Below are 72,089 nucleotides of genomic sequence, written 5' to 3' on the forward strand. Positions count from 1 at the left end.
TAAGTTATATTAGGATAAATATGGCAGATTATATCTGATGATAAAGGAGTTGAAATATTTAGGACCTTAAGAGTTGCATTGGATTGGATGTATTTGAAGAGTTGAAATGTTTGGGACCTTAAGGTTCCAATGGATTTCTGTATTTGAAGAGTATTTCTAGTCAGTCATTATGGGAGTTGTGCCTTGAAAGTTTAACTAGTCTAGAGTTCCATGAAGAATTGAATAGTTAGGTGGTATTCAAAAAATTTTAAACAACAATGACAAGTGAAAACCTTTTTTAAAAATTTAAGCAACTGATTAATCTGAATAGTGATTCTTTATCAACCAGTTTGACTAAATGCAATTGGTTATCTTTAAACCAATTTGTGTTTGTAGACAATCTTAAAAGAAAATGTTCTTTTTTCTCTTACACTCACATGTGTTCTCTCTCATAATGTTTCATGACTCCTTAAAAAGAGCACTATTAGAATGAGGATAAAATAATATCTTAACAGAAGGGGTCTCCTAAGTTCCACAAGATATTTATGAGTCCATTCAGTGAAAGTAAAGCAATTTGCATCTTTGGTGAAAGGTTACTTTTTTCAAAATACTTATCTCATTTCTCTCTGGTGAGAGAGTTTGGGGAAATGGAGATGAGTGTTCCTAGCACTAGACAAGTTCACACTGCTAATAGATAATGGGCCAAAGAGTGCCATGAGCAGTATCTCCCATCTATACTATCCAGGTAGCATCAAGGAAACGTATTTATGGGGAGGTATACAACCACAGAGCTCTGCTGGAGCAGCTGGGAAGCCCACAAAGGAACTGCCCACACCAGGAGTAAGAGCATCCAACAAAATAACTCTATGTGACTCAGGTAATTATAAAGACTGATGCAGAGTCTTGAATAGTTAGTGCCATGGAAACACTAAAGCGACTCATGAAAATTACGTGCAAGTCTCCACAGTCATTGGGCAAAAGGTTCTTCTGTGATTTTTAAAGAGGGAGTTGGTCTTAAGGAGGGTCTAATGGGTTTGGATGTGAGCCAAAGTTAACCTGACCTTGACCCAACTGGCAACATTAGCACTACAAGTCTCTATTCAATAAAATAACCAAATATGTTTTCTTGCTAAATGCTATTTCATTAAATATCTTGCATTAATGAGGGTGTTGTTTCACTAAAGGTTGCTGAGATTATATTTTAAAACTACAACTCCCCATTGAGACGTGCAGATAAGCTATGTATGCCATGAGGATTTCACAGTCAGCTGAATTTCGAAAAGCTTCCTAAATAAACACACCTTGGTTTTTTGGTTGGCTTCAGAAGGAAATGGCAAAAATCCAGGGTAGGCAGAAGTGGGGACAAAGTTAAGACAGATGTGTTTATTTTGGAAACTTCAGGGTGTCCCCCACTTGCATGTTACTTGTCACTATCCAAGAAAAGAGAAGGGAAGTGTTGCATATAAAGAAGTTACTCTCAGCCACCTTTAGCTTTCCCATTACTTGTTAGTCTCAGGAATCCGGTCTATTTTTTGTTTGTTTGTTTGTTTGTTTAAATCGGCAACTCTTAGTAGTTTATCTATCTGTCTATCTATCAATCATCTATCCATCGACATTTCACAGTTACTCCCCTGTTTTGTTTTAATATAGCAGCTATTGTCTTTTTACTTTCTTGAGCTTCTGATGAAAAGAGAGACCCATAGTTCAGAGCAACTCTAACTCTACTTTTGCTCTGATTTTTAGTGGCAGGACCCCTTTCAAGTTCGTCTATTACTTACCACTTCACTTTACCCTCTACTCTCCTCTCCGCCCCCCTCTACTCCCCCAGTTTGCTGTTGCTCCAGGCTCCTCTTTGGCTGCTCTTCCCCTCTCGCCCCTCCCCTCTCGCCCCTCCCCTTTCTAAGCCCTCCTCCAAGTTTAGTCAGTGGCTTGAAACTTTTAAAAAGCTCTCTGTGCTCCAAGTTACAAAAAGGCTTTTACGAGGTATCAGCACTTTTCTTTCATTAGAGGGAAGGAGGGAGGAAAGGACAAAACGGCAGCAGACTTTTAAACTTTAAATAGACAGGTCTGAGTGCCTGAACTGGCTTTTCCATTTTATTTCAGCCTCCAGAGTTCAATCATTTGCTTGGGCTGCATCACTCCTTTTAAGCAAAAGAGTAAGTTTTAAAGAAAAAACTTTACCTATTATCTTCTTTCTCTATAAGTAAAACTTTTCTAAAGTTTGTAAGTGCTTAAAATTTTCTTATTTAAGTAAAGAACTGCAAATAGTATGGTGAATGGAATGGACTTCCTTTGTTTTGTTCTGGTTTTTTTTTTTTTTTAATTAAGACTTTCGAATATCCTGTTTTCTTTTGAGTTTAAAAAGTTTTGTCAATTAATGCTGCAACAGGTAAAATGTTGTATAGAATCTTCCGCCTGGAATCTGGAAACTGGTAATTGATTTTTTGGGAGGTTTCAGAAAGTACCGTTCGATAAAGTGTAATTTTACTTTGGTTCTTAAAATAATTTAGGTGTGTTGCAGTTGGAGGGAAATGGGGGGAGGGGGGTGCGCGCACTGACAGCATCTTCAAAATTAGAGCTTTGCTGCCCCTGCTTCCTATCTGTTTTCTTCACGTTGTACTTTCATATGGAAATCTTGATTGCTTTAGAATAACCTGGACGGAACTCGCTTCTTAATTAGGCGCATTGTTAAGATATTGCTAACACTGAACCGGTGACTCGCACGTGGTCTCTCCGTGAAATTGTCTCCTTTTCTAAAAATCGGATGGACAGACCGTAGACGGATACATGCAATGTAGAGATTTTCTTTTCTCTCTCTCTCTCTCTCTCTCTCTCTCTCTCTCTCTCGTTTTTGTTTTTTTAAATAACTTTCAATAATGTTACTCTGTGTTTCCAACTCCTACGAGGAGAACTCTCCTACTGAGAGGTTTGAAGAGAAAGCCTCCTGTGCTTTCCCACCACGTTGGCAATTTGTGGGAAAGGAGGTCCTTTCAGTAGACTGGTGGCTGTTTGCTGATTATCTCAACAACCGGGAGAACCGTCTCCTTCGTGTGCCAATCTGTAGTACCCTTAAGTCGTCTCCACAGCTAGAAGAAAGAAAAAGAAAAGGGATTCTTAAACAGCATCTTACAAAGAGTTGCCTTTTCTTAAACCTGAAACAGATTCCAGGACGCTGAAGGGGTTTCCCCATTGTTACTGTTGTCTGAGATCTTGCCAGTAATCAAAGATTCAGCCAATGTAGTCAAAGGGGGTTCAATTAAAAAGTATATATATATATATATATATATACTTTAAATTGACAGACCACATGTTCGGTTATTCAGAAATGCAAAAATGCAAGACTGCTCTGTAAGGATTTTCTCCTTTTCTTTCTTGATCCTAAATCTAAAGCAATTAGTTTAACTCCTTAAAGTAGGTCCTGCTATATGTAGTAAAGAGGCTGAAAAACCAGAAAAAGAAAAAAATAAAACAAACATTTTTTCCAGGCAATTTCCATGTTTGAAAGGAGAACATTAAACAAAAAGATTTTGAGAGAGAAAGGAAAAGAACAAGAAAACTCTTGTGAGTAGTGACCTGTGTCTCAGACTCGTGTGTGTGTGTGTGTGTGTGTGTGTGTGTGTGTGTGTGTGTGGCAAGGATCATGAGTTCTTCCATCTTAACATCTGGACTGCTTAACATACTACGGAACTCCTGAAGATTTGGATTTTGAAATGTTGACTGAATGTTGCCCTCAGAGTCTTCCATAGTAAAAATGTTCCTGCTGACTGACCCATGTCTAGTCACAATAATAATAATGATTTTTTTTAAAAAAATGATCAGTAGGTATGCTGAGGACTAAAGTTTGAAATGCTGGAAGAGAAGGAAATGATAGAGTCAATTAATCTTGTCACTCTCTGTCCTGATAAGCATATGTAGAGTCCTTTCTTCTCTCAATCATGCAGGATATGACCCTTGTGACTAGAAATCAGTACAGGTTAGGTATTATGATAAAACATGCCCAAATAGCTTTTATCTTGAAGGGACTTTAAAACTTTTTTAGGGCTTGTATGAACATCTCTGAGACTGAGGCGAGTGGGAGATCCTGCTTTTATTTTTAAACGAAGGAAGTCAGGTATTACTGAGAGAAAAAAACGAATGTACACTGTTCAAGTGGAACCCAACTGTATCCTGGGATGATTAGATTATACTCTCCTTGGGTGTGTTTAATTAAATTTTGACTGATTTCATATTTGCCTAGCCCTGTAAGAGGTGAATTTTACAACCTTATCTTGTTCTAATAGTCTCTCTCCTATCATGGATCTCCGTTGTATCTATAAGTACATACATATATATGTTTCTTTGTTTCATTCCCTTTGGGGAGAGGTGGCAGTGAGGGTGCAGAGGGATGGTAGGAGACATTTATCTTTACCTTAGCAATTTTAGCATCAAATACAGCTTTGAGTGTGGGAATGAATTTCATCCATTTTGAACCAAGTCTTTAATGATAGAAAAGATAATATTGGTTTAGAAAATTTATGTGAGTTAACCTAATTTCTGATTTATTTGATGTGTGACATTGTTGAGGCGAAAGTCCTATGTAATAGAGCACCCCCCCCCCCACTTCCAAAAACCACCTTTCATTTAACCACTCCCTACAAAAGACAACAAAGACTACTGGATGGACTAAGCTAGAGTATATTAAAGATCATAGACAGAACTAAGAGGGATCTCAGAGTTCACTTAGTCCAACTGTTTCATTTTACAGGTGAAGTGATTCCTTAGTTTGGCCTGAAGGGAGGATTATTTTCTTTAATCAATCTACTTTTTAAGTTTGCCATGACACATACCAGGCACTGTGCTAAGTGTTGGGAATACAAAAACAAAATGAAAATTCTTGCTTTCTAGAAGCTTACAGAGCTTGCGTGTATATGTGTATAATTATAGCTATATAACTATGTACACACACACATATACACATATAGAGAGAGAGACAGAGGCAGACAGTGAGAGACAGAGAAGGAGAGAGAGGGAAAGAGAAACACACACAGAGAGACAGACAAAACTAGCGACAGAGAAAGGCAGAATGTATAAATTCTTAGGGAGACTACATGGTACTAAGGTACTAAGGTACTAAGGATAGTATATATCTGTATCTATATTTATAGATTGCTTCTGAAATAGCAATACACTGATTATTAAACGGTGTACCATGTTGCCAAGCAAGGAGCAATTTTACTTCCCAATTGTAAACATAACTGCCCTTTGCTTTTTTTTGCAAGGGGGTCCGTGTGTGTGTGGGGGGGTGGGGAATGAAAGTAGTTTTCTTATTTTTTCAAAACTATTTTAAAATGTTTCAGGATTTCCTGAAACCTTTTGAAGCTTATTGACAAAGTAACCCCTATTTCCTCATTCCTTCACCTTTCACAGTTGCTTTTCCTTAGATGTTGGGCATCCTTGGGGAAACCCAGGATTAAAAGGGATTGGAGATTTTCTTCAATCATCCAAGAGGATCTGTTCTCTTTTCATGGCTTTTTGACTTGTTTGGTTGTTTAGATCTGCTTTATATTCTGGCATAGACATGTAGGAATGTGGAAAAGGACCAGAGCTCTTGACACATTTCATTCTCTTGACTAGTTGTAGACCATCCACTGTTGTAACATAAAGGTGCTTTATGGGGGAGGGGGGAGTGTATGTTTCTTAGCCTGTGAGGGAGTTAGTAGAAAGGAGAGCAAATGATATATTATATAAATATATATGTGTATATATATATATATATATATAGAGAGAGAGAGAGAGAAATATACACACAGCCCTATCATATGTATATGTGTGTATTACCTCCCTTCCTTTTCTTTCTTCTCTTTCTTTTGTAGTACTTTTCAAAGTCCCATCTGAGCATGAATGGCCATAGTTATGCACACACACATATATGCACATGCTCACACACATATATACCCACACCACTGTTATCAAGTGGAAACAAAAGCAGTCTGTTCATTTTTCAGTTAATATCTATATCACAAATGGATGATGAATCAGTATATCAAACAAATCACCTCAAACTCTCCTTCTTTTCATTAAATTAATGATTATTTTCTGAATGAATTATATAATTTCATGAATTTTTTATTTTGCCTTTTTAAGATAGGTTGTGCTTGTCTTTTTTTTTCTTTTTTCTTTTTTTTTTTTTTTTTAGTGAGGCAATTGGGGTTAAGTGACTTGCCCAGGGTCACACAGCTAGTAAGTGTTAAGTGTCTGAGGCCAGATTTGAACTCAGGTACTCCTGACTCCAGAGCTGGTGCTCTATCCACTGCACCACCTAGCTGCCCCTGTGCTTGTCTTTTATCTTAAAAGGTAATGTTTTGCCTTTCTTTTTATCCACAGTGCCTGTTAAATAATAATTCCTTAGTAAATGCTTCTTGTAATTTTCATTAAACCTATTGTAATAGTCATGAAAGATCTTTACCTATTTTTTCTCTCCTTCATTTTTAAACTTCCTTAGATTTTAAAACTATTTTTGACAAATATGAAACCTGTGATATACTTTTGTCAAAATGCTACCAATGCAACACAAAAGGGTTATTCATTTTCGGTAAGATTGGGTTGACAAAGTGTGAACTATTGAGTGGCAGATTTCCTGTGTAATTTAGGAATTTTCATGGTCTTCCAAATAGGATCACAGATCTGTAGATTTTATAGTTGAAGGTCATCAAAGTCAGCCTTTTTACAGATGAGGCAACTGAGACCCTGAGAGGTTGAGTGGCTCCCCCCCCCCACCCCCAAAGCCAGTAAGTAGCAAGTTGAGTTGAATTGCTGTTCTTCATTGTTTCTTCGATACATCCTGTACAGATATTTGTGCCAGGTATTCCATGGTAATTCATTTACAGAAACCATTGTCTCACCTTTTCTTTTAGTGTTTATCTCTAATCAAGAATTTCCTAGTGTAACAAGATTGTACAGTTAAAGGTAACACATAAGTGTCTTTAAAAAAAAAAAGAAAAGAAAACTGTTAATCTACCACCACAAGAAAAACTCTATAGTTCAGAGATTCTCAACCATTTTTTGTGTCATGAATCCCATGGCAATCTTGTGAAGCTTATGTACCCTTTCTCAGAATAATGTTTTTAAATGAATGAATGGGGATTACAAATTAAAACTATTATATTGTTGCCAAAATATTTTTTAAAAAGGTCAAAGGTCCTAGGTTAAGGACTTTTGCTGAAGTCATATTTTTAAAAAATGTTAATTTTTATTTCTTCCTTCCTAAGGAAATGATACTAAAGTTAGAAAAGAAATATTTAGAAGATCTATTCTAAAGAAAGAAGCAAATAGATTGCACCTAATTGGTACATTCATGGGAGTGTTTGGGGTGTGTCAAGATGTCAAAACAATAAGTCAATTCAGTATGGAAAGCATCAGTTATATTTGTGAGAAGCTTAGTATGTTAGAACTAGACAGTATTTAAAAGATCACCTTTGCATAACTTTTCATTTTACAGATGAGAAAACTAAGGCCTAATAAGGTTAAATGACTGTTACAAAGCATGCTAGGGTCACGTAGCTAGTTAGTTACAGGGCTGTCCCTTGAATCTAGGTCTTCTGAACTTCAGTCAGAAGCTCCTTTCACTTCATTAGGCTTGTTGTACAATTTGTAGACAAAACAGTTGATTAAATGTTTCAGGTTTTTTTCCTGACTTCATTTTGAAGGAGAGAAACCACCATTATCCCTCTCCTCCCCCCTTTTCCCTAGCTTTGCTCTTTTGATCATCAGACCAAATAAGAGAATAATTCTTAAGTTACTACTTTATGTGACTATCACCACGGGTGTTGTACCCTTTCCAAGGGGACACAGCAAAACCCTTGCTAGGATCGTGGGGCACTAGAAGGGGAATGACAACTTGTCCACAGCTACTATCTAGGTCCTGAATTTGCCCCATCCATTTTCTTGTTCCCATTACTATTTCTATCCTCCACATAAAGATAACACTATTGGGCCATGTGTAGGTATAGCCTCCATACTTATGTCAAGGTAGACAGTGATTCTTACCTAATTTCTTCCTTGTTTCTTGCAGACATCTAGTGAAGTTTTTGTGGAGGTCAGCACTTCCATTTAAGGAATAGTGAGTGGTAAAGGAATAACTAGCCCCAGTTTCTTTAAGAGATTTTTAAGGTAATTCAGCTGTTAAGAGTAAAATGTAGATCATCAAACTGAGACACTTGCAGAAATGTAAAAGAATTTATTTTAAACCAAAGATCTGTGGGGTTAACCAGGATATCAGGAAATGAAAACTCTAATGAGGGCAAGAATGGGACACAAAGGGAAAGAGACTTACTCAGATGTCACACAGTAAGAAGCAGAGCTAGAATTTGAACCCAGGTCCGCTGATTCCAAATCCAAGGCTTTCTACTAAAACAGGCTTCTTCCACAAACAAGCCTATACAAATTTAAAAGTTTAACAACTGCACATCATTTTAAAGGTTATATAGTTAGCTATAACCTTTTCACCACTATGAGTACATATACAATAAAAAGATAAAAAAATAAGATGAATTTGCAAATATGACATGACAGATTCGGAGCATTATATCCAATTATATTAATGCTCCAGATCTGGAGTTAATTAAAGGCAGTGTACCTATGGCATGAATAATAACACCACTGCTTTCTTAATTGTCCTTTCAACCTGTAATAATATTACTGTCAAATTTAATAGGAATTCAAAGTAGCTGGTGAAACTCCACTGATCTGAATGTTTAAAATCAGTATAAAGTTGGTTAATAAAGCCAAGAAGCTCTTTACTGAAAAGTTTCTTTGAAGTTGGGTTCCATCATCAGCTCAAGTATGTATGTATGTATGTATGTATATATGTATGTATACTTTTGAAACAGCTTTTTAATTAGGCACTTTGATTCAATTCTTAGGATCATAGTTTTTGAGGCAAAGCTGATGTGAGATGTCCTCTAATCTAAACCTGTCCCTTTTCAGATGAGAAAAATGAGGCCCAGAGACAATAACTTGTACAAAGGTATAGCATAGAGTTGGATTTCAGCCTAGTTTCTCTCATGCCAAATCTAGCAAACTATAAACTTTATTTTGCTGCTTCTCCCATATTCAGTTCAATAGGGAGTGATGGTCCCAGCCTCAAAAAATTGACTTTCTGCTAGGGATATTAAGATGTATGCATATAACTATAAAAGTAGGTAATAATTGGGAGTGAGGAGAAGCTCAGATGTGTGTGTGTGTGTGTGTGTGTGTGTGTGTGTGTGTATGCATGAAAATTTGATGAGGAGGATAAGGAAACACCACAGAGAGGAGGGAGACTGAGATTGTTGAAAAATAATGGACAGTTTGATTTCATATACAAAAAACATGACTTATCATGTAACATAAAAGTCACTTCTACTGAAATAGGTTCCAGTGTACTTGGAGATCACTATGCTATTATAGTTGAGTCCCTAAGTTCAGAGAAATTTTTCTTATACTGATACCTGTTGATAAGTAGATACCAGATCCCAAGTTTAGCAGCAAACCTATAGAGACTGGTAAAGTCCTTATGTTTCATTGTGCATCATTGCAGATGGAAACTTGTTTTTCCATTCATTTTTTAAATTTGTTGTTGTTCAGTCATTTCAGCCACGTCCAACTCTGTGCCCCATGTCAGGTTTTCTTGGCAGAGATAATGGTTTGCCATTTCCTTCTCCAGCTCATTTTATAGGTGAGGAACTGACGCAGAGAGGGTTAAGTGACTCGCCCAGGGTTACACAGCTAGTATGTGTCTGAGTCTGGATTTGAACTCAGGAAAATAAGTTTTCCTGACTCCAGGCCCAGTGCTCTGTCCACTGTGCCACCTGGCTGCTCCTCATTTTCTAATATAACTCAGTTAATTGTGTGTGTGTAGAGTTATAAACAGTAGATAAAAGAAAACATTTGAGTTATTTGCTCAATGTCTTTTAAGTATAGACATGGCCCACAGTCTTTTAACCATTGTCTTTTAGAAACAATTTGATGTAGGATTAGGGAATTATGACATTGAAAGAAGAATTTTGGGGATATGATTTTTAGTTCTCTCATGGCAAATGTCCTTGTACTATAAACCTTTTGTGTTTAGGTTGGTTTGTTTGGTTTGGTTTGGTTTTTCTAAAGGTTACGGATGATCCTCCCTTGCTTTTCCTGATGAACCCATTCTGTAATCTAGGAATCTAACTTCTGGAAATTTTTCCTTCTATCTTGCCACATTCAGTTGTTAACTGTTTCAAATAATAAAAAGTTAGAACTGGAAGAGGCCTTAAGAGAAAGGAAAAAAATGTAATAAGTTTGTTTTCCTTGAAATTTGATTAAGTTGGGGCAGCTAGGTGGCACAGTGGATAAAGAACTGGCCCTGATTTCAGGAGGACCTGATTTCAAATCTGTCCTCAGACACTTGACACTTATTAGCTGTGTGTGACCCTGGGCAAGTCACTTAACCCTCTTTGCCTACACACACACACACACACACACACACACACACACACACACACACACACACACACACACACAGAGGGAAGCAGCTAGTTGGTACATTGGATAGAGTGCCAGACGTGGAGTCAGAAAAACTCATCTTTCTGAATTTAAATCTGGTCTCAGACACTTACTAGTGGTGTGACCCTGGACAAGTCACTTAACCCTCATTCCCCTGATCAAAGAAAAAAAAAAGATATTTGATTAAGTCCCATAAACCCTACCACAACCCCTCACCAATTTGACTTGAGACCCAAAGAGGTGAAAATGACTTAAGACCATAGATTTAGAACGGGAAAGGACCTCAGAGACTCTCTAGTTCAACCTACCCCCCTTTCTTTTTTTATAGGTAAGAAAACTAAGGCCCAGAGAGGTAAAGTAACTTGCCCAACATCACACAGAATTTGAACTCAATTCCTCTGACTCCAGAGCACATAAGCTTTTCACTGCATCATGCTGTAGGTTCATATAGCCAATTAGTGGAACTCCCAATCAATGCTCTTACCATTATATTAAACCTATCCATCTTAAGTATTTACCTCTTATATTTTAAATGCATTTTAAACACAAATGAGCCGCTATTAATCTATTTTCATCCTAAGAAGGCATTGCTTTATCCCCCCCCCCCAAAAAAAAATCATGATTACTTTGACAGCTAGCTTAAATCGTATTTTTAATGAGAAACTATCTGACTGAAGTTAGAAATTACTTTTCGGTTTGAGTGAATATAGTAACACTTACTACTGACATCAGAAGCCTGATTCTGGCATTGGCATTGGCTCTGCCTGAGGTTATTGGCTCAAAAACATAGGTCCAGAAGCATGATTTGTCTTTTAGGCTGGTCTCTGGCAAAGAAGTAGGCAAAATAATTTCAGGTTCAAGCTTTGTTTTCAAGATGTTTGTATTCTTAATAAAAGCACTTAGAATTCTTGTGACTTGGCAGAGGAGGAGAGGGCTAATGGAGAAAGGAAAAGTGGAACACCTTGAAAGAAAGAGCTTCACAATCAAAATATGAAGAGTATAGCTGTTTTGGGAAGAAAGAGATTCACTTTCAAAATACAGACTATAGCTGCTTTGGGAACCCTGTTCTCTTCCTGCAAACCTCTTCACCCTTTGACCTCTTTTGGACCTTTCTCCACTCTTTACAAGGATTTTGAATATGTTCAGTGGAAAAAAAAAGGAACCCTTGGGATCATAGTTTGTCTACTTTGGGGCTTGCTTCTATCTTTAAGGGGACAAAGAATGTAAAAGTTTAGGCTTGGAGCTTTTGGTGTCTGTATTTTTTATAGGTTAACATTTATGAGGGTGAAAGGTAACCTAACAAATGTGTACCAAAAGAATTCATTTAACTCTAGCAATTGAACATTTGGCTCCTACAAAGAGTTTGCTTACACCAGTCAATTCCAGGATCCATTCCACAAATATAGCCCTGGTTAAGGAGCTAGAAAGCTAAACATCACATTCCCATCTCTGATTCTAACTTCCTGTATAATTAGGTAAGTCATCTTCTCTGTGCTTTGGTCACACCTGCGTAAAATAAAGATTTTATCTGTCACCTACTGGTGACTTAATGATATATGGTCTATAAAAGAACTTTGTCAAATAATTTTAGAGTTTAAAAGTATATTTTCAAGAAAGGCTTAGAGTAAGGAAGATGCTATCAGGCAGACAAACTTCAACATGATTAATCTATACAAACAGTGAAAAGTGAGTTATGATAGAAGGATGCAGTGTTTAGGAGTTAACTTTTGCTGATTTTGTTACCTTTACTGGTGAGTCACATGGATTAAAATCCATTGCTTTCAAAATTTTTGATGGTCTCTTAGATAGTGATAATGATAGGTGTGTGCATGTTACAGGAAACTAGGTGATCATCCTGATAAATAAGATCTCATCACTAAATTATATTATTCCTCTGAGTATGCATAACTCATTAATTCAAGTAGAAGTTATTTGGTACAAAACTATTATTGTGCATATTTTGTTTGTTGATATAACTTTAAGGAAATTGCTAGCCAGAGAACTGATCAAACAATGAATTCATTTCCCCTGGCACTATTGGGACTTTTGTAGAGCAACAGAACTAAATAGGAAGGAGCATTTAAAATGTGGTCCTATTGTGTTCTTCCATACTAGAGTAATGTGAACAAATGATTCCATGATTATTTAAAAGGCCCTCTAGACTTTTCATTTGATGTAATCTCTGTAGCTATTTGCTATAAGCATCTTCGAAAACTTATTAAGCTTTGAATAATGATATAAAACTCTGGCTAGCTAAAATTATTACTTAGAAACTTCCTAATCACGTACAAAATCTGTCCTTAAACTTTTTTTTCATTGAATGATTATGGTGCAATATATGGAAGCATTTGGTAATCATTCAAAGTTTACAAATTTACCTCATTGGATGTTTTCCTGAAAATTTGAAGTCAATCATCCAAGACTGCTATTCTTCTGAGCAAAAGCAGATGGCACTGACAAAAATTGCAAATCTTTGGGAATAGAATTAGGGCCAATTTACACATCATCACACAGAAACTCACTGCTGTCTACTGACATAGGTCCAAAAATCCTTTTCTGTTCATATTAATGTAGTCAATTTTGTTTCTTAATTCATAACCTATTTTCTTTTCAATAGATAATTGATTTTTTTTTCTCTACAATATCTGACCATCAAGGCAAAGTTCTTCCTCCTTGTCTTCCATTGTCCCCTTGGATACTTGCCCTTTTATTTCTTTCATCACAATATTTCTTGACTCTTTTCTTTTCCAGATAAAACTATCCACTGTCCTTTATGTTTGCCTACAACGTCCAGTGCTATCCTCCTAAATCCATTTCAGTGTCCAAACTTCCTCTCCTCTCAGAATCAAACAGACATAAGTGTGTCCATGGAAATTAAAAGAATTAAAGTACCCTCTCATATAGGGGGAGCTTTGGCCCATTCTCTCTCATCCTAGTTTCTTTTTTTGGTGATAGCCTGCAGGCCTTTAGTACAGACTGCCCTTTGAAAAACTGTAAATGTTAAGTGGAAGATCTATCAGAGCTATACACAGCAGCTTCCTTGTTCTAGCTTCTTCCTTGTTCTATCCAGGAAACCCCAAGACAAGTGCCTATTCTGGGTTGTATGGCACATGTATCCATAAGGTACAGTTTTAATTTCCTTAAAGAGGGTGAGGGGGGAAGAGCATTTGTCACTCTAGTCATGGTAGAACAATGAACATCATTAGATCTGAAGAGATGGGGCAAGAAGAATTGAGTTTATTGTTCACTTATAAATAGAAACTTTTTTTGGACCTTTCATCAAAATTCTTATGATTATGAACAAATGTCTAAATCACCTAATCCCAGTTCAGTAGTATTCCTATGTCATATAGTGAGAATTAGAAGGGACATTAAAGGTCATCTAGTTGAATCCACTAATTTTATGGACAAGGAAACAGAGGTTAAGTGACACCCAAGGCAACATAAAATATTAAATATCAGATCTGAATTTTGACTGAATCCCATTCCTTTTACCCTGGTAGTTTCTCACTGCTTTTAGCCTTTATCAAACTGAAGGTAACTTCTTTGAAGATAGTTGTGTGTTTTTTTAATGTGTATCCTAAATATAAAGCCTATATGAGGAGCTTAATCTTTGCTGAGTTTAGTTATTAATACATTAGTAAGGCCCCTGGAAATTCATTTTGATTTTAAATATTGTAGTTTTCTTTTGACACTTTACCATCCTCACCCAAATCCTTTAGTTATTCCCCTCTATTATTAATTTGACTATATTTTCTCTTCCGGTCTCTGACCTATCATATTGTCCTCTTTCCTTACATTTGTTAATTTTTTTGGGGGGTGGCAGGGCAATGAGGGTTAAGTGACTTGCCCAGGGTCACACAGCTAGTAAGTGTCAAGTGTCTGAAGTCAGATTTGAACTCAGGTCCTCCTGAATCCAGGGCTGATGTTTTATCCACTACGCCACAAGGCTGCCCCCCCCAAATAATATTTTTTTTGACTAGATTGAAACAATTGTTCCTTCATAATCTACCCAACTTTAATTCTCATCTTGTCTACATGACTCTCTCTTTTAGGACAACAGTGAATGATAGAAAGAGCAAAAGATTAGATGTCTAGATGTCACTCCTTTTCATTGAATTGCTTAAAATAGTTGTAAGAGTAATCCTGGGCCTGTATGCCAAATAAGGTATTCTATTTCCCACCTGCTTTTCCTCAGTTTTACCTCGGTTCTTGTGTTCTCTAGCTTAAAGCTTCTTAAACTGTGGGTCACAACTCCATATGGGGCTGTGTCATTAAATGTGGGGGTTGTGAAAAATTTGGCAACAGGAAAAGATTATGTATGCCTATTTTATATACCTGTATATTGGGTGTCACCAAAAAAAAATTGTCAGGCTAAAAGGGGTCACGAGTGGAAAACGTTTAAGAAGCCCTGCTCTAGCTGATAGCTTTTTGTTTGGCAAGGCTGTTGGTGTCTGGCCTACTGGAGTCTGATTCAGAGTATCAAAGATCATAGATTCAGAACTGGAACAAGCCCCATATATAATCCAGCATAATTTACTCATTTTAGAAATGAGAAAACCAAAGCTCAGAAAAGTTAAAATACCTTGCCAGTGGTCACATACCTAATTAGTGCCAGGTCTTTGCTGTGGGTTTGATTATCTATCTACATACTAGTTCCATTTTCCCTCAGTCCCTGGTGAAAAGAATTAAGGGGATGAGACAGGAACCTTAACTATACATTCTCCTCCTCCCCATGCCTCATTACAGCCTGTTGGTATGAGACCTTATGCCTCCTTCCACTCACCTTAGATTTGATGGTGATGGATCATGGCCTTTCCTTTATTCTCCATGGCTCCCAAGTAAGAAAGCTTCATCCCTCTCTAGGCTTCAAAGCTTTCTCCTCCTTGATCTTCAGGCCTTCAGTGTTTTCTTCATCATCCTTCTGGATATTTAAATAATTGGTTAGTAGTCCCTGGCACTCATTCTCCTTCCCTATACCCACTTTTCCCTCTTGATCTACTTAAAGCATAGTCATAGTGTAACCTCTCATTCTGCCTTTCATGATTTTTGACTCTTCCTCCAGTTGCCCTAGACTATTATCATGCTTTGGGACAAAAAGACCACAAGATTAGGTCTACCATGGCTCCTTCATTGAGCTGAGATTTCCCATTACTACTCTTAGCATGGTTTCTTTCCAAACTGATGACGTTCTTGATCCAACCTTTTTACTATTTATTGGAATGATTCTACTCACTCATAGTCTAAAGTGAGAGGGCCAACTCCCTCTCATCAGTGCTAGCCAGTGAACACTAAACATGTTTTCTTTCCCTCACTTATTGTCTCTAACCACTTTTTTGCAGTTAGTAGCTGCATGTGAATCATTTGCTCCCCTCTTTCACCTACACCTTTCCTTTTAGTGGAATGGTTCACTAAGATTCAAGGTTAGAAGGAGGGGGGAGCAACATTCAAACTGATAGGACATATTAACAGAACATACTCCTGTTGTTCCCACCCCTAAAGGCAGGGCTGGCACAACAGATGGTGATGTATTTTATATGTGAGCTGTCTTTAAGAATGTTACGAATCACATCTGTCACAACAAGTGTACTTAAAAATGTTAATTGCCCAGAAAAAGAGAGAGAAAAGGCAGAATCTAGTGTTTTTGTGGGAAAATGAATCTAAAGTTAATCCTTTTACTACTACTTCTTCCCACTTAAGTGCTCAAATCACATCTTTTTCCATTTAGTAAAACATGGCATACAAGAAGTATATTCTTTTATAGCGGTTATACACAAATGCGTCAAACTGGAACACTTCATTGGATTTTCTTCCTTTCTGGTCAAAGAAAAGCCATCTGTGCCACATTATTGACACTACTTAGCCAATAAAAATGAGATAGACATTAGAAGTACTGTATATATAATTCACAGTGTGCTTAGAGTTCCCTGGTAAGGCCATAGTGATATGATGTATATGTGTATGTGTATGTGTATGTGTATGTGTATGTGTATGTGTATGTGTATGTATATGTATATGTATATATGTATGCATATATATGTATACATATGATATATAGAAGTATATAAAATTATACTTCACATGACGTGTGTCTCTGTATGTATATATATGTGTGTATGTACATATATATACATAGAAACACACACACATATATATATTCTCTCTCTCTCTCTATATATATATATATATATACACACACACACACACACACACACACACACACACACACACAGAAAAGCAGCCTTGTAGTATGGTAGAAAGATATTTTATTTGGAGTTGAGGCATCTAAATTTGAATCCAAGCTCTGCTACTAACATTAACTTACATTAACATTACTTACTTATAACATTAATCAAGTACAAGTCTGTATGTCATTTCTCTCACTTGTTAGGTGAGAGAGTTACTGCTCTTTAAATCCTATGAGACGTGGGTCAAGAAATATTTGTCTCTATGTTTTGATACCAATCTATAGAATAGTACTAGCCAGCTTTGTACTTGGGCCCTCATAAATCATAACAAATAAACACTACCTTCATTTATCAAATTGATAAAATTAAACACAGCACAAACAGCTTTTCAAGTCACATGGCAAATGGTAGAACTAGTGATATACCTTATTACTAAAATATTATAAAGATTTTTAAAAAGTTATAAACTGTGTCTGCTGCTGTTTTATAGTCATTTCAGTTATGTCTGACTTTTTATGACCCCATTTAAGTTTTTCTCAGCAAAGACATGCAGGAGATTTGCCATTTCCTTCTCCAGCTCATTTTACATATGAGGAAACTGTGGCAAACATGGCTAAGTGACTTGCCTAGGATCACATAGCTATTAAGTTTCTGAGGTCAAATTTGAACTCAGGCCTTCCTAACTCTAGTCCCACCATTATCGATTGTGCCACCAAGCTGCCATAATATAAATATCTGTTACTTAAGGTAGTGAGTTTGATAGAATGCTGGATATGGAGTTGGGCAGATCTGAGTTTAGATATAACCTCAAGATATTAGCTGTGTGACCCTGAGCAAGTCGTTTAATCTCTCCCTGTTCAGTTTCCTCATATACAAATGGGGGTGATAATAAAAGTACCAGGTGGGGCAGCTAGGTGGTGCAGTGGATAGAGTACAGCCCAGAGTCAGGAGGACCTGAGTTCAAATCTGGCCTCAGACACTTGACACTTACTAGCTGTGTGACCCAGGGCAAGTCTCTTAACCCCAATTGCCTCACAAAAATAATAATAACATAATACCACCAACTTCCCAGGGTTGTTATAAGGGTAAATGAGATACCATTTGTCAAGCATTTTGCAAACCTTAAAACATTTTATAAGGGCTAGCTAGTGTTATTATTATTATTTAAATATATTAATTTCAGTAATAAATTGTCATAGTTTTTTTTTTTTTCCCCAGAGGCAGAATGACATTAGATAGACTCCCTTGCACCTAAGTCCTGACTTGAAGACTTGCCTATGACACATATAGGTTGTATGACTGATTAAATTCCTTAAATTCTCAGTGTCCAGGTAATAAAGACCATAAGTTGCAGGTAGTGGATCCATTTTATTAGAGGAGCTTTCATGCTTTCCTGTCTTTAGTAAAACCATTTCCTCTTTTAAAATGTGATGTGAGAATATTTTATACTTTGGGGAGGAAGAATAGTAGAAGATTTGAAATGAACTTTTCTATAGCTTCCATGATCTTTGATTATATTTTTACATAATTTTTTTCTGTCTCTAAACAGCTATAATTAAATGAGTAATTTAACAAAAAATGATTGATTTTTTGTTTTGTTTTTGTTTTGTTTTAGACAGCATTCAGGTAACATGGGGGATTGGAGATGCCTTAGGCAAATCCTGGACAAAGTTCAAGCCTATTCTACAGCTGGAGGGAAGGTGTGGCTCTCTGTCCTCTTCATTTTCCGAATCTTGCTATTGGGAACTGCAGTTGAATCAGCCTGGGGTGATGAACAGTCTGCTTTTCGATGCAATACTCAGCAACCAGGTTGTGAAAATGTATGTTACGACAAGTCCTTTCCAATCTCTCACGTGCGTTTTTTGGGTCCGGCAAATGCATCTTTGTGGTCTGTGCCAACCCTTTTGTACCTGGCTCATGTGTTCTATGTGATGCGTAAAGAAGAGAAGCTGAACACGAAAGAGGAAGAGCTAAAAGTTGCCCAAACTGATGGTTGCCAATGTGATATGCACCTGAAGCAAATTGAAATAAAGAAATTCAATATGGAAATGAAGAACACGGCAAAGTGAAAATGCGTGGAGGGTTGCTCCGTACCTACATTATCAGCATCCTTTTTAAGTCTGTCTTTGAGGTGGCCTTCCTGTTGATTCAATGGTACATCTATGGTTTCAGCTTGAATGCAGTCTATACTTGCAAGAGGGATCCTGCCCTCATCAAGTGGATTGCTTCCTCTCCCGTCCCACAGAGAAAACCATCTTCATCATCTTCATGTTGGTTGTGTCTTTGGTATCCCTTGCCTTAAATATCATTGAATTATTCTATGTGTTCTTTAAGGGTGTCAAGGATCGTGTGAAGGGAAAAAGTGACCCTTACCATGCTACCACTGGTCCCCTGAGTCCCAACAAAGAGTGTGGATCTCCCAAATATGCTTATTTCAATGGCTGTTCTTCCCCAACTGCCCCCTTGTCACCCATGTCTCCTCCAGGGTACAAGCTTGTTACTGGAGATCGCAATAATTCTTCTTGCCGTAACTACAATAAGCAAGCCAGTGAGCAAAACTGGGCCAACTATAGTGCTGAGCAGAATAGAATGGGACAGGCTGGAAGCACCATCTCCAATTCCCATGCCCAGCCTTTTGATTTTCCAGATGATAACCAGAATTCAAAAAAACTAGCAGCTGGCCATGAGCTACAACCACTTGCCATTGTGGACCAAAGGCCTTCCAGTAGAGCCAGCAGCAGGGCCAGCAGCCGACCTCGGCCTGATGACCTGGAGATCTAACTCTCTCTAACAACAGTATTGGATCAGTAGTGAAAATGGTGCATCTGGATGTGCATCCTAGGTGTTAATTTTGTTCCAGTGGAGGTGGTACTTAATAGCCTCAGGCAGGAGGCTTGACAAACACAAAGACTTTAAAATACTTGGGTTCTTTTTTGGGAATGGGAGGGAGGATGAGAGAGGCACACTGTATTAAAGTAGTTGATTCAAAAAATTTAAATACTTAAAAAAATGGGAAAAGATTAGCCAATGCATAGTAGGGTGTTTTTGTTTTTGTTTTTGTTTTTTTCTCCCTAGAAAGGTTTTATATATGTGAGTGTGTTGGTAAAGTGTTGGTTGCTAAATAATTTTCTGTTTAACTAAGAAATCACTTTTGTCAGGATAAAATGCTGCCTGAAAATGATGTTGTTCTTTTGAACAAGTTAAAGATGTAGGATTGTCCTTTATTGTTTCCCTGTCAGACATTCCATTGTTAAAATTTTGCACTTTGAAGTAAGCTTCTTAGGACTGATCCTCTGGGTTCCAATGATTTGAAACCATAAAACCTATGTCCTTTGAATCAACTAAAATTTCAGGACAAGGCCCACTAAAAAGATCATTTTTCATATATACATATATTTGAATGCTTTTCAGCAGGTAAAAATTTTCCATGTTGGACATATATTAGATGGGGTTTTTTTTATATCCATTTTTTTTCACTACCATCACATATAAATCCTCATTTCTAAATCACTTTTCACATCTTCTCTTCTATGAACATTCTTAAAACAGTTTGGCTACCACTTGCAAATTTACGAGTTGGAGTCAGGGAGTCAAAACCATGTTTAATTTTGGGAAAATCACGTGGTCTCTGTATGTGTGTACATGTATGTGGTGTTAGAGTGCATTTGATATCCTGTATATTGATTGGACAGGCATATACAGTGTGAAATCACAAGCACAGGCAGAAAAATTATGCACACACAGCATGCTCCGAATTGAACTTTTCTCATGGATTTTGTGGTGTGGGCCAATATGGTGTTTACATTATATAATTCCTGCTGTGCAAGAAAAGCACACTTTAGTCTTTTTTTAAATTCTAAAACACTTTTTTTTCCATGTATCCTATTATGGATACTTGTTTTGTTAATTAATTTTTTTTAACGTAGCAGTGACACTATTGAGGGCATGAATGATTTTCTTTTTCTGAAATGTAATCATTGATGCTTGAACAATAGAACCTTTAGTACTGTAAACAAGCTTTAGTCATTAATGTGAGAATCTTAGAAGAAATGCTTAGAGCTGGACTATTACATGTGTCTACATGAATTTTGCAGTAACTGGTTTTTTTTGGTTTTACCTTACTCCATGCATACAGCTGAAAAGGATTAGCTGTCATTGTGCATCGTTTCTGAGGTTGACAGTTCAATCTCTAGGGGATTTCAGAAATTTTGACTTTGCACTTATATTTTGCTTGGAATTCAATAGAGCCCAGAAGAAGTTTTGAAAAGTAAACAAGAAACTAATTTATTTGAAATATATGCCAGAGAGATCAACCAGTTTCTTCAAATGCATTGCTTTTTCTTTTTTAGTTTATCACAATCAAACAGGGGGAAATATTGGCATAGTTTTCATTTTGTTGCACAACATACTATAAAAAACAGTTTTGTACAATCCAACAGACTAATCTGTTTGACATTCCATGTTAAACTACGTCATGGTCAGCTTCATTGCATGTAGTAGATCTGGTCCATCAGATTCTATTTCCAGGAGTGCTCTTCTAGTCAATAAAGTTTTAATTTAGTATAAAACTGGCTCCGTCATCTTGTGTGTGTGTTTCTTTTACTTTTTCTTTAATTTTATATTATTATTAGTATTTTAGCATTTTAGGGCCCCATGTCCACTGTATTATTTCAAAGTTGTACATAGGATCATATTGCCATTCAAATTCTGTTTTATATATTCAAAATTCTAGGGCATATATACCTAAACATATTTTATTTAAACTAAAATTTAATAAGCTATCTTGGTACATGAAAAAAGTTTATTTGTTTTTTAAAGGGATAGAGATTGGACCTGTGATGGTGCTGGGCGTTCTTTGGGGGGAAAATTCTTCTACTAATTCAGGATGGAAACTTCTCTGCAATTTATAATCTTTTTTTTTTTTTTGGTGGGGGGGGTGCCTAGCAATTAGGGATAAGTGACTTGCCCAGGGTCACACAGTTAGTTGCAAGTGTCCTGAGGCCTGAATTTGAACTCAGGTCCTCCTGAATCCAGGGCTGGTGCTTTATTTCACTGCACCACCTAGCTGCCCCTGCAATTCATAATCTTAGAGAGTGGCTAGAGCATTGAGAGACTTAATGTCCTGCCCTGAGTTCTACAGATAGTATGTCAGAAGCAGCACTTACTTCAGCTCAGGTTTTAATAGTTCAGATGCAAGCTCTCCATCTACTATGCCACACTTTTCCTGGAGTTTAAAAAACAAAGGAAACTGAATCAAAAAATATCAAGGCTTTAAAAAGTCACTTTATTAGATAGAAAAGTAATTATTAATATAATTATGATTTTAAAAGAATCTTCATCACAGATTGCAGAGACATTGAGATATTTGCTACAACCTCATTTTATTAGATAGGAATTTAAGTTACAGAGTGATTAGGGACTTGCCCCAAGGTCATAATGGCAAACTAAGGATTTGAACCTATTTTTTCTGACTCCAAATCCAGCACTCATGAGACATGCTAATGTTATTTTCAATGACATTCAGTACTTGATCATTTTAGAATTGATTCACTTTCAGCTTCAAACATGTTTTTCACTCTTTTACAGATTAGGGAGTATGAATGATAAGGATACACGTTTGAAATTCTTCTACCTTCAGATTCATGCATTTATGAGTTGGGAAATTGTATTCATTAATGATTATGTTTTAAAATATGCTTATATGCTGAGATTAAACAAATTCGATCCATTCCATTGTCTTGCAGAAAAATTAGGGCATAATTGGATATATTTGTTTCATTCCATTTAGAATGACAAGGATCAATAATCAATTATTCCAGACTAGCCTACTAATTAACTTCATTTTTAATGAATTTGTGTTGTATCTTGAACACTTAAAGAAACCTTCACACAACGCACAGTTTGAAGTCACATGATGCCTTCATGAAATGCATGACTATGTAATCCTGAAATATGATTGATTTAAGTAGTATGTCTGGTTAGGTTTATCTGGCCAACTCCTAGACCTGGAAGATTATTTTATGAGGAAAAAAGATAGAAGGGTAAAGAATGAAACATGAATTTGTTATACCGGAAAGTGGTATAGCTCAATGGTGCCGAACTCAGTGGATTCCTGCAAGTGAAATATTGACTTAGAAAACCACAAATGAAAATTACCTATGTTTTAGTATTGTTTATTTTGTGAAACACTTCCCAATTATGTTTTAATCTGGTTAGGGACACTCTCAGAGTTTTGCTTCCACTTACACAGTGGGCTGTGAGTTTGACATTTCTGGTAAAGCCTAGAACAGAGACATTTTTTTAAAAGTCTTTGTTTTTTGAGGTGGACAAATAAATAAAATTTAAAATTCAAAGACAGTGTAGTGGAATAGAAATTAATACAAAAATAACAAATTAGAAAATCCACTTTAAGCAAAATAGTTGTAAGTTGTGGTCACAGATCAATATTTGTAATACCATTTTTAACAAGTCATTAGCTTGTTACAGAATACCTACTATGAATTAATTACAATTTATTTTCATTTATTTAAAATCATATTTCCTAAAAAATAAAAGAAAATCATATTTCCTATGTTCACATCTACATGTAAAGAATGTAAAATAAAGTTTAAAAAATAATATTAGAAAACATACCTCCACAGGTTTAGTGACTTGACTAATGTCACACAGATAAGCAAGTGATACAGTCCAGGACTTGGAACAAAGTCTGCTGAATCCAGATCTGATGTGTTTGCCTATTATTCCTCAACTTCCATGTTAGAAAGCATATCAAGATGTTCTGTCTGTTCAGGATTGCTGTGTGAAAGCAACCGATGTCTCTATCCTTAAGGATAAAGCTATCTGTTTAAATTCAATGTAACACAGTGGAATAAAGCTTTACAAAATAACTTTTCAGAGGCTATATCTATAGAATATAAAAAAGATAGTTGCATGAATCCTTGTTGTGAAGGCAGACGGAAGTGATTCTAGAAAAGAAAGGGATTTTTATCAGCAGGTTGGGGGGAAGTAGGTTGTTATATATTTCTCAACCTGTTGATGATGTCAAGTGTTATAGATCTAGAACTGGTGAGGAATCTTCAAAGTGATCTAGTCTAACTTACTTATTTTAAGATAAACACAATTGGGACCTAGAGAGGTCAAGAGATCTCTCCAAAGTTGACCAGGTAGCGAGAACCAGAGCCAGATCTTATCCCAGTTTCATCTCCATATCCTTCCTCCAAGTCTCCCCTTGCATAGTTATGTCCTGAGTTTCCTCATTTTCCTTTGCCAATTTTGGGGCCCAACATGGTTAGAAGTAGGGAGGTGGCTATAAAATATACAGATGTTGGTAAGTATGGAATAAAATCTTCTGCTCTCATGGCTGGCATGTGTAAATATAACCATGTACAATGTGCCTAGGTATTGAAATGCTCAAACAAATGTACTCTTTTTTTTTTTTTTTTGCAGGCAATGGGGGTTAAGTGACTTGCCCAAGGTCACACAGCTAGTAAGTGTCAAGTGTTTGAGGCTAGATTTGAACTCGGGTACTCCTGAATCCAGAGCCGGTGCTTTAACCACTGCGCCATCTAACTGCCCCCACAAATGTACTCTTGAATGCCTGAGGCTAGTGGTGGCAGGAGCTCATTTTAAGTGCTTAGGATAGGGTTAGAAAGAAGCAAATGGAAGCAAGCTCTTCTTGTGTGCCTGGGAAAGTTAAAAATTGGGAAATGCCAATCTATTCTGGGCAGAATGGTAGAGTTTCTTTAATTTATCTTTATTTGCCTTCTATTCTGGCCACATTCAAAAACTGAAAGCCAATTTAGGCTCTGTTCATGGGTCTAAGTTTAAGGGTGTGAGACATTGGAAGAAGTCATTCATTCACTCAACATGGATTTACTAGCACCTACTATATTCAAAGCACTGTGCCTAGGGCACAATAAAAACTAAATTTTATGTACTTTTTTTTTACATTTAGAAAATAAATTATTTCTCAGATTTGAATAAGGTTTGGAGTTGAAAAAGCTATGTAATCCACAATAGTGTTTGATGTCCTCAGTGGATGTTATTCTGATTTTCCTCATTTCCCTTTGCCAAAAGAAATAGTTAAAAACTATATGTAAGAGAATATCTTTTCAAAGTTCCCTCCTAGCCATAGGATTCTTGATTAAATAGGTCTTGGCTTATTCATAAGCTATCACAAAACTCTTCATTTTAAACCCACATTTTTCTTTTATGAAAGATATCCACATTTTGTACAATATGATAGTGGTATTTATATTGCTATTGTACTACTTTAGAATTTTATACAAAAACATGACATCATTTTTTTCTGAATTAATTTTATTATTCTAGACATTAGGAAGACGTATAGTTATGTGATTCAGAGAGATTACTCTCATACTTCCAAATTACTGTTGATTCAACTTCCTAGGCATATTTTTTTCTTTTCAAGGGTTGTGAAACTTCTACCAATCTCTTTAATGTGTCATTATTGCTACTATTTGTTCCTTGCCTACATGTTACCTCTCCTGACAGTTTCCCACTTCAAATCCAACATGTTAGGCCATTGGCTTACTTTTATACACAAGGAGGAAAAACATAACAATAAGGTTGCCAACTTTTGAAGTATATTATTATTTTTACCATCAAATAAGCCTGTGAGTAAATAAAGCAAAGGTTATTAGAAATATTATTTAAAATATGACTGGCTCTTTAACTCAATTTCTACCTTTTCTGATTGATTAGAGCCATAGCTAAGGCTTAGCATGTCAGAATTGCCAGCTAGTAACTTTCAAACATTTACCAGAGCATGAAATTAACTATAAGAAATGCTACACTAAATAAGTTTAGAAAAGACTATTATGTGAAAGAAAAAAAATGGTTTGCAGTAGAATCTTATATTAGTTTCTCATTCTCAAATTGTTCAGAAAATTTGTGGTCTGATATCTTCAGTAATTATAGAATCAGAATTTTAGAGTGAAAAGTCATCTAGTCCAACTATCCAGTGCTTACTTAGACTCTTACCTAAAGAGTGGTTTAAATGCCCCATACACTTTCCTGTTGAATACAAAAATGGTCCCAACCAGACACTACCTTTTCCGTTAAAATCAGACTGAAGACCAAATGCTTATGTTGTTCCAGTTGAATTCTCTGCCCCCATGTAATGTGAAACTGAACAGAATTTTGTGCATTTCATGCAAATGTTTTTAACCATTCAGAATCCAAAAGACTATGAATTGGAAGTGGAGATTTTATCCCTTTGTTGCTTAAGAGCTGGAGTTCCCTGGAAGAAATTCAGGGGGCTATTTTGGTCACAAAGAAAATGGATAGAAAACTATAATATTTTCAGCAGCATAAAGTGAACTCAAGACTGAGATAAGAACTCTTTTTTTTCTTTCAGGGCAATGAGGGTTAAGTGACTTGCCCAGAGTCACACAGCTAGTAAGTGTCAAGTGTCTGAGGCCAAATTTGAACTCAGGTCCTTCTGAACCCAGGCAAGTGCTTTATCCACTGTGCCACCTAGCTGTATTGAGAAAGAGCTCTTAAATGAGTATTTGTCATTACTGACCAAGGAGGTTGCCCTAACTCAAATATGTTTGCCACACAGCCTCATCTAACCTAAATAAAGAGAAAAGATGACTTTATCATTTAAATTCATCTGAAGAGCTCTAAAGAATCTTAGAGAAAACCTTGAAGCCTTTCAGAAACCCAATCTTGAGCCTGAATCACAGAGTATATATTGGTTTGCCTTTGGAAGAGTTGGACGTGGATATGATGAGGCTTAAACACAGAAGTAAAAAAAAAAAATATTACAGAAAAAATGCCTAGGTAAATTGTAGTTAAAGCCCTCCAAATTTTTCTAGGAGGCCCACTTCAAATCACTTAATTTCTTTATTATATGAACTTAGATTCCACAAGTAATAGACATAACAGGATTACTAGTTAAAGACACAGTTTGCTCATATGACTTTTTCCTGAATTTTGTTCAAGAATACCAACCTCAGAATGACTATAAGACTATTTGGGTTATGGGATTTATTCTTATTTTTTGGCTAGTTATGTGTGGTGTCACTTTTTGTTCCAGAGTTTCAAAGTCAATTTCCCTGAAGTATTTGAAATTTAAATATAATCATAGCCAACATACTGCCATTTATGATTCAATGGGAGTAAAACATGGGTACCAGGTATCATTAATCAGAATAGAACTGAAGTTCCTTCTTCCAATTTAGAGCTGGTAATTGTAAATTAGTTTATACATTCTCCACCCACGCTTTATTCTTCTATGAACTTTCACTGAAATCTTCTTAAGATTGAATAAAAAGTACATTTCCACTCAGATGTTGCCCATCTCTTTTAGCTGAAGTTCTGTCACTTTTTTTTCCCTTAAATCTTGAACCTCCATTGTGAACACAGGATTAAATGACAGAAAACTTTTCTTTGATACTCTACTCTTTGACACACTGGCAAGAGTTTCTTTAGAGAAAAAAATACGTTGTTTCAAGTGATTCCCCTGTGCAATATACATTGGCATGCCACAATCTTAGGACATCTTGTTCTCCCTAACCAGCTTCTATAACAAATGAGTGGCATGTTAGAAATACTTAAACTGACTTTGGATGAATCTAACACATGTAATACATTGTAATTAAGGAGCGTCATTTGAACCTATTAAAATCCATTTATTTCTATCTCTACTCTGGTTCTCACTTGTCTAGTGGATTTTTTTCTTTTTTGAAGCACTTTATAATTAAAGATTTATAGGAACTGAAGGGATGTTTATCTAAGATCCCAAGCTTGGCAAATGTAGTGAAGATTGTGCCACTTGGCCATTTGCCCAGGCCTTCGGTCCACCCTCACACAAGCTCAAATCCTGCCTACAAACTAATGATTCTACTTGGCACAGAGCCATGCCTCATGAGTACTGAAAATTCTTCTTGTCTCCATTATGTGAGGGAAGAAGAAAGTTAAGAAAACATTAAATATTACAAGTAATACTGTTAATCAAGGGAAATTGTAGAAAATATAGAAGCATGGGACAGTGTAGTATGGTTGGTAAGTGCTACAGTTAGAGACAGGAAGAACTGGGGTGAAATATTATCTCAGACACTACCATGTGACTCTGGGGGAATCACTATTTAACCTCTTCATTGTCTCAGCTTCCTTCTCTGTAACATGAAGGGGATGGAAGTAATGGCCTCTCCAGTCCCTTCCAGCTCTAAATCTATGATCCTATGAACTTTTTTGGGGGGAGGGCAGGGCAAAGAGGGTTAAGTGACTTGCCCAAGGTCACACAGGTAGTAAGTATCTAGTGTCTGAGGCCAGACTTGAACTCAGGTCCTCCTGAATACAGGGCTGGAGCTTTATCAACTGTGCCACCTAGCTGCCCCCTATGATCATATGATCTTAAAAGTGCTAGCTTAATAAGAAACAAAATAATGTTGGGTGAAGGGGAAGATTTATTTGTTTTCAACTTTTAGCAACCAAAAAACTTTCTTAGCTATGTCAATATCTTGGACTTAGACTCAAACCGTAATAAAAATAACTGTAAAAGTTACCTTTATGTAATGTCAATTTCTGACCTTTGGAATTTCTTGTAATAAGTCAGCCTATCACATAGCTAGGCACATAGTAGTTTTTCTTTGGGGGGGGGGGCAATGAGGGTTAAGTGACTTACCCAGGGTCACACAGCTAGTAAGTGTGAAGTGTCTGAAGCCGGATTTGAACTCAGGTCCTCCTGAATCCAGGGCTGGTGCTTTTATCTTCTGGGCCACCTAGCTTCCCCCCACATAGTGGCTTTTTTGCAGTTTCACAATATGATCATTGCACTCCTTTTTTTGTACTACTTGTCTTTCTTCTGTACCTTGAATGAATGTGCCTATTAGAATCCCTTGTTTCTTCAAAACACTGATCAAGTTCTAACTTGTATGTGACGGCCTTTTCAGTCTACCCTTTCTTCCTTCTGCTAGTATTCTCAAATATTTACCTTGTATTTATCTTGTATATATTTTATACAACTTTATGTACTTGTTATCTCAGCTGATAGAATATTAGGTTCTTGATGATGACTTTAATATTGCCTTTGTTTCCCAGTGTCTAGCATATAGTAAGCTCTTTATAATGCTTATTGATAGATTATTAATGAATAAACTACTTGTTTAAAATATATAACCCTGATTTTTTTCTTTAAAAACATCTATAGCTACTCTCTCAATTTGATATTAAGTGTCAGATGATCTTCAGAAATTATTCTCTACTTTAAAAGTCATTATATTTAATCATAAAGCTGCAAATGATTTCAAGACCTGAAAACACGAAGGCCTTAGGAGTTTCCAACATTCTTAGACTTCTGGGGGGTTTCCAGCAATCCCAGGACAGAGACTGTGATGTTTCTCAGAAATTTTCTACAAAATTAGTATGATGAATAAAAAACTTGTGGCACAGTGAAAACACTGCTTCACATAAAAACAAGTAAGTATTCACAATGGATACTTTATATTCAATATTAAACTTGGGGGGCAGCTAGTAGCACGTAGATAAAGCACCAGCCCTGGATTCAGGAGGACCTGAGTTCAAACTCTGACTTCACCACACTTGATACTTACTTAATACCTGTGTGACCCTGGGAAAGTTACTTAACCCCTCATTTGCCCCCTCCCCCCCAATTCAACTTAGAATAAAATTTTATTATGGGAAAAGACATTCTCACCCCATTAATGCTGCCTTAGCCATATGTCCTCTCTCAGACACTACATATTTTCTGAATTGGTGCTTTTTAAACAATCTTGTGTGCCCTTGTTATTTTTAGGATCTCAGAAAACCATAAATACTTACCATATGTCAGAATAAGGTTCTATCGATGGTTTGGCCATGGAGTTCTTGTGTTTATTTTTACCATTCTGTTCCTTTTATAGTTAGGAAGATATATTTTTCTTCAGTGATCAAATTTAGTATGTTTTTAGCCATTTGGGGTTAGAAGGGTCGGAATTGGCCAACTTTGTCTGGGCAGGGGTTGTCATTTTACCTCTTCCTAAGGCCTGATACCCTCAAATCAAACTTGTCAAAGATTGCTCATTCCTGGTTTAAGAAAAATCAATGCTCTTATTTATGGACAAAATAGTAATGCAAATGAGAATAGAGAGATCTAGGAGAATTATGGCTTAGTCAATTTTTTTTTTTCTCTCAAGTGGAATAGTCAAATCAAACCAATCTAAACACAGATGAAGAATTACTCTGCCTAGTAGACATATGGTACAAAACAAAAGCATTTGGCTTCAAAAAGCTTACCAATATATTTTAATTTATATAAAAATAATATAAATACCAAAACATAAGGTAGAATGTAAGTTTCTCTGAATGGCAATGAGCTTGCTTTAATTTCTGTATTTCGATCATAGTGCCTAGCATAGTGTTTGACACAGAAAGAAGCTCTTATTAAATGTTTAGAGAATTTTTGTTGAAATAAAAATAACTATCACCTTAACCTGAAGAGCTTGATAAATAGTGTCTTACCCTAAGATCATTTTAGTGATAAGAAAGCTGAGCACAGGGAAGTAGTATAATGTGAGAAATATGTAAGTGTATAAAGAAATCAGGGTGTCAAGCACTTTAAATATTTCCAGTTCATACATCATATTTATGCAGCACTCTTAAAATAAACACACTAACCTTACTGGAATGCCTTTTTTTTCCTTTGCTACCTAATCTCAGCATTCCACAGTACTCCATGATCAGCTACATGGATTCTAAATCTAATTTAAATTACATTCCATACTCAGTAGAAAAAAAAAAACCCAATCATGACTCTAGTGCTTGGTACAGAATAATCTGGAGTCATTCTATCATAAACTGTAAGCATTTTATCATGGGAAGATAAATAGCTTTGTCACTGACTTCTAACTGATCCTCTTATCCATGCTCAGCAATTCTGCTCTCCTTTTTGTCTTGGTAGCATCTTTGTAGATAGTCCTTAATTATAAGGTGATTTTCTATATGACGGACTTAAAAAAACTATAGTGTGCAGATCAAGGCATGGCTCCCAGATTGCCTGATTGTCACTCAGGGTTGTATTTATTTATTTTTCAATGTCACCCTAAAAGACTTGTACAGATAAAATTAAATATAGAATATGGATTAGGTTACAACCTTCCACAAAAGAGACGAAGGATCTACATTTATAACACTTTTGGAAAAAGTTGTGACTCTGTGTTTGTGTATGTGTCCTTAAAAATTACAAAATTAGCACTCTTTCTCTGTCTCTTTTCCTCTTCCTCTCCCCCTTTCTGTCCCCCCCTTAACTCTTTCTGTTTCTCCGTGTCTACCTGTTTGTCTGTCTGTCTGTCAGTCTGCCTGTATATATACTAACAGTCTATAGATTTATCTTTTTTCTTCATGCCAGGTAGTAGTTACAGTGGAAAAATAGGAACCTTGGAAATTAGGAGTGATGAATGTTCAAATCTGCCTCAGATTTAACTTTGTGAACAGGGGTGAGTTATTTGTTTTCCACATCTATAAAATAGGGTGGTAATAATATTGTAGTTTCTAATTTATAAGGAGGTTATGGGCTTCTTTCTCCCTCTTCCCTTTTTTCTTCCTTCCTCTTTCTTCATACATACATACATACACACATAAGCACATGAATGCATGCATGCATGTGTACACACATACATACATGTGTATTGTGTATATCTATAGAAAATCATTTTAAAATTTCCAAAGCTAGCATTTTCTCTGTAGTTTACACATACATGCATACATTCACATACATACATAGTCATAGTCTATTTTTTTTTCCTTTGGCCCTAGCCCAAGCCTAATTTGCTCACTGTTTGGGTTTTAATGGCTCAGAGTAAGTATAAATATCAATTGTTTCTTTCCTGGCCAGAGATTTTGAGGGTCTTTCCCTCCCAGATTGATTCTTTTGTGAAGTCAATGTAGGCCATTTTTTACCTTAATTCTTACTTAGCCTTTAACTCCTGAATGGATGTTGCCACAGACAAATTGAGAACTGGGAAAACCTTAGTTTAAAAAGGCCAAGGTCTCCCACTGTATCCTGGGCACCTCTAGTGGTCATAACTTATGTCATGACCCTGGAATCCTATGACTCTGGAAAAGAGTAGGGCCGATGACTTTGCACAATTCTGCCACACTAAAATGCATTTCACTTGCAGGTCAGCCCTCCTGCATGTCATTGTTCCTTTTTGAGAAAAAAGGATGAACGTAACAAAAATTTTTTTTCTATTTTAACTACACGAGAGCATAGTTTAGTCAGTCAGTCAATAAGCATTTAAGTATGTACTATGTGTGACAACAGGGAGCTTGGAGTCAGGAGAGGTCTATGTTCAAATCTACCTCTGGTACTACTTGTATGGACCACCATGGTCAAGTCATTCAGTTTCCACATTTGTAAAAATAAGGATGGTCACAATTTATAGGGAGGTTGTAGAGCTCTCCTTCCTTCCTTTCTATATCCTTCCTATTTCTCTCCCTTTCCCTTTCATATACATTCTAGATATTATATATGTATATATGTACAAATATACATATATATATACACAATATACATGCATACACATACATCACACAGCTATACAACTAGTCAGTATGTGAGGTAGATAGGAACCTAGATTTCTCCTGATTCCAAGGTTCCAGCTGTTCTGTTTCCATATTGCCTGTCATTCAGTTAAAATAGAAAAACATACATACACAGTTTATGAATAAAATGGAAATATAGAAACAAAATCTAAGTGCATTCTCAGTTTTTTTCAGATTGATCTAGAAGTTATTAACCTACATGTGATACAAAATAAAATAATTCCTGTCAAGAAATTAGAGGGGATCTGTGGTCTGAATACAGAAGAGAGAATAATTTTGTTCTGTGTTGTTTTATTCTTGAAATCTTTTGAATATAATTTAGGAGAAGAGTGAGAATAAAAACTGGTGGGTGGGCATTCATAAAAATCAAGATAACAGTTCACAAATATTTAAATGAGTTAGTAATTGAGATAAATAAAGGTGTAGATCAGAAGAAAGTAGAGAAATACAATTTTGTAAGTTATCTTTATTTTTCAGGGTCTTTCCTTTAAATTTCAACAATTTCCCTAATTGTATTAAATCTTTTTTCAATCATACAATATAAGGAAGACTGTGATAGTCAATTAGTAATACCTCAGGCTTTGTCTGGCCTACCCATGGAAAGTTTTTCAGGTATCTATGTAGAAACAATGAAGAAAGAAACTGAGGCTTTTGCAATTTATACTACATATCTATAAAAGAGTGTGTTCAGTTTGCAGTTTCCAGGCTACTTGTGGATGGCAAAAGTCTCTCTACTAAGAGCAAAGTCAGAAAACCAAGAGAAGTTATTCATATTTTAAGGAAAATAATGACAAGCCATATGGTGCTAGAATGTGGAACCTCAGACTGCAGTGTTTGAAATATGAGCAGTCAAGCCATGTTTGATAGGTCCAGCTTGAGTCTTTACTAGCAGAAAAGTTAGTGTTAAGTAACTAGCAAGTGTTCTGCCAAGTGAATCAAAGATCATTATAGAAAAAGGAACTGCTAATCAGATCATAGCAGAGATTGCTCCTGTATATGCAGAAGGATTAGGGCACATTGACAAGATTGCATAAGGAAAAGAAGGAGCTTTTCAATAGTTGGAGGACAGATTATTCTGGCACTGAAAACAACTTGTATTTTTCTCCCTTGTAATGTTTAAACTACATATAGGCACTCTTCAAGTCCTCGACCCCTTGACATGAGATTTCCTGTAGAAATGGCCAATTACAAACTGCTTCTCTTTCCCTGTGAAACTATCAAGACCAGCCTGGATGAAAAACAAACTTATTCTAAGTTGATGGGCTTTCCTGATAATATATGTGGAACTGTGTGATGAAATATCTGTTCCCCATCCCCATTATTATTCATCATCTGAGGACAGTACTCCTTGTTCTCCTCCAACTTTTAAAAACTCTTTTCAATCAAGTTAAATTTACTTCAGAGAAATTTTTTCTCACCTCTACCTATACACTTTCCCTTTACCCTATTGTTTTCTTCCCTTTTGCTCCTCCCTAAATCTTTCACAGAAATGATCTCAGGAGAATCTCTCACACATATTTAATTTCTTTTCTGAGGCAAATAACAATGTAATTAAGACAAACAGATATTGCTATTGATACTTCTATATGAAGGGACAGGAAAACCAAATCTTTTTATGTGAAATTAGAAACGAACCAACATCCATGCATTCAAAATGTAAAGATCATGAAGTACCCAGAATTTGTAGATGTGTAGATACATATCTGTCATCTCATCTTTCCCAATTAAATATATATATATATATATACACACACATATATAGTGCCTATTATGTGTCAGGTGCTGGGAATACAAAGACAAAAAGGAACCAATCCTTTCCCAAAGCATCTTCCTTTTCACTGTGGTGATATATGTACATAGAAGAGTATAATATAAAGTAAAGAAGGAAATATGGGAAAAAGAAACAAAAGATTTTCAAAGAATATTTGAGGAGGAAGAAAACACTAATATATGGGATAAGGGGAGAATGGCTACAAAAGGATAAGGCATGTGGACTTTTCTGGAAACTTTTTTTTCCCAAGTCTCTCACTTGTACTTAGTGTTTGCAGGATATGAATATCAAATAAATGGTAGAGAAGAGAAGAAGGAGGAGGAATATGAAATGTTCTTTACTCTGAACCTTACCATCTTAAGCATCCTACCTTAACTTAGTGTTCAACAGTATGTCTGTCTTGATAGGTCACCACTCACCTATCCCTCACTATATTGGCTATTGGCTGATTAAACTGTCAGTCACAGCTGCTCTCAAAGATCCTTGACTTTGTTGGAGATGGGTTGTAATCTACATTGATTGTGAGAGTGCCCACCAGGAAAAACATCATAAATCCTTGAGGAATTAACAACTAAGCAAAAGAAAAACAAAATACTGCAATAATTTCTACATTCCCTACACAGGTCAACAATAGTAGGAATTCCATAATTTCTTGAACTATTTAAAATTTCTAGCCATACTTTGAGCATGACTTTCACATGAGCAGATAATCTTATTAAAGTATATGCATTACACCTTACTTTTAAAATCAATTGCAGCCAAAAATAAATACTATACGTTGCTACATATGGAGCTAGTGAATGTAAAACCAAAACAAAAAAACAAAAAACACCCAACAGAATCTTCTATATTAGTTTAAAAATCATATAAACAATTCATTAAGGACATTTCCTGCTTCAATCTGAGCCTTCCAGTAAGTTAATAACCTGATGACCTAAGGGAATTTTAAATATTTTAAGAACACTCTCAGAAAAATAAAAATTGCCTTGTTTGCTAGAAAGTATGACACTAGTTTTCTCTAATTTTGGATAGTTCACTAGAATGATTTTCATGCACTTACAGTTGTTAATAAACATTTATGTTAGCTTTTGAAATCTGCCTCACAAAGTTGGAATACTAAGATATTGTTTTGCTGTTGTTGAGTTGTTTCAGTTGTGTCCAACTCTCCATGACCCCATTTGGGGTTTTCTTGGCAGAGATACTGGAGTGGTTTGTCATTTCCTTCTGCAGCTCATTTAACAGATGAGGAACTGAGGTAAAGAAGGTTGAGTGACTTCCTCAGGGTCACTTTGGTAGTGTCTGAAGCTGGATTTGAACTCAGGTCCTCTTGATCCAGGCTCAGTGCTCTATCCATCATAGTACCTAGCTGTTTTACTTACATAATAAATTTTACTGCCTTGATGATAGAAAAAGTGGTTTATACAATCTTTTGTGTCTTTTGTAGATAATCCATTGATGAATAAATTATGTTTAATCTTAGTAACTTTGTATTCCTCTTCTTAATAGATTGAATTAATTTAGTGTCTAGAGCTTATTAATGAGAATTTAAATAATCATATGAATACTGAAAACAACCAGAAATGAAAAGGGAGTAATTTGTGATGCCATTAATCAATGATTTCAGAGAGATCATAGAATCATAGAGTCATGGAATCATAGATTTAAAAATAGAAGGAAAGTTAAAGATCATCAAGTCAAACTGCTTCGTTTTACAATCGTGTAAATTGAGACTCAAAGATTTTAGGTAAGGTCACACAGGTAGTGTTAGAAGCAGGATTTAAACCTAAACCTTTGACCTCAAATTCAGTACTTTTTTCGTTGCCCCATGGTACACCACTATAGGTTATACTATACACTCTATCCTTTTTGAAATTTGAGAGGGATAATGGTTAGATTAATTAGCAAACTAATGTATTGTTATTCAATCAATAAACATTTATTAAACACCTTCTATATGCCAGACATTGTGCTAAGCAGTGGGGATACAAAGAGGCAAAAGACAGACTCCTCCTTCAAGGAGTTCACAATCTAATGGGGCAAACAACATGCAAAGAATATATATGTATGTATGTGTGTATATATATACATACACAGTAAGCTATATATAGGATAAATAGAAAATTATTAATAGAAGGAAAACATTGTAATTAAGAGGAGTGAAGAAAGGCTTCTTGTAGAAGGTGGGATTTTAGTTGGGTCTTAAAAGAAGTAAGGAGATCAGTAGATGAAGTGGAAGAGGGAGAGCATTCAAAGCACAGGGAACAGATAGGGAGAATGCCCAGAGCTGAAAGGTGGAAGGTCCTGTTTGTAGAATGGTCAGGGAGGCCAGTGTCACTGTATTATAAAGAGTACTGTGGGGCAGCTAGGTGGCACAGTGGATAGAGCACCAGCCCTGGAGTCAGGAGTACCTGAGTTCAAATCTAGCCTCAGACACTTCACACTTACTAGCTGTGTGACCCTGGGCAAGTCACTTAACCCCAATTGCCTCACTGAATAAAAAAGAGTATTGTGTCAGGGAGTATGGTGTAAGAAGACTGGAAAGGTAGAAGGCTAGGTTATGAAGGACTTTGAATGCCAAAGCATATTGCATTTGACACTGGACGCTATAGGAAACCACTAAAGTTTATTGAGCAGAGGAATGATATAATTTGTCCTATGGTTTAGGAAAATCAAATCTAGAAATGGAGGAAGGCAGAACTGCCAGCAAGCTATTGCAATAATTCAAGCATGAGGTGATCAATGCCTAGAGTATATTAATGGTAGTCTCAGAGGATAGAAGAGAGCATATCTATGAGATGCTGCAAAGGTGAAATCAAAAGGCTTTGGCAACAGATTGCAGGTGGGAGTGAGAAGCAGGAATTCAGGATGACTTCTCACTTGCAAGTTGGGATGATAGAAGTGGTAGGAAGTAGGTGGGAACATAATGAGTTCCATTTTGAATACATTGAGTTTATGATGTATACTTAACATGGGACACTGGTAGCTGATAAGATCACCGAGTGAAGTAATATAAAGGGGGAAGAGAAGAGGGGCTAATACAGAACCCTGAAGAACACCTAGACTTAGAAAGCATGATCTGGAAGAGAATCCAGCAAAGGAGAAAGAGAAGGCAATATTAGACAAGTAGAGGGAAAACCAGGATAAAGTGGTGTCCTGAAAACCTAGAGAGAAAATATCATCAAGGAGGAGATAGTGATAAGCAGAGCCAAAGGCTTCAAAGAGGCCAAGGTGAATGGAAATTGAGAAAAGGCCATTAGATTTGACAACTAAGAGATCAGTTGTTACTTTGGAGAGAGTTTTGGTGAAATAATAAGGTCAAAACATAGATTTTAAAGGATTAAGAACAGAAAGAGAGGGAAAATGGAGGAACCGATTGTAGATGGCCTTTTTGAGGGGTTCAGATACAAATAATGGACAAGAGTGGAGATGGAAGGATGAAGTGGAGGTTTTTCCAGGAGGGCACGTTTGTAGGCAATAGGAAATGATCTCTTTGGGACATAGACCTAGTAGGGGTATTGCTGGGTCAAACGGTATGCACAGTTTTATAGCCTTTGGGCATGGTTTCAAATTGCTTTTCATAATGGTTGTATGATTTCACAGTTCCACCAACAGTGCATTAGTGTTCTGATTTTTCTACATCTTTTCCAACATTTATCATTTTCTTTTTTTTGTCATATTAGCCAATTAGGTGTGAGGTGGCACCTCAGAGTAGTTTTAATATGGACTTTTTAATCAGTAGTAATTGAGAACATTTTTTTCATATGACTGTAGATAGCTTGAATTTCATCATCTGAAAACTGCCTGTTCATATCCTTTGACCATTTCTCAATTGGGGAATGACTTGTATTCTTATATATTTGATTCGGTTCCCTATATATATTAGATATGAGGCTTTTATCAGAAACATTGTGTGTAAAAAATGTTTCCCAGCTTTCTTCTTTCCTTCCAATCTTGTCTGCATTGGTTTTGTTTGTACAAACCCTTTTTAATTTAATGTAGTCAAAATAATCCATTTTGCATTTCACAATGTTATCTGTCTCATCTTTAGTCACAAATTCTTCCACTCTTTATATATCTGACAAGTAAACTATTCCTTCCTTTTCTAATTTGCCTATGGTATCACACTTTATGTCTAGATGTTGTACCCATTTTGACTTTACTTTGGTATATGGTGTAAGATGTTGTTCTATGTCTACTTTCTGCCATTCTACTTTCCAGTTTTCCCAGAAGTTTTTGTCAAATAGTGAGTTCTTATCTTGGAGGCTAGAGTCTTTGGGTTTATCAAACAGGAGATTCCTATATTAATTTACTGCTGTTTTGTGTGCCTAACCTATTCCACTGATCCACTTCTCTATTTCTTAGCCAGTATCAAATACTTTTGATGATTGCTGCTTTATAATTTAGTTTTAGATCTGGTATAGCTAGGCCAACAAATGGAGTTTTAATGTGATATCAAAGAGCAAGATGGTTTCCAATAAGTTTTAATATAGTAACAGAAAATGAAAGGGAAAAAGAATGGGAACCCTTGAATCACAATCTGAAAGAAATAAAATCTCACTTAGTTTCTATTTACTTCAGCTTTAAGTGAGAATGCCTTTTGACAAGATGTCACCAATTTGGGGAAATTACAGCATTCTGAAGTTTTCATGGAATGAAGAATTAAACAATGTACCAGAAATTTAGAAGTTATGATTTCAGTCACTTTTGACTCAGTTTACTGGTAAATAGATTTGCCTGTGTGTGCCAGATAAAGACAATAAATGCTGTATGATCAAAAGTATAAATGATGAAAAACTAATATCAAGCTTTTGGAATTAAATCAGAAAAGAACATTCTATCCTTTATTTCAGTTCTGGAGAAAAAAGTGGGTCACCAAGTTATTTACTTTTGCTCTTCTCATAAACAATCTTATCCATGAGGGGTATGAAGAAGGGGGCAGTGGTAGTGATGGTGGTTGTAGATGGGATAGGGAATTAGACTGTAACCTCTCACAGCACAAAGATTCTATTTCAATGCCTGAGGGAGTTGGAAATGTTTGAGTTAATAGTGGTAGGACACCCCTCATCTCTCCCACAGTCTATTAATTATACAGTCCTTATAACAATCTCATTTAAAATGAGAATACCTCTTGTGAGGTTTTAGTCCATGAATAATTCACATGACAATATGAATTACTTTAATCAGGGGTAGGTAGTAAGAGAGTTTGTGTGTGTGTGTGTGTGTGTGTGTGTGTGTGTGTGTGTGTGTGTGTGTGTGTGTGTGTGTGTGTGTGTAGGTAATTTAACTGTTTTGAGCATTTCCTGGGAAGAAAGACCTAGGGGTGGGATATACACTTAAGAGCTTTGGAAAGCCACAAGGCAATATGAAAGCATCAGGTACTTGGAAAAAGAGACATAGGAAGAGTTCTACAAAGTCATAGATCTTCAAATATAGACTCTGGCAAATTTTTAGTTTGGGTTTAGGCATATTTGATATAAAATACATACATATACACACATACACATACATGTATACATTCACAATACACACCTGCATACATACACACATACATACATATATACATATTCTGTATCTCTCTATGTATATTCTATAGATATTCTTTTCTCTCTATATATATGTGTTTGTGTTCTCTCTATATATGCATACTTTTCTCTATATAAAATAATTTGAATAATTTTGCTATTTGTTCTCTGAATTTTGAACTGTTTTTGTAATAGTGAAGAGTAGTTTGTGCAGATTCATTAATGTTCTTTCATATAATATTTGTTAAGGTGCTTTGTAAATCTAAAAATACTATATGAATAATAGCTCTTTTTGTAATTATAATGATTATTGTTATTTCTACTAATACTTGATAAATCATCTGGTTGGGGTTGAATACACTCTGTAATCAGATAATAGTTTGAGATAATAGAGCCACATGTGAACAAGAATCTTGACCTTGGACTCATTAGAATGAATAATGCTATAGTACAGGAATTGAGTAAGATGTTTTTGCTGGTGTGCAAACCAAATAAATCAATTTTACTGTAAGTAGCAGGTGTCTCAATACTTGAATAAGTCCCATGGAAGAGCCAGATTCTCTATAATCTTATTTTGGAAAATTTCTGAATGATAAGAAGCTATAGGTATAATTTCATAAACTGTAAAGGAATATAGACTGTTTTTTATACTTGCTTTTGAGAGTTGAGAAATCACTAGTGGATGGAGAAAAAATAGAAAGAAACAGAGCAAAGTTCACTAACCCACACAGGAATGGCAACCTTGACCTTATGAAACAGACATCATTAAGAAGTCACCAGTCTGGTTTACCAGCTGATCAGTGAACATTTAAAAATCCATTGGAATAAATTTCTAGCTTATGGGTCAGTATTCCACTTGTGAAAGTAATAGGAAGCTAGGAAACCTAGTGCAAAAAAAGCTGTTGGCCAGAGACACAGATTGATAATTATCTTTTTTTTTTCTTTAATGGGAATATAAAACCCTGTGTGGGGAGAAGTAAGGTGCTGTAATAGAAAGAGAACGGGATTGGTGGCCTAATGACCTAGGAACAAATCACTGGGCAAATTATTTTGTTTTTCTGGTTCTCAATTTCCTCATCTATAAGAGGAGGTGATTTATGGCTCTAAAGATCTAGTGTTCCTGTGAATGGACCTCTTCAGTTCTCTCCTTGTCCTACTATTTCCCCCTCTCTCACCATTTCCCACTTTGTGAGTGTGTTTCAATCTATTTAATGACAGTAGTATACATAAAGGCAATTGATTTGTGAATATTTCATATTCCATGGTTAACATGTACTCTATTAATCAACCCATGCTAATTAATATTTGACTCATACATCAATATTTCTTTCTTTAACACACCAAAAGAATTAAACTGTCACAGGTTACTGATAATTTTTAAAATCATCACAGATCACAATCCTCCTATGACTCAGTAGATGGTTCATCATGGGTCACTGTAGCAAAGTAACTTACCCTTTGGTGCTCAGATTCAATCATGGCCAAGAGTCAAAAGACCTTATAAGTGGCAGAGGGGATAGGTATTGGGACTGGAGTTGGGAAGACAAGTTCAAATCCAGCCTCAGACACTCACTAACTGTGTGAAGCTGGGAAAGTCTCAGTCTCAGAGTGTTGTAAGACTCAAATGAGAAAATATTTGTAAAGCACTTAGCACAGTTCTTGGCACATTGTAGACACAATAAATGCTTGTTTCCTGCTTTCCTTTCTTAATCACTAGCATGAGGTTGAAAACCTTGTGTTGTTTTTTTTTAAGCATCTGCTACTAATACTGAAATATTTTAAGTGTCCAAAATATTCTAGTGTAGGTAGTACCTTAACTGATGCAGAATGCAACCCCTCTACTACTTAGAAGCCATTCTTTGGGATCTGATGTGGTCAAACAAATTATCACCCAGTGGCCAACATGGTAAAGAGCTCCTCTGAACTAACCTGAATCTGTTGTTTAACCTGTATCAAAAATCTTTCAAGTCTGGTAGAAGCAACCAGGACTTATACTCTGCTGACATTGCTGTCAGCAAGCCAGGATCACTTCTAAATAATGAGAATACCACTTGGAGTTGTTACTAATATAAATATTTAGGTTTGAGAGAAATTCTTCAGTAAGAAGTTCTGAGTTCAGAGTGTAGGAAGTTCTGATTATTGTATCACATAGATATAGGAATTTAGGAATAAAATGAGTAATAAATAGGAAAATACTGAGACGATTAGCACAGTCAATAAAAGAGAGTATTCCATGAAGAAGCTTTGAAATTCATTTCATAGAAAACACATCAGACTTGGGATACTTCAGGGAACTATATACTTGGAATTCAGCAAGACATTTGGCAAAGTCTGCCTTGGCATGCTAGTGAATGAGATGAGCAGCTGTAGAATATTCAATACTATACTCAGTTGGGTCTGTAACTTCTTGACTTAACAGAACAAAAGTGTTGATATTGAATTGATGTCAAACAGAAGGAGGGAATGCAGTTACAGAAGATTGCCACAGAATTCTGTCCTTGGCCCTATCATGTTTGACATTCTTATCACTGACTTTTATAAAAAAACATAACTGTCCCTCTTATCAAGTTTGCAGATAGACTGAAACTAGAAGAAATGGACTTTATGACAATCAGTCTCATAGTACCTGGCACATAGTATCTGTTTAATAAAGGCAGGGAGATTGATTAATTAATTAATTAATTATTTTGCTCATATGTAGAACAAACAGAAACTTTGTAATGATCTCAGTTAAATTTTATCTTATAAACATTAACATACCATTCCAGATTGCCAAAAAGTATTAGGACAATAATTCTCATGTGGTGTGTTATCTATTTCTTCTAGAAATTCAAACTTGATAAAAGAGACATTGAATGCATTGTATGACAAAATTATGATCCAAATCCTTCTCGTCAATCTAGGATGTTGTGTTAATAAGATAAAATTTAACTGAGATCTCTACAAAGTTTCTGTTTGTTCTACAGATGAATAATTGTAACCTCAAATCAATTAATTAAGTCAATCACCAAGCCTTTATTAAACAGATATGATGTGCCAGGCACTATGAGATTGGGTGTGTTGAACTGCTCAATGTAACCATTCCTTTTAGTGGAGAAAAATAAATTAACCAGTATTCCTGGAGTAAGTGAAAACAGAGAATAACCAGTATTGAATTGTCACCCTTTCATTGGGAATGGAAAATGTAGTATATAGAAAACTAGCTCCCCACAAAAGAGAGAAGCATGATTACAGGATAGAATACAGACTCTGGAGTTAGGGAGGCCTACATTTAAATTGTGTTTCTGACACATACAAGTTATGCCAATCTGGGAAAATAACTTAACCTCTTAGTAGTTTCTCGTAACTTTCTCAGACTACAAATTGCAATCTAAAACACCCGGTGCCACATTGCATTGATAGGGAGAGTGTCCTCACCAAAAGTTCTATATTCCAATGAAAGCATAGGTACAGACCAAAAAAATATAGCCTTACACTTGTGTTTAAAAAAAATCAAATGCACAAATTCAAGGAAAAACAAGATGTGAGGAGAAAACCATTCATGTAAAAAAAGACCTTGGGGTTTTATTAAATCCCACCATCTGTTGCCTTCCCTACTACTCATGTTCTGTTGAACAAAGCTGGAAAAAAATCAGGAAACTGTGCCTAGTGGGTCTATTACAAATTTATATTGCATAATCTCAACCAGGCCCTGACTGAAGCCAGGCAATACTTTTATACCTTCCTAATTGCTTCACTATCCTACTCAGCGTGTCATCTTTTGTCTGTGTTTTTTTGTTTGTTTGTTTTGTTGTGGGGCAATGGGGTTAAGTGACTTGTCCAGAGTCACACAGCTAGTAAGTGTCAAGTGTCTGAGGCCGGATTTGAACGCAGGTACTCCTGACTCCAGGGCCAGTACTTTATCCACTGTGCCACCTAGCTGCCCCCAGCATGTCAGCTTTTCCAAACCTTTTCATTCCTCCTCAAAATTCCTATGAATTCCCCTCTTCATACCCTTTTAGCTTAAGAAGTTTGCCTCATATTTCACTGAGAAGTTGAGCCCATTCTACAAGAGCTCCTTCTCTTCTAAATCTCATCTTACATCACTCAAATGCATTCTGGGACTATCTCTTATTTCACCCCTGTGATCAAGAGGTAGTCCACCTTTCTAAGGCAAACTCCTTTACATGCAAAAAGGGGTCCTGTTCCATCCTATCTTCTCAAGCAGATTGCCTTCTTTATCATTCTCACTCTCACTTTTCTTTAGCTTTTCCCTATCCACTGGCTACCTCACTACTGTCTAAAAATTGCTCCTCTTTCCTCTGTCTTCAGAAAATCCTTATTTGATCTGTCCATCCTCCTCATTCTAGCTAAATTTTTTATAATTTGTTGCATCCACTTCCCTTCCTCTAAGTCTCTCTAGTTTCTAATCATAATTCAACTAGTACTGCTCTCTCCAAAGTTAGCAAAGATCAGTTAATTAACAAATCAAAAGACTTCTCTCAATCCTCACCCTTCATGCTTATTTTACAGCCTTTGACATTGCTCTCATCCTCTTTTCCTTGATACTCTCTTTTCTCTAGGTTTTTGGGACACTGCTTTCAAGAATATCTGACTACTTCTCAGTCGCCTTTGCTGTCTGTCCCTCCAAGTCAAATCCACTAATCTTAGTCTTTGTCCTGGGCTCTCTTCTTGTCCCGCTCCACTGCATTGTGCTTGGTGATTTCATAAGCTCACATGTATTCAATTATCATCTCTATTCTGAGATTCTCAAATCTCAAAGCTGTTTGTCCTTCTCTAAGTTCTCATCTGACCTCCAGTTTTGTATCTCTGACTAAATATTAGAAATCTCAAACAGGATGTCCTGTAGTTATCCTAAACTCAATATGTCTAGAAACAAAATCATTATCTCCCTCTTTCCTTAGCCCTCTCTTCGAAAACTTTCAGTTACTATTGAAGGCAGCACCATCTTCCCAATAACCAAGGTCCACAACTTAAATGTCATCTTTAACTCCTCACTCTTTTTATTCCCTCTCCATTTTCAATATTTTGCCCAATCCTATAGATTCTACTTTTTGTAATAGCAGTTTGCAAAAAAAAGCTATATTCTTTATTTTTAAGATCTTTATCCATCAGGAAAAAAAAATCACAGTGTATAAGAAATATTTTTTTCTTCCAGGGGCATAAATGTTGGACAAAAGTACATCTTTTTTTCATTTTTTTTATTTTTTAGGGAGGCAATTGGGGTTAAGTGACTTGCCCAGGGTCACACAGCTAGTAAGTGTTAAGTGTCTGAGGCTGGATTTGAACTCAAGTACTCCTGATTCCAGGGCCCGTGCTCTATCCACTGCGACACCTAGCTGCCCCCATAAGTACTTTTTTTTTTTCAGTTTACAAGCAGTATCCTCCAGTGTTTTATTTTGCCCCGAGATGAGCTGTGGGTAGAGTCCTATATTTATCATAATATAGGAAGCCATTAAAAAAGTAATGTTCGTTAGAACTTAAAATTGCTTTCTTGTTCCAGTTCTAGGTCTAGTTAATCCACACAGTGAGAGATACTAGAGGATTAATCCTAGAACTAATTCTCCATTTTTATCACAAGGTTAAGCATACTCCATGAATTTCCTAAGAAAATCTATTTAGAAACAAGTTAAGGACAGTGAAATGTAGGCCTGAAAATTAATATTTATTTTTATAAGTGAAGGTTAAGAGGATTATTGCTTTATTATTTTAGTTTTTCCAGATTATTTTCTATTTCTTTTGTAAAGTGCTCAGCAACTCTACAGTACATCTATGTGTGGCACTTCAAAGGTTTTTGTGTAATCAGAAATAGTATTTAAGTGTAAATTCCTAGAATACTTATATGAGCTGCATTTTATTTATTTATTTATTTTTTGCAGGGCAATGACTTGCCCAGGGTCACACAGCTAGTACATGCCAAGTGTCTGAAGCCGAATTTGAATTGAGGTCCTCCTTAACCCAGGGCCATTGTTCTATCCACTGGGCCACCTAGTTGCCCCCTACATTTATTCTTCAATGGCTTTTCTTTTATTATTTGCCTGAAGACAACTTTTGTGTTTAGATTTTGTCATTCTTCATCCTAAAAGTTCTCAGAGAATATTACAGACTGTAATTCATATTCACTTATTATATGAAAATTGGAATGGGGCCAATATTTCTCCTCCCCCCCCCCCCGCCCATTACTTACTATGTGAGTGATGTCATTCAGTTGTGTTAATTCAGGAATGCTTTATAAGCTGGTAATTCTGAGTTATACCTTTACCTCACTGGTTTCTTACCCTGTGGTCTGATTCAAATCTTTGTCTTTACTGTGTCTTCTTGAATTTCTATCAAATTAAAAAAAAACAAACAAAACAAAACAAAAAAACCAAGAAGTTGAAATTGATTGTCGTATGTTTCCTAAAGAATGTCTGTACCTCTACCTATTGTATATCACTGTACTATTCTGTTTATTTGAAAATGTGAGCTCTTGAACTACATGGCATCTTGAATTCTTCTCATCTACCATCATCTACCCTGTACTCTGGTTGGATGATTATATTTTTTGGCAGGATTGAGGAGACTGAGAGAGGGTTAGGTTCAAAACCACTTCAATAATTTAATTCTGGTCTCATTGGACTTCTGGATGAAGTTCTTACAGTCCCTTCCCCACTTTAAGTGTTTTAATCATAAATTTAATATTTATCAAAACAAATGGATATTTAATGTATTAAAAATTAAATATGTATATGTAGTGATATGATTCTATTATGTGTAATTATTTTTAAAGCACATATTAAATTTAACATGACAGTACCAAACTTGTCCTTCTAGCATTTTTACATACTCCTTTCCCTGAAAGAGCCATTTCATTCAATATGTTATATGCTCACACACAGTCTTCTGGGAAATGTATTCCAGAGAATTTCCCCTAATAAAAGAGGTTCCCTTGATCTCAAACACTGTGAGAAATATAGTCTATAAACACATCCTATAAGTGTAGTTAAAATTTTTCTACTATTACAAATAATATATACTAAATTTCAGGACCTTATAAGCTTGAGAAGAGAAGTTTTGATATAGTAGGGAATATAATGGGGAATCAATAAGAGATAAATGAAAAAAAAATTATTAACTGCTTAGCATGTGCCAAGAAGTGTGATAAGCAATATGAACAAAGGGATTACAGAGCTACAGAGAGGGCTCAGCTATTGTAAAACTGCATGGAAAGACATATAACTTTTTTTCTACTGTAATTCTGCTCTCTACTAATCAATTAGGAAAAAAAAAGGTTCTCCTACAAATGACCCCAAAATCCATTGCCAAATTTGGTGGCCTTTTATGAAAACTCATTCTTCTTGACCTTTCTGCAACATTTGACACTATTGACCATCTTATCTTCATGGATATTTTCCTATCTCTAGGTTTTTGTAACATTGGCTTTGCTTAGTCAACTTCCTCTTTGTCTGACTGCTCCTTCCCAAACTTCATTTCTGGATCATTATCCCTATCCTGCCCCCTAACTGTGGAAATATTTGTCCTGGTCCTTCTTTGTCTACTCTTGGCAACTCATCAATTCACATGTGTTTAATTATCAGATGACTCATAGATCAAAATATCCATCCCTACCCTCTCTCCTGACCTTTAATCTTATATCACCAACTGCCTATCAGGCTTTTAGGCCTAGATGTAGGATTTCAAATGCTATCAGCTGCCAGTGCAAAGTTAATTGATTATTATTTTAAATAGATTTATATCATACCTGTTGTCTCCCCCTATTGAATGTAAGTTCTTCAAGGGCAGGGATGATTTCATTTTTGGTTTTGTATACTTAAACCCTCCCACAATGCCCAAAACATAGTAGGCACAGTAGACACTTTATAAATGTCCATTGATTATTGATTGATTGAAGAAAGTCTCTCTAGATTACAGAAAATCCTACTCTTTCCTTGTGGAACAGTCAGAAGAACATGAGCTAGTTCTGGAAGACATATTTAAAATGATCTAGCCCAATGTCTTCATGTTTCAGAAGATTACTTGGCGGCCAGAGAAGCAGAATGACTCACCTAAAGTCATGCAATTAATAAGTGCATGAGCTAGCATTTAAATCCAGCTCCTCTGACTCCAAATCTAGTAAAATTTTTACCATAACATGTCACCTTGTACCCAGTTTTTAGCTGCTTGCTTTCTACTTCAAAGGGTTTTGAAGAGGTCAAGTTATACTGATAGTTATTCTGGGGGAATGGTATTTCAAATGTGTCATTGAACAAGACAGTATTCCAGGATGTTAGTTAGACAGACAAATAAAGGAAGCTTTGTTATTTTAAATTTTGTGTTTTATAAATCTCATTTTTTAAAAAATACAGATAGTTTTTGAATCCATATTTTTTATTATATCTGCATGCTCTGTTTGCATCCAAAAACACAGTTGCTATACATACACACACACACACACACACATACACATACACATGTGTGTGTATTCTCTAATTCTTTAGGCATATTGAAAGGTACACAGAATAAGTGCAATTGACAGAATGAGGAAGATGACACTCACTTAAGTCCCATTTTAGATACTACCTATGTCACCCTGGATAAATCATTTTACCTCTTTTAGGCTCATTTTTCTCATCTATAAAATAGGGATAGTAATAGCACTAACTTCACAGTCTTGTTATGTGAGCAGATTTAATGAGATAACACATGTATAGCCCTTTGCAAACCTTAAAGTGCTATAGAAATGCTACCTATTATAGTGGTGGTGGTGGAGGTAGTTTGTTCTTAACACTGAAAGGAAGAAGTCTTTCCCAGCTGAGGATAGTATTTATATCTATAGAGATCATTTAATCCAATACCCCGGTTTTACAGATGAGGACTGACAGCCCATTCAATTTCAATGGATTAATTTCCTTCTACTTTTCCCCTGATGGAAAGACTTACTCTATATTTGTTTGTTTCTTTTGGTGAGGCAATTGGGGTTAAATGACTTGCCCAGGGTCACACAGCTAGTAAGTGCGAAGTGTCTGAGGTTGGATTTGAACTCAGGTCCTCCTGAATCCAGGACTGGTGCTCTATCCACTGTACTACCTAGCTGCCCCGAAAGACTTACTCTATGGAATGGCAGAAGTCCCTTTTCTCTGCCCTCTACTTTTCCACTTTATGCCATTGTCCAGCTAATTTTCTTTTAACATAGGTCTATGTGTAAAATAGATCTCTATGATTCCAATGCTCATACTTCTGGGTTGTTTTTTTTTCACTACAAAATACAATATTTTTTCTTTGTACTTATAAAATTCCCTACTGAATTTATTTTTCACTCCACCTGGGTCACCTTGACCTACTTCAACACCCTCTGTTCTATCTCCTTACAATCCTCTCTGCCATTTTCATCTCCCCCAGCCTGTGTCTTTTACATCATCATTTCTCATGTAGTACCAGCTATAAAAGAAGTGCACTACAATCATATCTGTTTATAATACAAGGTGTTGTCAGAATTTACATAGGACTTGTTTATATGCCAACAATAAAAATCACATTGTATTGATGCAGCAACTTTATTCTATAGGGAGCATTATTTGCATCTTTTGCCTTTTAGGAGAAGGGAAAAAACATGATCCTATTTTGTAGCTGAGGATAATGAGACAGAGGAAGGTTACCATTAGAATACTTTTTATTTTAATTGAATTATATATATTGTATTTGCATTACCTTGCAGGGATGGTCTGAAAGCCTCTTTAGAACTAGAGCTTCATTAGTAATAACACTTTGTTACTGATGATGTTGGGAAATAAAACTATTCACATGTGACAAGTTGAGCTAACTTCCAGGAGTAACCTAATGAATCCTATATCAAATCATAGGTGGAGCTGAGGATGGCTATAACATTCTGAAGAGATCTCATAGCTTTTTTCTTTGCTATTGCCCTTTGTCTCTCTTCAGTTGTCTTGTTACATTTGTAATATATGATGCTAGTCATACAAAAGTATTATAATGTCACTTTTTTGAGATCAGAGTATTTTTGAGATCTAAATATGTGGTTGACCATCTTCTTTTCCCTGAACAATTTTCTTAATCAGTCCAATTTCTGGTTTTTGTTACTAATTAATTACAGTAACTAAACACAATGATTAGAAGGTTAGGGGCCTAGAGAGAGGTGGAAAGATACATGTTCAGAATGTTAATGAATTTAGAAGCAACACCCTCAATTTTAATTAGCAAACTAAAAGGGAGTTCGTTTTACTAATCTGGGAGGACGTTCTGAGAGAGTGTGTGTATTCAGCTGTGGTTTGGTCAAGAAAATCTAAAGCAACAGTTTCACTTCTCTATTCTGTTTAAAGCAGGCAGTGTATGTTTGATATGGGGTCACTGAGGCTTGTTTGGTTTGTGATAATAATCTAGTCATACCTCTTTGTTTAGGGAGCTAGCTGGATGCATGGTCCTGCTCTTGCCCTTTTTTTCCAATAATCAAGTACTCCTGCTTGGCAGATTAAATAGCATTTAGCATTTAGCAGATTTAGATTTACCATGTAGATATTTCTCCTTTCAATATTTTAGAACTTTTTAGAAATATAACCATTGCCATGAGTCAATAAAAATAGTATGATTTGGACTGGTAGCTCTACAAATCCTTGTAGAAGATAGCAATAGGAAAAAGTGAAAGCCTTTTGCTTGTAAAAACATTTACTGTCTCCTAGCAATCTGCAGTGATGCTATGTCAAGCAGACAATAGATAAACGGTTTCCAAAGTCATAAAACTTTATAGCAATACGGACCAAAGGAGGCTCTCCCCAGTACACACCTCAGGATCCAGAGTGACAAGAAGCATTGCCTTGGGGGAAAATACATACATACACAATACATATCTGTATGCACAAAACATGCATGCATACCATATTTGTGCCACATTACATATAATAATACACTTAGTATATACATACTATATTAGAACATGTAACATGTTATTATGTACTAAATCATATAAAATAGTTTCATATGTTATGTTATTATACAAAGTATAATATCTATTCTATATATTTAAGGAATTGGCTTATTTATAAGACAATTTCATAGAATTTTAGAGATAGATGACATCACAAGGGCTATCTAGTCCAACACCCAAATTTTATAGATGGGGAAGCTGAGGTCTAAAAAGGTAAAAAATTTTGCCCAACAAAAGCAAATAAGAGACAGATTGGGATGAAAAGCAAACCTTCAGATTCCCAGACTATTGTATACCATATGATTAACAAGTCAATCAGTAAGCATTTATTAAGCACTTACTAAGTGCTTTGGCAATGAAATGGTCACTAGGCCAGATCAAAATTCAATTTTGAGATGAGACTGAAAGGGATTCAGTGCTTGAGATAGATCTCTTCATTTTCCCGGAGAGAATACAGTGACTAAAAAGTAATGGGGTAAAACTAGATGGAGCAGTAGATAGAGCTCCAGGAGTTAGGAAGTTAGGAAGATTCATCTTTGTGAGTTCAAATCCAGCATCAGGCACCTAATAGATGTGTGACCCTGGGCAAGTTACTTAACCCTCTTTGCCTCAGTTTCCTTATCTGTAAAATGATCTGGAGAAGGAAATGTCAAACCACTTCAATATCTTTACCAACAAAACATCCCCAAAAGGGTCACGAACAGTTGACCATAAACTGAACAAACAACAAAAACACTGGAGAAATGTTTAAATATAAATATCTGAATTAAACCAGAATAATCTGAGTCATATTTTCAAGGTGTGTTTGACATCACACAGGACAATGTGTTATCAATAAAAATGCCTAATGTTAAAAATCAAGTCCACAAATGTTTATTTAGCATTCATTGAGGTACTTTGCTTAGTAATGAGGAAATTAAAACCCAAGCAGAAAGAATGACAGTCCCTACCCTGAAGGAGCTTATATTCTTTTAAAAAAAAAATTTTTTTTAATTTTCAATTCCAAATTCTTTCTTTCCCTCTAATGCAATATCCACTATACATATAAAGCAATGCAAACCACATTTCCAAATTAGTCATGTTCCAAAAAAGAAAACAAAGCAAAAAGTATGCCCTGAGTTCACCAGTTTTCTATCTGGAGGTGGATAGAATTTTACATTATGAGTCCTTTGGAGCTGTGGTGGATCATTGTATTGATCCAAGTTACTAAATCTTTCACAATTGGTTATCTTTACAATATTGCTTTCACTGTATAGATTGTTCTCTTGGGTTTGCTCACTTCACTATGCATCAGTTTAGATGTCTTCCAAGGTTTTTTGAAACTATCCTTTTCTTCATATTTTGTAATTCAGTAGTATTCCATCATATTCCTATACCATAATTTACTCAACCATTCCCCAGTTGATGGGTATCCTCTCCTTTTCAAATTCTTTGTTACGATAAAAAGAGCTGCTATAAATATTCTTGTATATATGGGTCTTTTTCCTTTTTCTTTGATTACTTTGATATATAAACCTAGAGGTAGTATTTCTGAGTCAAAGGATATGCACAATTTTTTAGTCCTTAGAGCAGAGGTCTAAACTGATCTCCAGAATGGTTTGACTTGTTTACAGCTCCACCAACAATGTAGCTATTTTCCCACACTTCCTCCAGCATTTGACGTTTTCCTTTTCTGTAATTTTAGCCAAACTGAAGGTTATGCTGTAGTACCTTAGAGTTGTTTTAAAGTGCATTTGTCTAACTATTGTATGATGTAGACCTTTTTCATATATAACTATTGATAGCTTTGATTTCTTCTTCTGAAAACTGCTTCTTCATATCTTTTGATCATTCATCAGTTGGGGAATGGAAAGGAGATTGTATTCTAGAAAAAGAAGATAATACATAAAATGGCACTCAAGAGGGTAGTGTGTGTGTGTTTGGTGTGTTGTGTTGTGTGTGTGTGTTGTGTGGTGTAGCAAATAGAAAGTATTCACTTGCAGGAATAGTAGAGAAAGTCCAGAGAGTCAGAATAAAATCCAGAGAGGAATGAAAACATGACTGACCTCAGCACTTTCTTAAAATAGAAGTTCTGGAAAAGAATGAAGCAATCAGAGGAAGGTGCTGCAGAGCAGAGTGTACTTCCAGTATGGGAAGTGCAGAGGTAGAGTGAAATTCAGGGTGAAAAGGCTGCTGTGGTATGGTAGAGTAAAAGGATAGAGAATTGAGTGAAGTCCAGGCAGGAAAAAAGCCAACAAAACAAACAATTGTTTCCAAATGGCACTTGAGGTAAACTGGAGGAATAAATTGTTTATCATAGGATTATTGGGAGCACATGACAATCTATTATATTACTCTTATATGTGTTTAAGAAAACAACAATATGATACATGAGACTTTTCCGATGTCCTTTATGTCTTGTTTCTTGTGTCCTGGGACTTTCTAAGATCTCTCTCCAGAGATGAGTTGGCAGTATTTAGAGATTGTCTAAAACATTTACATTTTTAAAACCTTCTGGATTTATCTAGTTTGGGAAGAGAGAGGAAACTAACTCAAGGGCAGACCTTGAACATGGCAGGCAGAGAGTTTTCACATGTGGGTTCCAGTCTGAATTTGAGATTCTTGAGGAGAATGAGAAGAGAATAAAGGATACATGACAGTTGTGTCATAGCAGCAAAGGAACCAATGAAGTAGCAACTGGTGTCTGCCAGATCTGAAGTTCATTTCATTTAGATCTTGAGAGATGATTTCTGTCAAAATGGACAAACTGGGAGGTATGTGACTGTGTGTATTCCTTGCTCCAAGTAGTAGTGCTAAAAGAAACAACCCAAAGAAGAATAGGCAAACCCTTTCCCAGCCCAACCTTCTCCTTAACTGTTTTTTTTTTTTAAATGGGAAAGAATACATTTGCTAGGTTTAATATTATTTCTCATAAATACCCTTGGTTTATTTTGTTCTTATATTGACATGTGTTCCTTTGTTGCAATGGGATTAACACAGGTCAGAGGTATTTTTCCCAGGGTAGGGCTAGAAGTTCAACGCATAGAATATTGTTTAGAAATTATACATTTACATGGGGAATATAAGCACAACCCTTACATACCTAACCCTTCTAAATGCAGAATTACAATTACTGCATAGGCCATATTTTGTAACTTTGCCTTGTGGGCATGAACAAATGCTACATTAGGAAATACACTTCCCCATGAATATAGAAGAATGAAATTTCTTAAACTTTTTCAATTCTGCCTAGAGACATCCAAATGAGTTCCTGTAGTCTAGCTACCTGGAAAGTTTTATTTTCTTAATAAAAGAAACTTGGAATAAAAGAGTGACATGATCATAGATAGGAAGATTCAGGAAACTGAAGATTCGTATAAGAAGGATTTCTTTAAAAATCACTTTAAAAAATCCTAGATGTGACATTTTCAAACAAAGTATCTATACTAATGCCAGCAGAATGTTCAGTCTCCTTGAAGCTGGCTCCCTGTGTGCATAAAAATCAGATAGGCAAGACCAAGCTGCAACTTATCCACCAAACGTTATAATTAGTATTACTTGACAAAGAAAGCGAGAACCAGTTCCTGCTGAATTTCTTTGATGTTAATTTAAAGGAAGAAGAGAGTAAAGGAATAGATCTTGCATGGAAAAACCAACTATGTTAATATGCTTAGGGGTTCCCAAGAAATTGAAGGACACATATAAGTCTGAGAATATGCTAGAAATTAAGCAAGCCTTTAACAACTTTATGACTGGCAAAATCATTCCCTTTCTGGGAAATCTTCAGTATCTCCCCATTTCTCTAGATAAAATGCAAACTCTTCAGTGTGCTATTTAAAATTTTCCACAATTGGGCTCCAAATTAACTTCAGACTTATTTTATATTGCTCCCTTTCAAATACTTTACATTTTAACCAAACTAACACATTAGCTTTATGCAGAATTCAGTTATACCTTCCATCTCTGCTTTTGAAGAGGCTTCACTCCATGCCTGCATTTGACATAGTTGACCACGGTGTCTTCCTGTATTATTCTTCTTGAGTTTCATGAAATTGCTCTCTTTTTGCTTTTTTTCTATCTATGTGATTTCTCCTTCTCAGTCTCCTTTGCTGGATTTTCATCTACTACATGTCCCTTGATTGCGAATGTCTCCATAAATTACTGTCTTGGACCCTTTCTCTCTTTCCCTCTACACTCTCTTTTGGTGACTTCATCATCTTCTACAAATATAATTATCATTTCTATGCTGATGACTCCCAGATTTATATTTCTAGATCAATATTTTCTTGAGTTCCAGTCCTATATCACTGACTACTTCATGGACATTTTGAATTGCACGTCCACAGGTCTCAAGCTAAACATGTATGAAACTTAACTCATTATATTTCTTCCCCAAAACCTTCCCTCTTCTGATCTTTTCTATTTCTATCTTGAACACTACCATCCTTGGTGTTGTCCTTGAAAACCATCTAAGGTTGAAATCTTGGTGTCTTCCTACAATCTTGGTATCTTCTTTCACTCTTTATTTTTGCCCCGCTCAGTATATGCAAGAAATTGTCAAATCTTATTATTTCTGCCTCAACACATCTCTCAAGAGAAAGTGTTGTGTTTTGTTTTTTTGTTTTTTTAAGTATGAGGGAACCAGGACATATCTGTAGTCAGTGGACACAGTGTTATGGTAAAAATAAAAAGAAAAACAACTAATTAAAACAAAAAAAACAGAGAGCTGTTCTTCATGATATTGACCAGATTTTGGAGAAGATCTCCCTGGAAAGGTGGTCAAGAAACCATATTTTAAAAAAAGGTGCAGAGATTTATCATATTTAACTTTTCTAAAATTCTATTCATGTCCTTAACTTTTTTTCTTTTATTCATTTTTACCTAGCTCTGAAAGGAGGATATTGACGGTCCCCAACTATTACAGTTTTGTTGCCTATTTTTTGCCTGTAATTTAATTAATTTTTCCTTTGTTTACTTTCCTTTAATTTTACTTATGCTGTTCAGAGCATATTTAAGTTTTTTATATTGTTTGTCTATGTTGCCTTAAACATAACATATTTTCCCTGTTTGTGATCTTTCTTCCCTATCTCTTCTTACTATTGACTAATCTGTGATCATGATTTCCAACCTTCTTGTTTGCATTCATCGGAGGCATATTAATTCTGCTCCCACTGCTGTTTCAAATTTCTATGAATTTTTGTTAATGCAACTGTTTTTTAAAAAATAACATATTTTTCTATTCTTCATTCCTCTTCCATATTGTGTGGGAGTTGAATCACTCATGTACTTGCTTATGATTATTAATTGGTTATTTTCTTCTACCATATTTGTTTATGTTCTTTTTTTTCTCCCTGTGCCCTCTTTAGAAAGAGAAATAATGTTTTGTGCTTTTATTTTTTATATTTCTATTGCTGTAGTCAATTTTGTATATGGATTTCTTGCCCTTTATTTGCTTTGCTTTGAGTATATACTTCTTAAGATTCATTAAACAATCAGCTATTGGGGAAATTCCCATGATTAAATATTAAGTGATACTGGGGATAGATCATCTGAAATAGATTGAGGAAGAACTGAAATTTAGTATCACACATGTCCCCTAACCACTAGTTGACTCAAGTTCTTCATCTGTAAAATGGAGACAATAATAACTCTCTTCCAGGATTATCATGAGGATCAAGTAAAATAGTATTTGTGAAGCCTTTTGTAAAGCTTAAAGTGATAGATAAATGCTAATCATTATTGTTAATATTAGTAGTATAATAAAAATTGCCAGGCAGACATTGAAAGAATATTAACACTTGAGAACCATAGCATACACGAAGCAGAATTAGTAAAAATAGCTTATAATTTTGAGTATGGGTCCACTGAGAATATTTGATCATAAATGCCTTACCTCTGTGACTGACATTAAAATAAAAAAGAAAATGTTGTTTCATGATATCTCCAGGGAATAAGTTAATTGGAGAATCAAAGTAATTATTTAAAATAAAAGAAAACATTGGTTTCAATTTTCTAATGTTTGGTATGAATCTCCATATGAATCATTCCAAGTCTTCTCCTAACCTTACTTTGTACATATAAAACTCCTTAATCATGTATAAATTTAGAAGTTACCAACTTGGGCAGGCTGGAAAATAATTCATTAACCTATTCAAGCAAATATATTTTTAAAAATTTTCTATTGTTGGCATTTGTTTTTTAACATAGATTTGTATTGATAGCATTTATTTGGAATCCTAAATTTATTAGATGTCCCCCCCATGTATCATCTCTTTGCTCTTGTCAGAGCCATCCCTCATAACAAATATCTTTTTTAAAGAAAAAAATCTTTAAGATGACATTTAAAAAATCTCTGGGGTGGCTGGGTGGTGCAGTGGATAAAGCACTGGCCATGGATTCAGGAGTACCTGAGTTCAAATCCAGCCTCAGACACTTGACACTTACTAGCTGTGTGACCCTGGACAAGCCACTTAATCCCCATTGCCCCGCAAAAAAAAAAAATCTCTGCAAGGAAACTAGTTATTATTAATTAGTTGCATCACTGAGAATCTGGAATTTAAAATGTAGTAGGCTTGATTTTTTTTTCTAAAATAAAGATAAAAATAGTTTTATTGATCAAATATACTGATAGGCTTTGGGACAAAAGTGCTAAAATGCTGTTTCTCCAAATTTTTCCTCAAATCAATAATTTGTTCTTTTCCAAAGTAAGCAGTGATGCATTATAATCTTAGTATTATTCTATAAAATAACATATATGGGCTTCCATATCTCAAAGTGGAAATTTTAATTTTTTCCAATAAACACCATATTCTCCTACAGAATTAATATTGAAAGGTACATGCCTCCCCCATTGTTTGAGTGACTGCTGTGCATTTTGCCATGTAACTCAATATACAGTTTTTATTTGTAGTATATAATAACCAAGTATATGTAAATATCTAATGGAAAATGAGTTTTGTTGAATCAATTCTATAACTTTAACAATTTAGATACGTTTAATTTCTTTTTAAAGAAATGGACTTTAATAGTAATAATTCTGTTTCTTCCCTTTTTAATTATCTTATATACTGCAGGACAAAGACTTTTGGGGTCACGGGTATGTGAGATACTGACTAAGAATTCTGAGAATATTTTTTGCCCGCCAAAATTAGATTTCTAGTTTTATTAAGGGCATATCTCTAGAAAAGTCTCATTAAAATCCAATTTATTTTCTTGAAATATAGACTGTCCTAGAGAATCCATGGAAAATAGCTGACATATTTATTTAAATATGAATGGTTAATTATTCCACTTAATTATAGAAATTGTTCTGTGGTAAGAACAGCAGGATCCATGTTGCTGTAAATATTTATTATTGTAAATATTCTCTCTACCAATACAGATTGCAAACCTTTTTTCTTGACTGTAAGTCCTCAATTTGTCAACCTAAAGTAATTCCTCAAGAAGAGTCCCTCCTTATAAGTTGATCAATTCAAGGTTTATTGTTGACCTTACTCCTGGGTGAATACTCGAAGGCTTTCAAGCTTGGGAAGGTCTACCAATGCATGTTCTTTACTGCTGTAGCTTTTCCACACCTCAGAGATTACTTTCACAAAAGAATGAGGCATTGAATAAGACTTTATGACCAAATTATATGAGAAAAAAACCATGCCTGTTCCATTCTTAGATTTTGTATGAAACTTCTTGTGCTGAACTTAACAGGTTTTCTAATCAGCGACATATGCTTCTGTCCCATTTCAGTTTTGGAGAGTCTTCAGAATAATTTATTCCCATTTCCTCTCCCCATTATCTTATATAAATTCCTTCTATAATATCTCCAACAAATTTTTATCCAATTTCTACTTGAATAGCTATGCACTGAGATAGTTCACTCTATTTTGGGACTATTACAATAACTAGATAGTTCTGATATTGATCAGAAATCTGCTTCTTTCTAACGTATATTCCTTAATTTCTAAGTCTAATTCCTGCAGCCAACAAGGATCTAAGAATTGGACACAGTGCTATAGATGAGGTCCTGACCGATTCAAAGTACAGTAAGATCAACAGATAATTTTTAATTGGACATTATTTAATTGGACATAAATTTAGACAGAGACTAAATTTGTTCTATAATAGATTTGTTCTAAACACTGTGTTGTTTAAAATTGAAATGTGGGCTCTAATCTGTTCCCCTAGTTTGGGGGAAACTGGCAAAAATCACTGATAAATTCACCAAGAGTTTAGGCTTTTAAGGATTTATTAAAGCTTGATGTATTTGCTATAGCCAGAGAGACAGAAACCTTTCCTTTCCTAACAGCCCACATAAAATTCTACCACCATGTCGATGTCTAGAACCAAAAGAGAGAGATCCCCTCCATCAGCCTTTGCTTTCTACTTCCTGTCCTCCTCCCAGAAATGGGAGGTTCTTCAAGTTGATTGGCTGAGAGTGGTCTCCTATTGATGTCACAGTCATAGTTCTGAGAGCACACTCTCCTCAGGGTTGACTATTGGCTAAAATCTAATCACCTATAAGTGGGTACTTAGTAGTTCCTCATTCACACCCAAATCAAACTCTCTCATTATACAGTTAGGAAATTAAGGTTTATTTATAATCATTCAGGTAGTAAGTGGCAGACCTGAGATTTGAACCCAGGTCCTCTGATTACAAATTGAGTGTTCCAAGTCTCTTTTAATTGACATATTTTTTTTTGGGGGGGGGGAAGGAGGATTAAATGACTTGCCCAGGGTCACACAGCTAGTAAATGTCAAGTGACTGAGGCTGGATTTGAACTCAGGTCCTCCTGAATCCAGGGCTGGTGCTTTATCTACTGTACCACCTCGCTGCCCCCAATTGACAGATTTTTTTTTTTAAGAAAAGTTTTTTAAGCTCTATTTTTCAGCAATAATTCTCAGTTTAGTATGGTATACAGCTAGAGAAGGCAGCATAGATCTGAAGTTATGGGATCAAATTCTACCTCTGACACTTAGAACAATTATGACCTTGGGAAAGGCGCTTACTTAACCTAGGCAGGCCTAGGTTTTCTCATATGTAGAATGGGAGTGGGGTCTGATCAGACAATCTCCAAGGACCCTAACAAGTTGGACTTAATAGTTAAGCAAAACCTGAGCTCTAGTCTTGTCTTAGACACATAATATAGCTGTGTGTCTTCGGATAAATCACCTTAACTTTCAGGGCCTCAATTTCCTCATCTGTATAATGAGGAATTATATTCAATGTCTTCTTTTTTTTTTCCGGGGAAATGAGGGTTAAATGACTTGCCCAGGGCCACACAGCTATTAAGTATCAAGTGTCTGAGCTGGATTTGAACTCAGGTACTCCTGAATCCGGGGCTGGTGCTTTATCCATTGTACCACCAGCTGCCCCCCTCAATGTCATCTAAGGTCCCTTCCTTTTCTAAACCTATGTTCAATCTGTGATCCAATTAAATCAAGAGCTAAGTCTTTAATAATGAAGATAGCCATACTATTAGCTGATATTTCTATTATTCTTTTCTATTGTTGTTTTCTATTGTTCCAAATTTTTCTCCCTCCCTCCCTTTCCTTCCCCCTCCACAAGACAGCAACCAATCTGATATAGGTTATATATGCATGATCCACAAGTACTGGTTACTTCGTTTTTTTTTTTTGGTCTGTGTTCATCATATCAGTTCTTTCTCTGGGAGTGGATGGTATGCTTCATCATTAGCCCTTTGGGATTGTCTTGGATCATTGCATACTCTCATTGCTGAGAGTAGTCAAGTCATTCACTATTGCTCATAGAACAATACTGCTATCACTATGCACAAGTCCTCCCAGTTCTGCTCACTTCACTATAGATCAGTTCATATGAATCTTTCCAGGTTTTTCTGAAACATTCTGCTTGTCATTTCTTACAGCTCAATAATATTCCATTACAATCATATACCATAGCTTCTTCAGTCATTCCCCAATTGATGGATAGTCCTTTGATTTCCACTTCTTGCCACCAATTTTTCCCCCTTTTCTCTTTTTCACAATTACTATTGTCACTGTTTCCCCATTCTATCCTCTTCCCCATGATATTTACTCTATTTTATTATTCTTAAAGTACATTTGTTTAGCCAAAATTTTCAAACCATTTCACATGGTTCCTTAATTATCATCATTATGTTATCATCATAATCATCACACATCACCATCATCAATTATTTACAGTGCTTAATATTTATGTCCTCGAGGCCATTACTGGCCAATTCTAAGTACTTAGGAAAGTACATTAGGCTCCTATTGTGTTGTATAACTTATAAAATAAGTTGAGCATTCTGGGTACTTCAGAGTTCCAGAGGTGGAGCCAAGATGGCAAAGACGAAGTCAGAAGGCTACCTGAACTCTCCCAATTTCCCTCAGAAACAATGTTAAATTAAGCTTCTCAATGGATTATGGAGCTTCACAACCTGCAAAAATACAAAACAAAACAATCTTCTGGTTTAAGATAACCTGGAAGATCTTCGGAAAGTTTTGTCTCATTTGGGGTAAAAGGGAAGCACAGCTCAGTGCAGAGGGTGTCTGGGCAAGCTAGCTGAAGGCTCTAGCCACAGCACAGATTAGCAGCTAAGGACCCACAGTCCTCAGCTCAGGGAAGTTAGTGAAACCGCAGGCCATTTGGGAAGCCCCTAACCTCAATTCCAGCTGGGGTATCTGCTACCCAATAAGGCCAACTAAGGCGACCACTCAGTGCACTGAGCAAGCTGCAAGCAACTGAGGCCTACACTCACATAAATCCAGTGACTGGGCCCCTTTCCCCCCAGCACAAAAGAAGTTTGGGATAGTGTACCCTGTATCCAGAACCCAGAACTTAATGTTAAAAGGCATGAAAGAGGTTAAAATACCAAATAAGAAACAGAAAATAACCCTCATCATAGAAAATTACTATGGCGACAGGAGGATCAAAACATAAACTTAGTAGGGGATAACAATGTCAAATGCCTATACATGAAGCTTAAAGGGGAAGAAGAATTGTCTCAACACCAAACCTCTTTGAAGAGCTGAAAAAGGATTTTATAAACCAAATAAGATAAGTAGAAGAAAAACTGGGAAAAGAAATTAGACTTATGGAAGAGAGTATCAATAGCTTGGGAAAAGAAGGAAAAAATGACAGCAAAAAAACTCATTAAGAATAATTGGACAACTTGAGGATCATGATAAAAAAAGAGTATGGACAGCATATTTCATTAACATCATCAAGAACTGCCCCAATGTCTTAGAAACTAGGGGGAGAAAAATAGTCATTGAAAGAATCCACTGGAGCAGCTATGTGGTGTGGTAGATAAAGCACTAGCCCTGGATTCAGGAGGAACCTGTGTTAAATCTGGCCTCAGATACTTGACACATACTAGTTGTGTGACCCTGAGCAAGTCACTTAGCTCTCATTGCCCCACCAAAAAAAAAAAAAAAAAGAATCCAATGAACACCTTCTGAAACAGACCCCAAAAGGAAAACTCCAAGTTATATCATTGTCAAATTCCAGGATTATCATACTTCAAGCAGTCAGAAAGAAACAATTTAAATATCAAGGAGCAACAATCAGTATCACACAGAAACTGGCAGCTTCAACATTAAAGAATTGGAGGAATTGGAATATGATATTCTGGAGGTTCAAAGGCATTAAACAAAATAGGGGACTTTAAAACTTTACTAATGAAAAGCCCAGAACTGAACAGAAAATTTAATCAAGACTCGAGAGGCATAAAAATGTAAAAAAAGTGTTATTCAATAAGGTTTAAATGTTTACATCCTTACATGGGAAGAAGATACTTGTAATTCTTGAGAACTATATATTTGTTGGGACAGAGAGGAGGAGTACACATAGGCAGAAGGTGTGGGTATAAGTTGATTTTGATGTTATGGATATTAAAAAAATAAGGGGTGACAGAAAGTATTATACTAGGAGAAGAGGAAAGGAAAGGCAGAATGGAAGCCAATCACATCACATGAAGAGCACAAAAGACCTATTACAAATATAAAGAAGAAGGGAGGGGGGTGAGCATTTCTTCATTGTTTCTCTCATCTGATTTGACTCAAAGAGGGAATAAGATACACACTCAACTGGTTATTGTAGCTATAGAGAAGTAAGAATGAAAGGGAAAAGAAAAGGGTGGGGGTGCTGATAGAAGGGAAGGTAAAACTATGAGGCAAAAGGAGAAAGAAAAAGGGAGGTGGGACTGATAGAAGAGAGAGTATATTGGGAAAGGTATTGGTCAGAAGCAAAACACTGGTGAGAAGGAATAGGGGGAAAAGGAAAGAGAAAAATATAAACAAGGGGGGAAAATAGGATGCAGGGAAATACACACTTAGCAATCATAACTGTGAATGTGAATGGATAAACTCTCCCATAAAATGGAAGCAGATAGTAGAGTGGCAAATATAACAAAAACAGAAAATATTGGATGTTGGAGGGGATTTGAGAAAGCTGGGACACTAGTCCACTGCTGGTGGAGTTGTGAAGAGATACAACCATTCTGGAGAGCTATTTGGAATTATGCCCAAAAGGCTATAGAACTGTACATACCTTTTGATCCAGCAATACCATAGCTAGGTTTATATCCTAAAGACATCCCCTAAAAAAGAAAAAATTTATATAAAAATATTTCTAGCAGCTATTTTTGTCCGTGGCTAAGAAAGAAATCAAAGGAATGCCCATTAATTGGGGAATGGCTAAACAAGCTGTGGTATATGATAGTGATGGAGGTATTATTGTGCTATAGCAAAGGACAAGCAGGGTGACTTAGAAAGGCCTGGAAAAACATGTATGAAATGATGTATAGTGAAGTGAGCAGAACTAAGAGAACATTGTGCACAGAGATAGCACTATTGTTTGATGAGGAACTGTGAATGAATTGACTATTCTCAACAATACAATTATCCAAGACAATCCCAAAGGACTATTGATGAAACACACTATCCATCTCCAAAGAAAGAACTGATATCAATGGCTGAAAGACTGAAGCATGCTATTTTTCTCCTTCATTTTTTCCTTTTAATCAAGTTTTCTTGTACAAAATGACAAATATGGTAATGTTTTACATTATCATACATGTATAACCCATATCTGATTGTTTGCCACTTCATGAAGGAGGGAGGGGAGGGAGGTAAGGAGGGATAAAAATTGGAACCCAAACTATAAATAAAATGTTTTATTACATAAAAAAATCATAATTCTACAATATCTTGTTACAAGAAATATGTTGGAATCTGAGAGATACACACAGAGTAAAAGGTAAAAGGATGAAGCCTTCAGCTGAAATTAAAAAAAAGAAAACAAGGGTAGCAATCCTTATAAACAATAGACCCAATTAAAAGAGACAAGGAAGGAAACTACATCTTGGTAAAAGGTACCATACAGGACTAAACATTTATGCACCAAATGGTACAGAGCATCCAAATTTCTTAGAGAAATGAACTATATTTGTTGGGGACCTCAGCCTCCCCTTCTTAGAACTAGATAAATCTTACAGGAAAATGATTTAAAAAGAAGGTAAGAATGTGAATAGAATTTTAGAAAAATTAAATATCATAGACCTCTGGAGACAACTTAGTGGGGACAGAAAAGAATATCTTTTTTCCCCATGGTACTTGGCACCTAAACAAAATTGACCCATGTATTAGTGTATAAAAACCTCACAGTCAAATGCAAGAAGGCAGAAATAGTACGTGCATTATTTTCAGATCATGATGCAGTAAAAATTATGTGTAATAAAGGGCCATGGAAAGAGACTGAAAATCAATCTTCTAGAAGAACAAAAGGTCAAGAATATCAAGGGAATTAATGGAAAAAAAGCACAGGAAGGTAGCTAAGCTATACCAGATCTAAAACTATATTATAAAGCAGCAAGCATCAAAACTATTTGGTACTGGATAAGAAATATAGTGGTGGATCAGTGGAATAGGTTAGGCATACAAAACACTGAAGTAAATGAATATAGCAATCTCCTATTTGATAAACCCATAAACTTTAGCCTCCAGGATAAGAACTCACTATTTGACAAAAAACTGTTTGGAAGACTGGAAAATAGTATGGCAGAACTAAGCATAGCCCCAAATGGATACATTTTCTACACATAAAGGGTGATACCATAAGCAAGTTAGAAAAGGAAGGAATAGTTTACTTGTCAGATCTATGGACAGGGGAAGACTTTATGACCAAAGATGAGATAGAGAACATTATGAAATACAAAATAGATGATTTTTATTACATTAAATTTAAAAAGTTTTTGCACAAACAAAAGCAATACAAGAAAGATCAGAAGGAAAGAAGATAGCTAGAAAACAATTTTAACAGACAGTTTTTCTGTTAAAGGCCTCTTATCTAAACTATATAGATAACTGAATCAAATATATAAGAATACAAGATTGAGAAATGGTCAAAGAATATGAACTTGCAGTTTTCAGATCAAGAAATTATAACTATGTATAGCCATATGAAAAAATGTTCTTAATCATTACTAATTAGAGAAATTCAAGTCAAAACTAATCTGATGATGATGATGACTACCATGATGGACGACGACGATGATGAAACATGTGGTACTTACTTTGCTGGGCTATTGAGAAGAAAATTCTTTGTCACATATAAGGTTCTATATAAATGATATCTATTACTGTTCTTTCAATAATCAACCTCATGGATTTATTGTAAGGAAATCTCTCTTTAAAGTAATTTATAAATGTGGTTTACTATTAAAAAAAAATGATGAGAAGGATGCTATCAAAAACCTGGAAAGACCCTATATGAGTTGATGTAAAGTGAAATGTATTGTATACAAATAACAACCATATTGTGGCATGATCTGCTGTGAATGACTTAGTTATTTTCAGCAATACACTGATCCAAGACAACTCGAAGGACTTACGAAAAATTCAATCCATCTACAGTAAGAGACTGATGGTATCTAAGTAAAGATTGAAGCATGATTTTTTGTTACTTCATTATCTGAAGTTTGTTTTTCTCTGTTTTCTTTCACAACCTGGCTAATGTGGAAATGTTTTGCATGAGTACTCTTGCATAACTTTTATTGAATTGCTTGAGTTCTGAAGGGGGAGGTGGGGAGGGAGGGAAGAAGAGAAGTTTGAAAACAAAGTTTTTAAAAAATGATGTTAAAATCTGTTTTTACATGTAATTTGGGAAATAAAAATTCTAAATAAAAGAAAAATAAAACTAATCTGAGGTAATACCTCACACCTATCTAATTGGCTAACATGATGAAAAGGGGAAATGATAAATGTTGAAGGAGACATGGGAAAATTGGAACACTGATGCAATGTTGTTAGAGCTGTGAATTTATCCAACCGTTCTGGAGACCAATTGAAACCATTCCCAAAAGGCTATAAAACTGTACATACTCTTTGGATCAGCAATACCACTATGGTGTCTATTTCCCAAAGAAGTCAGAAAAAAAGGGAAAAGGTCCTACATGTACAAAAATATTTATAGCTGCTCTTTTTGTGGTGGCAAAGAATTGGAAATTGAGGGGATGTCCATTCATTGGGGAAGGGTTAAACAAGGTGTGGTATATGAATGTAATGGAATAATATTGTGCTGTAAGAAATTATAAGCAGACAAATTTCAGAAAAAACCTGGAAAGACTTACATGAATTGATGCTGAGTGAAATAAGCAGAATCAGAAGAATACTGTATACAGTATCAGTAACATTGTGTGATCAAATGTGATAGACTTAGCTCTTCTCAGCAATATAATGATCTAAGACAATGACTCATGAAAGAACATGCTCTCCACATTCAGAAAAAAACAACTATGGAGTTAGAATGCAGATTGACGCATACTATTTTTGCTTTTGTTGTTACTTTTTTGTTGTTGTTGTTGTTTCTTCTTTCTTATGATTCCCCCCATTTTGTTCTGACTCTTACAACATGTCTAATGTGGAAATATGTTTAACATGATTGTAATGTATAACCTTTATCAGATTGCTAGCTGGCCTTGGGAAGGGGAAGGGAAGTAAATGTTGAAAACTGTGTTTATATGTAACTTGAAAAAAATAAAGGTCTTGTAAAATGAAAAGAAAAAGAAGAAGAAGTAGAGCATCCTGAAAGAAAGAGTAGGTAAATCTGCCTGGACACCTAATTTACAGAATGAGGGTAATTTTGGCACTGAGGAAGTTCATATGGTTGGTGGATGGTTACATTTTTAAAAAGATATAGTTTCTGAATTCAAAGAGCCTTCAGGAATCCCCATCTTCCTTTTTGTAGATTTTCCTGGTCTCTATTATGCCAAGCAATTTTTAAAAATATAGTACATTTTAAACATTGTTACTTAGAAATTGAGGGTGACCTTTTAGAATACATGATTTGTCTTGAAATGGATGCAGGTATAGAAGACAATTGTAATATACAATCTTATGGAAAAAAATTTTAAAACAACACAGAAGTTAAAAGGCAATTTTGGATGTCTGTCTGTCTATCTATCTATCTATCTATCTATCTATCTATCTATCTATCTATCTATCTATCTATCATCTATGTTCCCAGACTAAATTTTTAAGATGTGGACATCCAGAGGATCAAACTAAGCCATTTGTATTAAGTCTTCTATATCTATTCAAAAGGAGTTCAAGGAAATTTGCAGGTATTTTAAATAAACATGCCTGGTTAATGTCCCTTCACTAGAACTAGCAAAAGCTTGGGAGATTTTATTTACGTAAAGGGAGAAATGGTTTCACTATGCTATCATGTCCAGTAAGGTAAACTTTCTTGCATAAAGTTTCCCATAAACTAGTTGAATTTTAAATGAGACCTAAAGAGAAGGGTTAAGAGATTTGGGTGACCACCCCACCAAAACACACACACACACACACACACACACACCACACACACACACACAGAGTCCAATAATCAAAGACTTATTTTTATAGTTAGTATCAGTAAAGTTAGTTTCATAAAATACAATTTAAAAAATGACAATTATCTTGGGAAAGGTCCCATTAGAGTTTGAGCTCTCAGCTGGAAAGAGGGATAAAAGACTCTCAAAAGTACAATACAATCTTATCACACAATTTGAATGATCCAAAAATAAAGTAAAGTGGATTATGTCTCAAGATAATGAAGTAGCAGAACAAATGACTTAGAGGAGTTTACATTTTATACGCAAAAAAATGAAAAGGAAGAATATATCACTAAGAATACAAAAGAGTGGTATAGGCCTAAAAAGAATAATGTTTAAAAGCCATAAACCCCAAATAAGCTGGGGCTATGAAAGAGCCAAGGACAATGAAAAGGGAAGGGGACACAACCTGTATATAGAATCATAGAATATTGACATTGGAAGGGACCTCAGAGGTCTCCTAATTCAATGTGTTAGAGCAAGTAGGTGTTGCAGTGGATAGGGTGCTGGTCCTGGAGTCAGGAGAAGCTGAATTAAAATTGGACCTCTGACATTTACTAGCTGTGGAAACCTGGACAGGTTTCTTAACTCTGTTTGCCCTCAATTTCCTTATCTATAAAATAAACTGGAGGAGGAAATTGCAAACCACTCTAGGAGCTTTGCCAACGGTAAAGCCCCAAATGGGGTCATGAAGAATCAGCTATGACTAATCAACTAAATAACAACAGTTCAATGTCTATTTAAACATGTATGAAATGTACCTGAAAAGCAGTGATCTAGTCTCTCCTTGAAGACCTCCAGCTACTACCTTCAGAGGCAATTCCCACTGAACTTTTGATTAACTTTATTAGAAATAAACCTAAATTTCTCGCTTTGTACCCTTTCTCCTCATTATGCCTTTCCTTTTGGAGGTAATAATAATAATTATTATAATTTTCTTTTATATAACACAGACTTATAGAGTCTTCAAAATGCTTTATACAAGTTAACTGGTCCTCAGAATAATTAACTTTACTTAATGTTATCCCTATTACACATATGAGGAAACTGAAACAGCTTTTTTCATCAAAAATCAAAACAAGTCAAAGGAAAAAAATAAGATCTAACCACATACTTAACAACATGCAGTCATGAAATCGATTTTATGAACCCAAGGAAGCAAGTGTAAGACTTTATGTTATCCTAGTTAAATTTCATCACACTACTTTCAGCCCAACATAACTCAATTGTCAAGATCCCCTGGCATCCTGATTCTGTCATTCAACTCCTTAACTAACCTTCTAACATTGTATCATCTGAAAATCTGATAAACAAATAATATGTGCTTTTATGCAAATGATGGATTAAATTTTAAAATGTAATATGGTCTATGTCAATCCCTGAATCATTTTACTAAAGACTACCTTTCAATGTTCAAACAACCAGTTGTGAATTCACAAAATTGTATTATTGTCTAGCTCAGTCATATCTCTCAATCTCATCCACAAGGGTAACATGAAACATTTAGTCAAATGCTTTGCTAAAATCTATTCACAGATTTCACTTAACCTACTGGTCTAGTTACCCTGTCAAATAAGGAAATAAAGTTCACCTACTATTACCTGTTTTCGATGAAATTGGCATGAGCTCATTCGAGCATTTTCTTTAAGCCCTACTACCAGATCACCTCTGGATTTGAAAAAAAAAATTAGGGTTAAAAGATAAATTGGGAAAAGAAAGGGCCGAGAGTTGGCATAGGCAATCTATAGACAGAAAAATAACAGTTTCATATGCTGTTTTGTTGTTATTTTCTCTGACTCTGACAAAGGTATAGAAGAAGAATGGTTAAGAGGAAATTTAAGTAAGAGACAGTAAGAGAACACCTGGTTATATTATAGACTGGTGGGAGAGGGTAGATAGCTGAATTGCTTTGGGATTGCTCAGGGGACATTTCTTTCCCCTAGAGTCTATATCCTAAATGATGGTTCATTAGAAGGGGGGAAAGGTAGTGTGTCAGTATATAGAAATCCAGGGAATGAGAATAGGAACCATAGCCAAGGAATCAAGAAATTAGGGAGCCATTTACAGAGACTTAGGGAGCCAACACTATTACTTACCATAGATTGATTTATGTTTTCAGAGTTCTATGGTCTGAGAGAATCTGATGGTTACACAGTGTTCAGTTTCAGTTTTTTTTTGTTATTGTTCTTTCCATTTACATTGTTGTGGTCCTTATACATTTTGTTTTTCTGGTTCTGCTTACTTTTCTTTGGATCATCCATTCATGTAAGTCTTCCCATGTTTCTCTGAATTCTTCATAAATTTAATTTCTTATAGTGCAATAATATTCTATTACATTCCTCTATCACAATTTGCTTAGCCATTCAAAAAACAATGAGCATCAACTTTGTTTTTAGTTCTTTGCTACCATAGAATATGATGCAGTGAATGGTTTGGTTTATATAGTATCTTTCTGTCTGATCTCCTTGATAATATATACTTAGCATTGGGATTTTAGGGTTAAAGGGCATGAACATGTTAGTCACTCTTTTAGCTATTTCAAAATTATTTTTCTGTGTGATTGAACAAATTCCCAGATGGTGCAATAGTGTGTTACCTTTGCACCACTTCTTGCAGGTAGGTCATAATTAGAACTAGGTTATAACCTGTTTATACTCATTATGAATCTTTCTTTGTTTCTTGGGTCACTAACAAGTTTAATCCTTTGAGGACTGTTGTATTCCAAGGTTTGAACCATATGGCATGAACAGGAGAATAATTCTAATTATTATTAGCCACAATTATACTTATTTTGCTTGGTTCCAGAAAGAACTAGTACAAGTGCTAAATTGATCTGAACTCATTAGGAGATAGATTTTTAGCTCCATATAAAGAACTTCCTTTCATTGATTAGAATTGTCTGAAAGGAGATTGGTCCATTCTTTGAGAAAGTTAGTATCATTCTTCAGAGACATTCAATCACAGTTTGAGTGGATACTTACCTAGGACTCCGTAGTAAGGATTTGGGAGTAGGGAAGGGAGTCTTCCAAGGTTGAATTATATGGGTACATTGAGTGTGGGAGGACTGTGCTAGCACATCCTGGGGGAGCATTCTCGTTTTTATCAGGGAAGGCCCATAGGAGTATTCCCCCAGGATTTTCTAGTACATACTCAGCTCATTGTCTTTGTGCATCTATATATCAACATACATGCAGACACATAGACACGCATGTGCATGTATGTGGGTGTATATATACACACATGCAATATATACACACATATACACATATAAATTAAAAATTCTATATATGTGTATATATGAATTGAGGCTATTAAACACTAATGGATCAGTGAGGTAAATAGTGGAATTTTCTTCTCTGGACACATACCAGTCTATTTCTCTGCAATTTTCAAACCTAAAATTCCTCAAAGATATATTGTGACTTTTTTTTTGCTGATGTGATGTTGAAAATCTAATGTATGTATCCTTACCTGCCCCCAGTGTGTGGGGGAACTAGCTAAAATTTACTGATAAATTCAGCAATAGTTTAGGCTTTTAAGCATTTATTAAAGTATATTAGGGGTTAGCAAAGAGAGAGAGAAAGTCGCCTTCACCTAGCTATCCAAGAGAGAACATGTTAAGTTACGTAAGTTAAGAAACCTATCTCCCCTCCTCCTTCTTCTGCCACCACAAGTTTGTTCCAGAACCAAAGAGCCTGAGTCTCCTCAAGTGGCAGCTCTCTGACCTACCGTAAGAGGGGCAGTCCCCAAACACAGCTCCAAACTAATTGGCTGGTTGCATTCAAGTCCATTGATTGACATTACCTAAAGATGGTTTATGAATAGAGGCAACTTCCAGGTCACCAGGCAACTTCCGGGATGCTAGTCTGACCTTAGAACCCTAGGAAAGGTCACATGCTTTCTCCTCAGGGGAAGGTACCTTGGTTCTCACAATGTCTTTCTTGTCAGGGTGTGGTGCCCTGGTTCTCACACCAATCTACCTTACTAGTTAAATAAAACTATGCCTGAATTTGTGAGTTGTGTACAAATAGATGATGTAAATAAAATGCCATCAATTTATCTATAACAGCATAAGGAAATAAATACTTGACTGAGACTTAGGTTACAAATAAATAGAGAATTCTTGAATAGTTATAGATTTGGCTATGTTATGACTACACTAGCACTGTAAACAATTCCTGCTTTTATTTTTTCCCAAATCTAGCATATTTTCTTAGCACATCTTTACTAATAGTAAATTTTTTTGCAAAAAAAATGACTATTTTAGGCTCTTTAATGCTTTTTTGGGGGGGTTCCCCCTTCTGTTCCTCCTTCTAGGGTTTTTGTTTTTTTAAACTTTCAGTGTAATACTTTCTAATTATTTTCATTCCAGGTTTCTTAACTTTTTTTTTTCCTGCTAGCACAATTTAGTTTGATACTTTCAGATTGAAAAGCACATATTTCCCCAGGTAATTCAATCATCCTCTTCATCAATGAAAGTATCTGGTAGAATACATTCTAGGATACACTTTCTATTCTTCTGAATAGATGCAGGTTATGATACAATGCCAACTTGTAATTGTTCTTTTACAATAATGATATGAGTAGATTGTTTTTAGTTCAGTTTTCCAATATAATAGCTTGCATAATTACCTTTATTATTGATATCCTTAGTGAGGATGAAAGTAAATGACGCATTAAGAAAAAGTAAAGGGGCCCTGGGGGTAAAAGGTAAATTTAAATGAGAAAAAACTTTGTCAAGTTCAATAAACACAGCTTAGGATCATGCTATTCATTTCTTAACAAGCAAAGACACAAATGCTTATATTT

The 72,089-nt window shown here is 35.6% G+C and overlaps 1 protein-coding gene across 1 annotated transcript; it reads left to right on the forward strand.

Moving 5' to 3' along the window:
• The first annotated feature begins 1,922 nt into the window (after positions 1–1,922).
• On the forward strand, positions 1,923–20,057 carry GJA1 (gap junction protein alpha 1). Its single transcript, XM_044004724.1, is given in 4 exon segments — positions 1,923–2,135; positions 18,280–18,701; positions 18,704–18,865; positions 18,868–20,057. Coding segments are annotated over 3 exon segments (1,146 nt in total). The 5' UTR covers positions 1,923–2,135; positions 18,280–18,295; the 3' UTR covers positions 19,446–20,057.
• The last annotated feature ends 52,032 nt before the right edge of the window (positions 20,058–72,089 follow it).

This window comes from Dromiciops gliroides, chromosome 4 (genome assembly GCF_019393635.1).
Source record: "Dromiciops gliroides isolate mDroGli1 chromosome 4, mDroGli1.pri, whole genome shotgun sequence".
NCBI lineage: Eukaryota > Metazoa > Chordata > Mammalia > Microbiotheria > Microbiotheriidae > Dromiciops > Dromiciops gliroides.